At 40.9% G+C, this 72089-nt stretch overlaps 1 protein-coding gene across 1 annotated transcript; it reads left to right on the forward strand.

Moving 5' to 3' along the window:
* Positions 1–6837: 6837 nt before the first annotated feature.
* Positions 6838–30329, forward strand: LOC124593907 (the record flags this gene model as incomplete). The annotated part of the gene is made up of 2 exons (XM_047132258.1): positions 6838–7206; positions 27007–30329. Coding segments are annotated over 2 exons (582 nt in total), but the record flags the coding sequence as incomplete, so codon positions are not given.
* Positions 30330–72089: the final 41760 nt, after the last annotated feature.

A 72089-nucleotide genomic window follows, 5' to 3' on the forward strand; every position in this document is an offset into this window, starting at 1 on the left:
CCGAGTTCACACGGAGGCTTAGGAAAGGGATTGAAGTGAAGGTGGTACACAGAGTACCCTCCGCCATGCACTGTAAGATGGTGCGATCAATGGTCCACTGTGAGATCGCCGCCGATTTAAACATGGAACTTCAGGAACCGGGGGCCGGATTGAGACAAATCGACCGTTTAGGCTTGAGCAACCAATGACTAATATCATATTCAGTGCCCTCCCATTACTTTTTTCCACTGAGTGTATAATATATCAGACTGTGCGCCTGACCAGGAATCAAACTTAGCTTCAATGGGCAGATTGAATATGGTATTAGTTGATGATCAGTTTGGATTTAGGAAAGGTAAAGGCAGCAGAGAGGCAATTGTGACGTTGCGGTTGATAATGGAAGCAAGAGTAAAGAAAAATCAAGACACGTTCATAGGATTTGTCGACTCGGAAAAAGCGGTCGACTGTGTTAAATGGTGCAAGATGTTCGAAATTCTGAGAAAGTAGGGGCGAGCTGTAGGGACGTACGGGTAATACTTAATACGTACAAGAGCCAAGAGGGAATAATAAGAGTGGACGACCAAGAACGAAGTGCTTCGAATTAAAAAGGGTGTAAGACAGGGATGTAGTCTATCACCCCTACTGTTCGATCTGTGATGATGGGAATAAAAGAAAGGGTCAGGAGTAGAATTAAAATTAAAGGTGAAATGATATCAAAGAAACGATTCGCTGATGACATTGCTATTCTGACTGAAAGTGAAGAAGAATTGCGTGATTTGCTGAATGGAATGAACAGTCTAATGAATACAGAATATGGATTGAGAGTAAAACGAAGAAAGACGAAATTAATTAGAAGTAGCAGAAATGAGAACAGCGAGAAACTTAACATCAAGACTGATAGTCACCAAGTAGATGAAGTTAAGGAATTCTACTACCTGGGCAGCAAAATAACCAATGATTGACGGACCCATGAGGACATGAAAAGCAGACTAGCAATGGTAAAAAGGGCATTCCTGGCCAAGAGAAATCTACTAGTATCAAACAAAGGCCCTAATTTGGGGAAGAAACTTCTGAGAATGTACTTTTGGAGCATTGTATGGACGAGAAACATGGACTGCGGGAAAATCTGAAGAGAATTGAATTATTTGAGATGTCGTGCTATAGACGAATGTCCGAAATTTGGCGGACTGGTAAGGTAAGGAATGAGGAGGTTCTGTGCAGAACCGGAGAGGTAAGGACTATGTGGAAAACACCGAAAAGGAGAAGGGACAGGGTGATAGAACATCTGTTAAGACGTGAGAGAATGACTTCCATAGTACTAGAGGGAGCTGTAGAAGGCAAAACCTGCAGAGGAAGACAGAGATTGGAATACATCCAGCAAATCATAGAGGACGTAGGTTGCAAGTGCTACTCTGAGATGGAGCAGTTATCACAGGAGAGGAATTCGTGGCGGGCCGCACCAAACCAGACAGAAGACTGATGACTCAACAACAAAAAACAAAAAAAAGATGCTAGCTCTGTCCCCGTCAAAGTAACCCTCCTGCAGTCACCCCACTCGATTCAGGGAAGCCACAGAGAACCTAAATCTGGGTCGCCCGAATACGAGACTATAGTCGTCCAGGCGACACATCAATGGCTTGGAAAGTTTGAGCTCGTAGGGCAGATTTCGAAGAACATTTTTTGCAAGGCGTTATCTGGCTTCACAATCCCTGACTTGGCGCAAACCCATGGAGCGTACAGCTGGCGAAAAGAATTTCATCGCACTAATTATTAACTCGGTGCTCAATCAACTCAACTATTTAAATAGTTTAGCATTACATACTCCAAGTCCATCAACAATCTGTAAGTCTGTAATGTAGTTTCAATCATCCAGATCAGATAAGTCACTAGTCCACACCTGAGAAAGGTTTATAAGAGCAGCAGCACTGCACGGCGTTCCTCTATCTCTGAGCTCATCTGGTGCCTCAGCGGTCAGCCGGCGAGAGAGAGCGCTGGGATGAGTGTTTTTACGATCACCGCCGCTGACACGCGCGATGCTGGGAAGGTGTGGCCAGACCGCAGGCGACGTAAATTTCCTGTGGTGGAGCCGCGGAGGCGTTTACGATGGCAGTTCTCATTACCGAAGTCTCGCATCGCTGACCGCGCCGCCTCTGCCGCCGCCGACAGGTGCCGGTGCAGGTGGAGGCTAAGGTGAAGTTACAGCCAATCCGTGGCTATCAGGCTGCTTCGTATCGAAACAGTGGGCGCAGACCAAAACACCGAGATCCTTTCTGCAAGTTTCCGCAATCTCCTAACTGGCTGTTGTTCCAAAACAAAACTGTACCAACTGTTTCGAGATTTGTAATCCAGAAATAATGGTCCATAGTGCACTCAAACCCAGAAGTAGTGACGAATGGTGCACCAGCCATAAGCGATAAACATTCCAGAGAGGCTTCCACATTATGGCGACGCAGACAAAGTAATGTAACTTCGGGTATAAGGCCAGAGGATCAAGCGACGGTGACCGACTACCGTTTCATCCTCTGTCAAATTAAAGTCATTTGGAAGCAGTAAAGAGGGCCCCAAGTGCAGCACACCGCTCTCCCAACAGTTGTCAGTTTTCCAGACCTTGGAGCCGCTACTTCCCATTCACTTAACTTGTCAAACATCCCGTTCTAATCCTCTCACGAAGAAACAAAAAATTCCTGGAAGTGCCTGAAGTTGAAACTGGGTCCTTCACATGGTTTAACGCTCAGCTACGGAGGCCCACAAGTATCGCAGCACAAAATATTAAAACTGTAATCTTCACAAGAAGCGACATAGCATCCCTACTTACCAGGACCACGTTAAAGAAATGCCCTTCCCCATGCTATTACTACCTGTCAAATTTTACGATACCACTCTGTACGAAGACGTGGAAGGTCTCCAAAATACGCCCATTCCTTAAACACAGCAGATCTCCTTGTGAACCTCCATCAGCCTAGCTTTCGTACTGACCATGATTTTTGAATTAATCCCAGCCCAGCGCTTCCACAAAGATCTCGAACAGCACCAATTTTTCTTCCATCCCAAGCACTCTTTCGCGTTATCCACCCATGATCCTTATAACTGAACTGATTTTGACCTATTTTTGTCTCCCTCGATCTGTATGTCTACAGGTGATACGAAATGAAAGTATTAAAGAGTTTATAGTTCTTCTTGTTAATCCTGGAGTGTTTTGCCATAGCAAAATAAAATCCAAGTTCCATGACCCTAAGAGACCATTGTCAGATATAACATTCTTTGATGACCGTAGAATCCTTTACGTGGAACTGGTCCATCTGTGCAGGCATTAAACTTTTCTATCTTAAATAATTATCATTTAAGTAAACAATAGTAGTAAACGTTCGTCTGATTAAAAAGTTGGCGTGATTTTCTTTTTAGTTTGTAATGTACTTTAACAAGTGATGCTCTGTTGTTAAGTACACACGGAAGTCTGCCATGTGTTTATGATTCTCTGTTCATCTTTTGAAGCAGTTAATTTTATTTATTCTTGTGTCTGGGTAGGCTGTATAGCCGGGATTTTAACAAATCTTCAGAGGTTGTTACGTGAGACGAGATCCTATTAATGCTAGCTATATTTTATAATATGCCAACGGGAAAAATTCGCAACACGAGAAAATAATTAATGTAGAGTAATAAAATTTAGGGAATACATTTGTCTAGGTAACATACTTACGTGATTAATGTTGCAGGAGCACAGCCTAATCCAAGCGCGAGATAAGTCATTGCAAAAGTGAAATGCTGGTACGGTAATAACCAGTGTAACAGCCAGAATGTTAAATGCAAGCTAGCAAACGTACGCGCATGCATTGTGTTGTACAGGTGCCACATATCAGTTTCTGCGACAGAGATCCATGCTTGTTGCACTTGGTCGCTCAATACAGGGACGGTTATTGCTGTTTATGGATGACGTTGAAGTTGTCGTCCGACGAAATCACATATGTGCTCGATTGGAAACACACCTGGTGATCGGGCAGGCCAAAGCAACCTCTCGACAATCTGTAGAGCATGTTGGGTTACAACAGCGGTATGTGGGTGAGCGTTACCCTGTTGGAAAACACCCCCTGGAATGCTGTTCGTGAATGCCAGCACAACGGATCGAATCACCAGACTGACGTACCATTCTTCAGTCAAGGTGCACGTGATATCCACGAGAGTGCTCCTGTTGTACGAAGTCGCACTGCAGACCATAATTCCCAGCTGTAGGTCCAGTGTGTAGCACACAGACAGGTTAGTAGCAACCCGTCAACTCGCCTCCTTCTAACCACCACAGGGGCAACACTGGCACCGAAGCAGAACCAGAACTCCACCTTGACCTCCACCTTGCCCTCCTCCCCCCCCCCCCCCCCCCCCCCAGTGAGCTCACGCTTGACACCACTGAGATTGCAAATGGCGGTGGCTTGGGATCAGTGGAACGGACGCTGTTGGGCGTCTGGGTTGGAGCTGTCGTTGATCTAACTGATTAATAACAGTTCGTCGTATTACTGTGGTGCCAGCTGCTGCTCAAATTGCTGCTGCAGGCGCAGCACGATGCGCCAGAATCATACTCCAAACACGATGATCTTTCGGTAGTGGCACGTGGCCCTACGGAACCCAGTCTTCCAGTGACATTCCTGCAACCACCGCTGCCAGCACTCACGTATACAAGCTGCATTCCTGCCAAGTCTTTGTGCAGTATCGTAGAAGGAACCTCCAGTTCCTCGTAGCCCTATTGTAAGATCTCATTCAAACTAAGTTAGACGTTGATAATGGCATCTTTGTCGCCTATAAAGGCATTCTTAAGTACAATCAACTCACCATGCCCAAACTGAAAGGTAACTAACTCTGAAAACCGATACAGCCTGTATTTAAAACAATCCTGATTTGTATTCCCATAGTGGCGCTACTAGCGCCAGTCTTATGCGACTGGTTCGAAATTTGAATAGACATCATCTTTGAAATGAAGAAACACGCTTACCAACTTTCCTTTATGTCGCTCAACTTCTTCTTGATGTTGTGATTTCTTTTTCCGTTAGTGTATTTTACCCTGTCGCACACGAATAGATACTCTTTGGCGTTAATTTAATGGCTCGTTGCACATAGCGATGCGTAGGCTAACTGAAGAGAGAGCAGTCTTAAGATGGTTGCGTCCCGCTTCCGTAGCACAGTGATCAGCGTGTCTGGCTGCTGTATGGAGGAGGCAGGTTCGATTTCCTGTACTTCCAGAGATTTTTCCTAGGTGCGAGGACTGAAATGGGGTGTTCTCAGCCCCGTGTGCCCAACTGAGGAGCCACTTGACCAAGTAGTAACGTAGCCAAGGTCGAGATACTCGAGAACGATCGGCAGAGCGGTGTGCTAATGCCATGCCCTTCCGTACCGCATCCAAATCCCTCCACTGGCAGAGGATGACACGGCGGTCGGTCGGTCCCAATTGGCCCGTCTGGGCCAGAAGGTGGAGGTTTGCTTTGCTCCTATCAAAGAAAACTATCGAGAAAATTTGGAGAACTGGTTTTTGAAGCTGACTACACAAGAATTCTACTGCCGCCAACGTACCTTTCGTGTAAGGACCACAAAGATAAGAGATAGTAGAGATCGTATGGAGGCATATAGATACTCGTTTTTCCGCCGCTCTCTATGCGAGTGGAACAGGAGAGGAAATGAGTAGTAGTGGTACATGCAACTCTCCGCCACACACCATACGGTGGCTTAAGCTTGTACGTAAATATAGATATAAATCTCTTGGTTGTTAATAAATGAAAAGCACCAGTTTGTTTTTGTTCTACAATATTACTTTTACTGTTAACCGGTTTTCGGCTTACAAGGCCATCTTCAGACATTTAGTAAGTATTATCAGCAAAGAAGTTACAATCTTTGCAAACAACATTGGAGGAGAAGTAACACGTCTAGACTTAAGTACAAACATACAGTAACATCTTTGACAGTGTGGTGGCAATGCAATGAAAAAATAAAAATTGAACAGTACATAAATAACAATGGAGGAGACAGGAAAACCTTTAACACAAAATAGGAATAGCATGCCTACATAACAGTTTCTATTAATAAACAAAACTAATGAAATAAAATAAAATTAGTACTATACAAGGCTACTTCAGGAGGTATGAAACATGGAGAGTGATAACCAAACCAATTAAAAGAAGAGACTATTATCAATGTAACTACAGAATACTTAAGGAACTTGTGCAATATCAGTAAGATAAACAGAAATAAATAAATGCAGGAAAATGGAAGCGTTTGAAGGAACCGACAGTAAATGCGATCTTTGAAAGTGTGGTGGTACTGCATTTTGACATTAACAATATAATCAAAACAGTGGCTGTGTAACAGTTTGTATTAAATAAATGAACAAAGTAAAATATGAACAATATTTGATGCGACAAGTACAAGGGGTGTTAAACATGGACAGTAATACAAGTGCCAATTAAAAGAAATCCTATATGGACTACAATAATACTGTTGGTTGTTATTTTCTTGTTCACAGCGTAATACCTTGTCACTCTCATGTATGATGACCTCCTGACTAGTGGTATTTTGCAAAGTCGCGTTCCAGTTATTCAAGCTGAATTTTTAGTCGATATTATTTATCCGCTTGTTTTTCATCTGATGCTTGTACTTCTTTTTTCATCTTCCCACTAATCCATCGAGAACCTACACACTGATAATGACGAGACGTTCTCTAAGCACAGTGTCTGGTCTCTCGACAGGATGGTAGCGACGCCGCTGCTGCTTCTGTCGACGCTGGCGTGCCTGTCTGCGATGGCGGCGCCCGCGGGTAATGCGACCTCCTCGGCAGTCGCCGCCCCCGCCGCCGCCCCCAGCGCCCCGCTGAAGCTGCGCCGGCTGTCGGGCGGCAAGGTGGTGGAGGGCGGCGGCCGCTCGGACAACCACCTGCTGCTGCGCTCGCTGGGGCTGTCGCGCCGGCGCAGCGGCCACCACCGCAAGCGGCTGGCGGCCGAGTCGCGCCGCCTCGCCGCCCCCGGCGACTCGCACGTCTTCGTGGTGAAGCTGCCGCCCGACTCGCACTTCTACGGCCTGCAGCAGCCGCACCCCAACGACGTGACCAAGGTGCGGCCGCCCGTCAGCTTCGCCGCCAACGGCAAGCCGTCCGCCGTCTACCACTGGAACCTGCCCGCCAGGCACCTCATCGCCGCCAAGAAGTCGCGCGCGCGCACCGCCCCCTCCAGGCTGCAGGCGTCCGATGACAGCGAGGTCGGTAGCACTTTTTTATTTACTCTTTTTCTAACAGATGTGACGTGAAGTCACGTAAGAGGTACGCACCAATTTTTACGTCATTTGATGGTTGAAGCACTGCTATTATGAATGCTACAGAAATATACTACTGGCCATTAAAATTGCTACACCACGAAAATGACGTGCTACAGGCGCGAAATTTAACCGACCAGAAGAAGATGCTGTGATATGCAAATGATTAGCTTCTCAGAGCATTCACACAAGGTTGGCGTCGGTGGCGACACCTACAACGTGCTGACATCAGAAAAGTTTCCAACCGATTTCTCATACACAAACAGCAGTTGATCGGCGTTGCCTGGTGAAACGTTGTTGTGATGCCTCGTATAAGGAGGAGACATGCGTACCATCACGTTTCCGACTTTGACAAACGTCGGATTGTAGCCTATCGCGATTGCGGTTTATCGTATCGCGACATTGCTGCTCGCGTTGGTCGAGATCCAATGACTTGTTGCAGAATATGGAATCGGTGGGTTCAGGAGGGTACGCCGTGCTGGATCCCAACGGCCTCGTATCACTAGCAGTCGAGATGACAGGCATCTTATCCGCATGGCTGTAACGGATCGTGCAGCCGCGTCTCGATCCCTGAGTCAACAAACGGGGACGTTTGCAAGACAACAACCGTCTGCACGAACAGTTCGATGACGTTTGCAGCAGGATGGACTATCAGCTCGGAGCCCATGGCTGCGGTTACCCTTGACGCTGCATCACAGACAGGAGCGCCTGCGATGGTGTACTCAACGACGAACGTGGGTGCACGAATGGCAAAACGTCATTTTTTCGGATGAATCCAGGTTCTGTTTACAGCATCATGATGGTCGCATCCGTGTTTGCTGACATCGCGGTGAACGCACATTGGAAGCGTGTAGTCGTCATCACCATACTGGCGTATCACCCGGCGGGATGGTATGGGGTTACACGTCTCGGTCACCTCTTGTTCGGATTGATGGCACTTTGAACAGTGGACGTTACATTTCAGATGTATTACGACCCGTGGCTCCACCGTTCATTCGATCCCTGATAAACCCTACAGTAGGATAATGCACGACCTCATGTTGCAGGTCCTGTACAGGCCTTTCTGGATACAGAAAATGTTGGACTGCTGCCCTGGCCAGCACATTCTCCAGATCTCTCAACAAATGAAAACTTCTGGTCAGTGGTGTCCGAGCAACTGGCTCGTCACAATACGCCAGTCAGTACTCTTGATGAACTGTGGTATCGTGTTGAAGCTGCATGGGCGGCTGTACCTGTGCACGCCATCCAAGCTCTGTTTGACACAATGCCCGGCGTATCAAGGCCGTTATTACGGCCTGAGGTGGTTGTTCAGGGTACTGATTTCTCAGGATCTATGCACCCAAATTGCGTGAAAATGTAATCACATGTCAGGTCTAGTATAATATATTTGTCCAATGAATACTCGTTTATCATCTGCATTTCTTCTTGGTGTAGCAGTCGAACATTTTCTGTATCTAGAAAGGCCCGCGCAGGACCTAAAACATGCGGTCGTGCATTATCCTGCTGGAATGTAAGGTTTCGCAGGGATCGAATGAAGGGTAGGGCCACGGGTCGTAACACATCTGAAATACACTCCTGGAAATTGAAATAAGAACACCGTGAATTCATTGTCCCAGGAAGGGGAAACTTTATTGACACATTCCTGGGGTCAGATACATCACATGATCACACTGACAGAACCACAGGCACATAGACACAGGCAACAGAGCATGCACAATGTCGGCACTAGTACAGTGTATATCCACCTTTCGCGGCAATGCAGGCTGCTATTCTCCCATGGAGACGATCGTTGAGATGCTGGATGTAGTCCTGTGGAACGGCTTGCCATGCCATTTCCACCTGGCGCCTCAGTTGGACCAGCGTTCGTGCTGGACGTGCAGATCGCGTGAGACGACACTTCATCCAGTCCCAAACATGCTCAATGGGGGACAGATCCGGAGATCTTGCTGGCCAGGGTAGTTGACTTACACCTTCTAGAGCACGTTGGGTGGCACGGCATACATGCGGACGTGCATTGTCCTGTTGGAACAGCAAGTTCCCTTGCCGGTCTAGGAATGGTAGAACGATGGGTTCGATGACGGTTTGGATGTACCGTGCACTATTCAGTGTCCCCTCGACGATCACCAGTGGTGTACGGCCAGTGTAGGAGATCGCTCCCCACACCATGATGCCGGGTGTTGGCCCTGTGTGCCTCAGTCGTATGCAGTCCTGATTGTGGCGCTCACCTGCACAGCGCCAAACACGCATACGACCATCATTGGCACCAAGGCAGAAGCGACTCTCATCGCTGAAGACGACACGTCTCCATTCGTCCCTCCATTCACGCCTGTCGCGACACTACTGGAGGCGTAGCCCAGCTTCATGGAGACGGTTGCGAATGGTCCTCGCCGATACCCCAGGAGCAACAGTGTCCCTAATTTGCTGGGAAGTGGCGGTGCGGTCCCCTACGGCACTGCGTAGGATCCTACGGTCTTGGTGTGCATCCGTGCGTTGCTGCGGTCCGGTCCCAGGTCGACGGGCACGTGCACCTTCCGCCGACCACTGGCGACAACATCGATGTACTGTGGAGACCTCACACCCCACGTGTTGAGCAATTCGGCGGTACGTCCACCCGGCCTCCCGCATGCCCACTATACGCCCTCGCTCAAAGTCCGTCAACTGCACATACGGTTCACGTCCACGCTGTTGCGGCATGCTACCAGTGTTAAAGACTGCGATGGAGCTCCGTATGCCACGGCAAACTGGCTGACACTGACGGCGGCGGTGCACAAATGCTGCGCAGCTAGCGCCATTCGACGGCCAACACCGCGGTTCCTGGTGTGTCCGCTGTGCCGTGCGTGTGATCATTGCTTGTACAGCCCTCTCGCAGTGTCCGGAGCAAGTATGGTGGGTCTGACACACCGGTGTCAATGTGTTCTTTTTTCCATTTCCAGGAGTGTATAACGTCCACTGTTCAAAGTGCCGTCAATGCGAACAAGAGGTGACCGAGACGTGTAACCAATGGCACTCCATACCATCACGCCGGGTGATACGCCAGTATGGCGATGACGAATACACACTTCCATTGTGCACTAACCGCGATGTCGCCAAACACGGATGCGACCATCATGATGCTGTAAACAGAACCTGGATTCATCCGAAAAAATGACGTTTTGCACATTCGTGCGCCCAGGTTCGTCGTTGAGTACACCATCGCAGGCGCTCCTGTCTGTGATTCAGCGTCAATGGTAACCGCAGCCATGGTCTCCGAGCTGATACTCCATCCTGCTGCGAACGTCGTCGAACTGTTCGTGCAGATGGTTGTTGTCTTGCAAACGTCCCCATCTGTTGACTCAGGGATCGAGACGTGGCTGCACGATTCGTTACAGCCAAGCGGATAAGATGCCTGTCATGCTAGTGATACGATGCCGTTGGGATCCAGCACGGCGTTCCGTATTACCTTCCTGAACCCACCGATTCCCTATTCTGCTAACAGTCATTGGATCTCGACCAACGCGAGCAGCAATGTCGCGATACGATAAACCGCAATCACGGTAGGCTATAATCTGACCTTTATCAAAGTCGGAAACGTGATGGTAAGCATTTCTCCTCCTTACACGAGGCATTACAACAACGTTTCACCCCAGATCACGTAAGAAACAGACTGACCGTCGTTACGACAGAACAGGCAACCGAAAAAATAGTTTTCCCGTCGGTCAACAGATGTCGCAGGCGACGCTACAACGCTAACTGACCTGTCCACGTTGCGGAATTGGCAACGCTGTATCTTCGGTGACGTGAGTGACACTGATTTGCGTTCGGCTAGAGCGCTGCGCGCGAAATGCATTCGTCACACTGCTGACTGTAGCTAATCATCGGTTGTGGTTTTTCCCGAGTTTTCAATCTAAGAATGTAGATTAGCTCCTGTAATTCTACAAACCAAGTTTATTTCTCACAATCATATGCGAAATGAAATAAATGAAAAGTAACACACAAACATTTCTGGCGAGTTACTGTTTAAATGCAGACTGTATTGCAGTCACATAGGTTTTTCACTCGCCTTCCATGTCGTCTATTTCCTCTTTGCTATACAGCTCTTCTCATACGGATTATGGTGGTAAAAAAGATATCCACGTGCAGGTTAACACTAGAAAGTTTTCAAAATCCTCACTCCGTTATGATGCGAATTAATGCTGGACATATTTCAGTGACAGTCATTTCAAATTAAAATTCTTTTACGTTGCATGTAACTTATCGTAAATGATATAAGAGTGGCACAAAACGATGAATTTTGGATTGTTATAGAAAGGGGGCTGCAAACGCGGTAATATACAAGTGAAAGCGTGTTTTTGGAGCATATTTTGGAGGTGTCAACTTTGAAGAGCCACAGACGGCAAACCATAATTATGTTAAAAATTTACTTTGTACAGTTTAAAGATAACCCGCAAATATTCGCAACAGACACAGTTATTACTGGGGATATCCGCACTCGCGCAGACCTGTTACTATAAGTAGTGTTGTTTTCAAGTGAAAGCTCTGAGAGGATTATTAGCGCACAGATTAAAAAAAATTAAAATAGGCAGCGTCTATAGTTTGCATGTTATGCTCGTTCTCTTCTATTCTCCTCCCTTCATTCCAGTATAAACGCTTGTTCACAAGTATAAACGAATGGCAGTGAACATTGTTCACTTCGTTCGCTCTAGTATATACCAGGATTTAGAGGGACCGGTGACCTAGCAGTTAGATGACGGCTATTATTCATTTATTTCATTGTTGCGATTTCAGCTCTAGAGCCATTTTCAAGTACCAAGGGAAAGGTCTTGTAAGGTAGTGCTTCTTAAATTGTTTACCAAATGTTACCACACTATGCTTTGTTTGTTATCCATAACTTATATTGGTTTCAGTTTTCACATTGCACACAAAAATCCCACTACAGCCAAAATTACAATAGTGAAGTGTATAAACAGTTTAAAAAAGTCCAAATCGCAGCAAAGATTTCATTTAAAAATTGTATGATATGATTCTTGTACAGGAAGGGCTGCCACGTTATATCAGAATATAAGATCGACAAAATTTAGATAGGATCGAATGCTTAGGGCTCTTTATTAATTCTTACTCGTAACTATTGATTTACCTGAATTTAAAATCCACTCCCGTAACCTTTCTTTATCTTTGACGGGAAATCTGAACATTTTTAGATCAGGATTTGTCCGTCTACTCCTTCCACAGTTGATATACTCGCAGGCCCTCGGCACGACGACTCGATCCACCACTACCGGTATGTCAGAAACAGCTGTACTTCACAGACGCCAAATGGTGGAAAGCTGCATGCGTTCGGACGATGTTGCCACATATTTCACAGAACGGAGTGCCATCTAGTGGTTGCTGCCACAAGTAAGGGTGTGACGCTGTTGCCGCCTGGTGGCTTTCCCTGACAAGGGTTGCCTGCTAGACCAAGCGATTGGGCAATCTGTTTCTTACGTGATCTGGGGTTTCACCAGGCAACGCCGGTCAACTGCTGTTTGTGTATCAGAGATCGGTTGGAAACTTTCCTCATGTCAGCACGTTGTAGGTGTCGCCACCGGCGCCAACCTTGTGTGAATGCTCTGAAAAGCTATTCATTTGCATATCACAGCATCTTCTTCCTGTCGGTTAACTTTGGCGTCTGTAGCACGTCATCTTCGTGGTGTAGCAATTTTAATGGCCAGTAGTGTACATCATGTCATGGTTTTTGAAATGACGTATATTTCTTTTATAATTAAACATGACGTCCAGGTCGTATCTTCGTCATTTTCATGGCGTTATAATAACTGTACTTAAGTCTTAAGTATTAATGCTCACTAGTATCGCCACCTGGTGACGTGGTTGTCATCCTGAACAGCGCAACGGTTTTCCGTTGTCTTGTGGATAAGATATGTGACTCCATACTTACGTATAATGTGTTCATCCAAACCTTGGTATGTTTTCACACTGTGCTTTAATATATTTGTTTTTAGTGGGCAGTAACTACTATCATGCACTATGTCATTTAGTGGAGAGCCAAAGAAACTGGTAGACATGCCTAATATCGTGTAGGGCCCCAGCGAGCATGCAGAAGTGCCACAGCACGACGTGGCATGGACTCGACTAATGTCTGAAGTAGTGCTGGAGGGAACTGACACAGTGAATCCTGCAGGGGTGTCCATAAATCCGTAAGAGTACCAGGGGTGGAGATATCTTCTGAGTGGCACGCTACAAGGCATCCCAGATATGACCAATAATGTTCGTGTTTAAGGAGTTCGGTGGCCAGCGGAAGTGTTTAAACTCAGAAGAGTGTTCCTGAAGCCACTCTGAGGCAATTCTGGACATGTGGGGGTGTCGCATTGTCCTGCTAGAATTGTCCAAGTCAGTCGGAATGCATAATGGACATGAATGGATGCAGGTGATCAGACAGGATGCTTACGTACGTGTCCGCCATCAGAGTCGTATGTAGACGTATCAGGGGTCACGTGTCACCCCAACTGCACACACCCCACACCATTACAGATATTCCACCAGGTTGAACAGTAACCTGCTGACATTCAGCGTCCATGGATTCATGAGGTTGTCCCCATACCCTACACGTCCATGCGCTTGTTAGAATTTGAAACGAGACTCGTCCGACCAGGCGACATGTTTTCAGTTATCAACAATCCAATGTCGGTGTTGACGGGCCCAGGCGAGGCGTAAAGCTTTGTGTCGTGCAATCATCAAGGGTACAAAAGTTGGCCCCTGGCTCCGAAAGCCCATGTCGATGATGTTTCGTCGAATGGTTCGCACGCTGACATTTGTTGATGGTCCAGCATTGAAATCTGCAGCAATTTGCGGAAGGGTTGCAGTTCTGTCACATTGAACAATTGTCTTCAGTCGCCGTTGGTCTCGTTATTGCAGGGTCTTTTCCGGGACGCAGCGATGTCGAAGATTTGGTTTTTACCGGGTTCCTGGTATTCACGGTACTCTCGTGAAATGGTCGTGCAGAAAAATCCCCACTTCATCGCTAGCTCAGAGATGCTATGTCCCATCGCTCGTGCGCTGACTATAACATCACGTTCAAACTCACATAAGTCTTGATTACATATCTACGTATTTGAATATGCATGCCTATACCGGTTTCTTTGGCACTTCAGTGTGTTTCCGGTACTTCGCGGATTTTTTAAAGATTTATCTGATGATGATGATGATGATGATGATGATGATGTATAGACGGAAAATTGTAATTAAGGTACTCTCCACACAAACCGTGATTTCGATGTTTTTTTAAATTTTTTTTTAATAACGTCCATAATAGCCTCCATATTCTTTTTCTATTGCTTCTCAGGCCAACTAAAGAGGACCTCAACATAACTATTTCTCTTTTCCTTCATCCTTCTCTAAAATTCTTTCATTCTGAAAGAACGAGCTCTGCTCATCTCAGCTGGCCATTTCACTCCAGTTCTTTTACCGTTTATTTTTCTGGGGAATTTTGGATTTCTTGACTTCTAGGCTGAATGGTGTATGTCGTCTTAAGTCTCCTGTCCAACCTGCGTTTCGTCTAACAAGGAAACATCACCAGCTTGGTCTCACAATCTTAGGAGAAAATAGCACAATTGCGAGATATCAGCCAAAGAAATCTATCCTACTCCAAAATTTGAGCCTTAATTCAGATGCTGTTCTTTCAGAAGGTAATGACAGCATACCGTCACAATTATGGCCCAAATTTCCCCGTGGGATAGATTGCTGGGACTCATATCTTGCAAGTGTGCTACTTTCTCCTTAAAATATGATATCAACTTAAGGTTGTTTCCTTGAAAGTTCTTTTTTGTATTGTCTCCGCACACATCTGCCTTGTCCGTTTTCCTGTTTTGCAAGAATGTGTGGAATTACTTCGTTAATTTTTGTCATTCTTTCTAGACGTCCATAGAGTGTAACACTTCTTCTCCTGATCTCATCTGTTATTTTAGGGCACTATATGAATACGTTTTCTTCTTAGATCTCAAAACTCAGTTCCGTATACTATTACGATATCGTCTGCAAATGTCAAATAATTTATTTTTTCTTTCGAGCTACCCAGCTTTATGTAGTAATTAACTTTTTGCTGTTAGTATTTTCCACTCTCTTACAACTTTTGCCAGCTCACGACTGAATAACACTGGCGACAAACTGTCTTCTCGTGTGACTCCTGACAGAATTCGGTACTAGAAGTTGTTGCAAACAATTGAACTATAGATATTATGTTTGTGAGACTTTGTTTAGTTATTTCAAGAGCTTCCTGTCTATTGCAAATTCCTTCACGGTTTCGAGGCGGCAGTCTCTGTCTATCGGATCACAATACTTATTAAAACTAACAAACAGTAACACTATCTTCTTATTTGATATTTTTATTTACCAGTTTGATTAAGGTTTAGAATTTGCTTTGGACAAGACCTGCGACTCTTAAATCCAGCTTGATATTTTTCAACTTGTATATAAAACTGAAAATGTAATACATCCAGACAAGCCTTTGATAATATTTTCTGTTTTACGGGTAGTAATTAAATGCCTTTGTAATTATTGATTTCTGTTTTATCCCCATTTTTATGAAGAGGGTGAACTAGCGTATCGTTCCAATTTTCTGGAACGGTTTCAATGACCCAGACCTTCTATAGTTTTTCTTTTTTAATTGTGACACCTATATCTTCATTAGCTTCTAGTTTCTCTGATGCAATACTATCTTCACCTCTGGCTTTGTTTTGTTTTAATTGTTTGATGTAAGTTTTACTGAATCGATACTTCGTAGTTTTGATTTTCCATGTGGAACATTCCAATAGAATTTAGTTCTTTTGTCGGGTTATCACAGTTCAATACCTTTTCAAGTACGCTGCCATTAGGTTATTGCTTTCTTCTTTGTTACGTGCGAGTTTTCCATTTTCTACCCTGAAGCTTTGCGATACCTGAATCTACCCAGACATGTTGTTGTTGTTGTAGTCTTCAGTCCTGAGACTGGTTTGATGCAGCTCGCCATGCTACTCCATCCTGTGCAAGCTTCCTCATCCCCTAGTAACTACTGCAATCTGCTTGGTGTATTCATCTCTTGGTCTCCCACTACGATTTTTACTGTCCAAGCTGCCCTCTATTACTAAATTGGTGATCCCTTGATGCTTCAGAACATGTTCTGCCAACCGATCCCTTCCTCTAGTCAAGTTGTGCCACAAATTCCTCTTCCCCCCAGTTCGATTCAGTACCTCCTCATTAGTTACGTGAGCTACCCATTTGATCTTCAGCATTCTTCTGCAGCAGCACATTTCGAAGGCTTCTATTCTCTTCTTGTCTAAACTATTTATTGTCCATGTTTCACTTCCATACATGGCTACATTCCATACAAGTACTTTCAGAAAGGAGTTTTTGACATTTAAATCTATACTCAATGTCAACAAATTTCTCTTCTTCAGAAATATTTTATATCGTCTCTACTTCGATGATCATCATCAGTTAATTTGCTCTCCAAATAGCAAAACTGATTTACTACTTTAAGTACCTCATTTCCTAATCTAATTCCCTCAGCATCACCTGATTTAATTCTTCTACATTCCTTTATCCTCGTTTTGCTTTTGTTGATAATCATCTTATAGCCTCCTTTCAAGATACAGTCCATTCCGTTCAACTGCTCTTCCAGGTCCTTTACTGTATCTGACAGAATTACAATGTCATCGGCAAACCTTAAAGTTTTTATTTCTTCTCCGTGAATTTTAATTCCTACACCAAATTGTTCTTTTGTTTCCTTTACTGCTTGCTCAATATACAGTTTGAATAACATTGGCGATAGGCTACAACCCTGTCTCACTCTCTTCACAACCACTGCTTCCCTTTCATTCCCCTAGACTCTTATTACTGCCATCTGATTTCTGTACAGGTTGTAAATAGCCTTCCGCGCCCTGTATTTTACCCCTGCCACCTTCAGAATGTGAAAGAGAGTATTCCAGTCAAAATTATCAAAAGCTTTCTCTAAGTCTACAAATGCTAGGAACGTAGGTTTGCCTTTCCTTAACCTATTTTCTATGATAAGTCGTAGGGTTAGTATTGCTTCGCGTGTTCCAACATTTATACAGATTCCAAACTGACGTTCCCCGAGGTCGGCTTCTACCAATTTTTTTCCGTTCGTCTGTAAAGAATTCGGTTAGTATTTTGCAACCGTGACTTATTAAACTGATAGTTCGATAATTTCACACCTGTCAACACCTGCTTTCTTTGGGATTGGAGTTACTATATTCTTCTTGAATTCTAAAGGTATTTCCTCTGTCTCATACATCTTGCTCACCAGATGGTAGAGTTTTGTCAGGGATGGCTCTCCCGAGGCTATCTCTAGTTCTGATGAAATGTCGCCTGCTCCCGCGGCCTTGTTTCGACTTAGGTCTTTCAGTGCTCTGTCAAATTCTTCCTGCAGTATCATATCTCCCATTTCATCTTCATCTACTTCCTCTTCTGTTTCCATAATATTGCCCTCAAGTACATCGACCTTGTATAGACCCTCTATATACTCCTTCCACCTTTCTGCTTTCCCTTCTTTTCTTAGAACTGGTTTTCCATTTGAGCTCTTGATATTCATACAAGTGGTTCTCTGTTCTCCGAAGGTGTCTTTAATTTTCCTGTAAGCAGTATCTATCATACCCAGACATGCAGTTCTTGAATGTTTTTCTTTAGTCTCTTGGGTAATATTTTTAAATGTTCTTCTGTAGTTTGTTTTCTTCTTTCTAAAGCATCTCTTATGTGCCCTAATAATTTCATCTGCTTCCTTCTTTTCAAACTGACAGACTTTCCATTTACTGCTTGTTTCTCCGTTACACCAATAGTTCCTAACTTCTTTTTTTGTCTAAGTTCTGCTTAAGTCTTGTTACTCTACCATTTCTGTTTTTCTTCTCTCTCTCTCTCTCTCTCTCTCTCTCTCTCTCCCTCTCTCTCTACCGCTTTTTTTTTACAATTACATCAACAAATACATATATACTCCGGTAGCCACCTATGGTGCCTGGCAGAAGGTACGCTGTATCACTACTAGTCATTTCCTTTTCTGTGCCACTCGCAAACGTAGCGAGGGAAAAACAACTATCTACATGCCTCCGCAAAACTCCTAATTCTCTTATCTTCGTGGTCTTTACGCGAAATGTACGTTGGCGGCAGCAGAAGTATTCTGCTGTCATCTTCAAATGCCGGTTCTCCATTTTTTTCTCAAAACTGTTCCGCGAAAAGAATGTCGTCTTCCCTCCAGTGATTCACACCTGAGTTCTCGAAGCATCTTCGTAATTCTTTCGAGTTGTTCGAACCTACCGGTGACAAATCTAGCAGCCCACCTCTGGATTGCCTCGATGTCTTATTTCAATCCGACCTGGTGCTGATCCCAAACGCTCCAGCAGTTCTCAGGAACAGGTCGCACTAGTGTCCTGTATGCGGTCTCCTTTAGAGATAAACCACACTTTCCCAAAGTCTCCCAATAAACCGAAGTCGACCATTCGCCCTCCCCACTGAAGTTCTGACATGCTCGTTACATTTCGTATCGCTTTCCAATGATAACCCCTGATATTTAAATGAAATGACTCTGTCAAGCAGCATTTTATTAATGCTGTACTTGAACATTACTTTGTTTTTCTCACTCATCTGCTTTAACTCATATTTTTGTACAGTTAGGGCTAGTTGCCCTTCATCACACCAACTTGAAATTTTATCTAAGTCATCTTGTATCTTCATACAATCAGTCAATGACGACACCTTCCTATACACCGTAGCATCAGCAGCAAACAGCGCAGATTGCTGCCCACCCAGCCCGTCAGATCATTTATGTATACAAAAAATAACAGCGGTCCTGTCACACTTCCCTGGAGCACTCCTGATGTTACCGTTGTCTCTGATGGTCACTCGCCGTCGAGGAAACGAACTTGGTTCTATTACTTCGAGTCACTCACATATTTAGGACTTACCCCGTACGCTCGTACCTTCGTTAACAGTGTTTAGTGGGGTAACGTGTCAAACGCTTTCCGGAAATCTAGAAATATGGAATCTGCCTATTGCCCTCCATCCATAGTTCGCAATATGTCATGTTACAAAAGGGAAAGCTGAGTTTTGCACACTCGATGCTTTCTGAAACAGTGCTGATTCGTGGTCGATAGCTTTCCCGTTTCAAGGAAATTTATTGTATTCGAACTGAGACTTTGCTTGTTCTCTGGAACTATTTCAAATGCAAGCTGTTTAATCGTTCCTGTAAAGTTATTGGCGTCATTACGCACTTCCTACGCCATCTTTTGAATATCACATTCCTTTTGCTTCAAAGTTATGATATTAATTCTCTTATTCGTCCGTACTGGTTTGTGTCTTGATTTTATGTTTTGAGATACATCTGATATGGGCCTCAGTTGGCTAGTAATCTAGTAGTCGTTTTTTGAAGTTGCTGTCATTATTTTAACTTCGAATGAGCTGCATATGTCTACTAACCTTGAGCCATTTGTTCTAGTTTTCTTGTGAGGCAAATAATTTCCAGTAACCTTTCGAAATGATTTTCTTTCCAGTTGGACATTGACGTCGACAGTCATGACTATTATCATTCTGTTCTTCTGAACTTTCGACAACTTGTTTTTTATATCTTCCCAGAAGATTTTTACTTTTTCTTATTTCTTATTGTTATCTTCATTTCTTGCTGCAATGCAGCTGAATATTAAGTAACACCTATTCTTACATTTGATTGTGAGAACATTCTATCACTGAAGGACTCAAAATCAATAACATTGCGGATTATACTTTTGTGAATTCCAAAGCCTGTTCCTAAAATTCTGGGATTTAAGTTGGAAAGTATAACTGCCGATTTACCTTTAAGAATTCGATAGTTTTCACTATACATTGTGAGTTCATCAGCGTACCTTCTTCCTTGGATGGCTGCTATAGGGTGTTGTTGCTGTTCAAAAATTTTATCACTTGTTTATTACGAACTTTGCAGAGGCAGTGAGTATTTATGGTTGGAAATACTTCCTCTTAAATTCCCTCTTCAGAATACAAAGGTTTTCATGGGCTCCCAAACGTTCCTTGCGTAATGGTGCAGGCATTCCAGAATCAAACCATTGTCTGCACTCCTTTGATGAGTGTGGATTTGTCACCTGGAGTAATATTGGTTATTTCATCACACATCGTAGTTATCCTACCTTGTAATGTGGCTAGACATTTGTTTACCAGAGTTAAAACTACGATTATTTATCTTACAGTGTCCTTTTCCAACCGCTCAAAACGCTGGGTGTAGACGCGATCGAACACCGTCCGGTTCGGGAATTACTGAGAAACTTGGAAGAGCCAACCGTGACAAAACTTGCCCACATATTGTGCAGTATGCCTAAGGGAAAATACCCTCATACGTAAAGGAAGAACGTAATAATTCCAACTGCAAAGAAACCGTGAATATAGCCCAACCATCAGTTTAACAACTTGTGATTACAAAATACTGACAAGAGTTGTTTCCAGAAGAGTGGAAAATCTGCTAGGAACCGACCTTGAGGAAAGTCAGTTTGGATTCCGGAGAAGTGTGGTATCACGCGAGGCAGTGCTGGCTCTACATCTTAGAAGATAGCCGGAAGAAAGCTCAACCTGTGTTTATAGCCTTTGTAAATTTAGCGAAAGCTTCTGACTGTGTTGGCTGGGTCTGTTAATTTGAAGGCAGTAGGTTGAAATAAGCGTTATTTAAACGTGTGTAGAAACCAGACTGCAGTTATAAGACTCGAAGGGCATGAAAGGGGAAGCAGTGATTGAGAAGCGAGTGCGACAGGGCTGTAGCCTATCCTCGATGTTATTCAATCTATACATTAAGCGAGGAGGAGTTTCTAAAGGCAATTAAATTTCGGGAAGAAGAAAAACTTTGATTTGCAGATGACATTGTAATTCTCTCACAGACGGCAAAAGACTTGGAAGAGCAGTTGAACGGAATGGATCGTGTCTTGAAAAGAGATTATAAGGTGAACATTAGCAAAGAAGAGCAATGGAATGTAGTCGAATTAAATCAGGCGATGTTGACGGGATTAGGAAATAAGACACTGAAAGCAGCAGATGACTTCTGCTATCTGCATGGCAAAATAATTGGTGATGCTCGAATCAGATAGGGTATAAAATGCAGACCGGTAATGGCAATGGCTATAAAAGCGTTAGTTGACATCAAATACAAGTTTAAGTGTTACGACGTCCTTTCTGAATGAATCGAGCTGGGAGAAAATAAATTAATGGCACGACTTGACCAACAGAGATGTCGGTTGATAGGACACTTCCGACTAGAAGTTCGTGTGATACAATCATGCTATTTATCTAATAATTAAGTTGGGACACCTTCCCCAGTTCTCACATTTTCGTCCGAGAGGTGCACCAGTGGAGATACAGAGAATCACATCCACGATATTCAGAAGACATAGTGGTAGTACGGCGTCCTTATCTGCAAACTGTGTTTTGGATTGGTGGCTCGGCTGTGCTTTGCTAGTCTCAGAGTAAAGGGCGTTGTAAAGACAAAAGTCTAAAGAGGAAGAGAATCAATTGAATGGCTGTTGTGTAAATTATGAAAGAGTACTCGAATTAAAAACCCTCTGTGATGTAGAGCGGAGATCTGAGTATGTGAACGGTCTATCGATCCATTTATAGAATATCAACGAACTGATTTGCTTGTACAAGCGTTTTCTTAAATATAACAGTTATTATAGGAAACTTTAAGAGTTTCGTGGCAGCATTGGCAGACGACGTGAGTTCTCTTTCCAGCACTGCAATTACGCAAGAGGATACAAGGTCCTTCACATACTGCTGGACCACGGTTATCGGGTACCGATTAACGGGCATCGATCAGGAACAAAGTATGTTAGGTAACCAGAATGTTTTGTAAGATACGTGACAGAAAGTTCAACATATCGTAATACGCAACGTAGGGTTTGGTAAGGGAACGGACCCTACTCTTATGCAAGAAGAAACTCATCACACAAGGTATGACGACAATAAGTTTGTTCTATGTCTTATTCAGAGATGACGAGGCTTGCACACGATAGACTAGAGTGGAGAGCTGCGTCAAATAAGTCCTCCGACTGAAGACGACAACACAACGACAACAACAACAATCCCTAGCTATCCTAGCTATGTGCAGACGGAGTCAGTCTTCTTCGCCGTCTTACCAACGGGTACAGTCCGTCTGCTCTCTCCTCGACCTTAATATTCTTCTCAAAATAACATAGCAGAAACACTCGATCTTGTCAGAGTAATATCCTTCCATCGCACTCCAGCCACCGTCGAAGTATTTTTATGTAGCAGCAACCCGACTCGGAATGATCTCCCGCATTATGAGAAACAAATAACACCTCCAGCTTCAAAAGAAAACTTACGGCACAGTTATTTAAAAAAGAAAATAATACTGTCCTTCGTTCTGTACGCACCATTTACCTCATTGTAGCAAACTATTCAACTTTCACACCAACCTTCTACACTCTCAAGAGCCCTCAGCTGGAGCAGTCTGATTTTCTTTCTCTGAGAACTCACTATGCCGTAAAATCTCACTTTTGCACATACATAAACATATTTTGTAACTTCTACTTTTACTGTTGCTCTCGATACTATCAGCAGTAGTTATTGCAGTAGGTCGCTAGTATTATTAGTACTATTTGTTCTAAGTCTGTACTGTTATTGCAAATACCATTGAATTTATCCAAATCTTGTATCAATTCTTTTAGATTCTGTTAATATCGTTTTATTGCTATGCATCACGTCAAAATAATTACCATTCCTTAAGAAGCTGCGATGTGTTGTATGTGTAAAACCCTTGTCAGATTTATGAGAAATCAGCGAAAGATCCAAAATGCAGACTCTATAAGGAACTGGTGAAACAATTGATCGAGTCTTGTGCTGTTGCAAAAATATTGCTCAGACATGTTACAAGCAGAGGCACGGTGACATGGCACGAATTATCCACTGGAACTTGCGCCAAAATTAGCAACTGAACCAGCGAAGAACTGGTGCGACCCCAAGCCAGAAGAAGTTGTGGAAAACGAAAATACCAGATTACTTGGGACTTCTGACTTCAGACAGATCGAATGCTGATACACATTACACCAGATATCACAATTGTGGAGAAAAAATCCCAGGTAACAGCAGATTCGACGTGTCTTAGATATGTTTTAGAAAATTAATCCAATAATGACTAAAACTAAAGCTGAAGCTTAAAACTTAAATTTGGAAAAATTGATTTGGAATATACTGCCTGCCGGCCGCGGTGGTCTCGCGGTCCTAGGCGCGCAGTCCGGAACCGCGCGACTGCTACGGTCGCAGGTTCGAATCCTGCCTCGGGCATGGATGTGTGTGATGTCGTTAGGTTAGTTAGGTTTAATTAGTTCTAAGTTCTAGGGGACTGATGACCACAGCTGTTAAGTCCCATAGTGCTCAGAGCCATTTGAACCATTTGAATATACTGCCTGGCTTTTGGGAACGACCTGGCGCTTCTGTGTCAGGACACTCAAACAGCACAAACTCTTAAGGAAACAGCAGAAAGAATAGGACTCCAAATACCATTAGAGAAAAACGAGGTCATTAGAGACAGAGCACAAGCTCAAATTAGGGAAGGGTGAGGAAGGAAATAGGTCGTGCCATTTCAAAGGAACCATCCCAATGTTTTCCTGAAGCGATATAGGGAAATCACGGAAAACCTAAAGCAGGATGGCCGGACGCGGGTCTGAACCGTCGTCCTCCATAATGCGAGACCAGAGTGCTAACCCCACCTCGCTCGGAAACCACTCAGGAGACTGGCGTATATCATACAAATTATGAAATTCATTGCTACAAAATAAAAACAGCTTTCAAACTTACAAAGGATATTTATAACGAAAAACGCATCGCAAAATACACACAACTGTGACACAACAACACAGTAATCAAACTAGAGTATCTTTATGGGGCTGAAACAATCATTTCTAACGGAAAGAGATACGTTGAAGAAATCCGAAAGAGAGAACGAAGAGCTATTGGGAAAATTTTAGGTCCAAATTATACTAATGGAGGACTATACAGACTAAGTACACTAACACTTATTCGCATATGAGATAAACGAAAACTAAAATTCCTTGGGCCTATTAAAAAACTGGAATTAGACAGATTGTTAGACCTACGAAAGTCTCAGCAAACGTAAAACTGAAGCTATAAAATGAAAGTGTGCAATGAAATACGACATGGAGGAAGTAGGAATATCAGAACTTGATATATCAAACACAGAAAAAGTTAATGAGAACATTCATGATTCGACAGCTGGCCGAACAGAAAATACAAGAACACCTGAATAATTTCTTCTGACTAGCTTTTAAAGGGCCCATTCTGAGAGAATGAAAGTAATGTGGGTTCAAAGGATAGCTAAAGCAAAACTCTGAAGATGCCCTATGATACATCACGTGGTCAGGTAAGGTCCAAACGTGAATAATAATAATAAGAAGAAGAAGAACAATGCAAAAAAACTGGCAGTGGAAAAGTATACACTCCGAGCCACCTAGCTTAGAATGATATCAACTTGCATGCGGCAGAATATCAGTAGCTAGACAGTTTGTTAAACGTCGTTTAAATTTTTTCTGCAGGCATCAAGATGGAGTTGGGCCTCAAAATGTACAGGCTCAGTATTGCTGAAAGAGAGTTGCAGGTGTTTCTGTGCAAGCTCTAAAACGATAAATCCGTTATGACGATGCTGGCAGGTGACACTCAAGTATTTCGGAATTTACTAGGCTAGACAAACTCGGATGAAGGACTAATGACTGAGATGTTCAAACAGCGTTTTTGGAAGACCCAGATGACCAACCTGAAAACGAACAGTGTGGTCAGAGTCATTAATATGTACACTGTGCCAGTATTAGGTTATTCATATAGTATAGTCAACTTGTGTAATTACTTACACTTCGCAACTGCAATACAACTGCTTACCGGTTACGAAAAATCTCTTAAGAAATATCGAACTCTATCAATTGAAGGAGCATTGTGACTGGGGTTTATGAATGAAAGAGATCTTGTGGATCTCAACAATCAAAATCAAAGTTAAATAATCAGACTGAGAGTTTTTTTTTCCTTGAAATAAAATTCAACACAGTTACATCACTTAATAAAAAAGTTCAGCTTCACTGTATCTCAATCACAAACACGTTTTAGTGACAGACAGAGAATTAATCTAAAGATGGCCAAACCTATGCAATGGCCACATCCTGAGGAAGTCCACCAAGAAAAAGCAACACAGACTTCCGAGTAGTTATTGCAAAATACTGAGGTATTTGTACTGCTGATAATACAACAGCAAATGACTGCAACAAAAATTACCTGAAGTATGTCAAAAGAGACCAGGAGGTTTTCAGCAGTAACTGTCGGTATGTCTGCAATATTCTGCAGATGGTACAGGACACAACTGGCTGTAAAAGTCTGATACGAACAGAATTCAAGATCACGAGCGATCCGGTTTCAAAAACCAATGGATTAAGAACACTGCTGGATTTCGCTGAACAGCCAGCCATAAGAAAATTGTAAGCTTCAAAGTACGATGGAAAATGACCAACAGTAAATCGAGTGGCATCTAACAGTATTAATAGACAGCACATTTTCGAATCGTCTGACATGTGTTCCTCATAAATTTAAATACAATTCGTGAATTACTGATATCACAATTCAAAACAATAACATATACTAAGGTAGATGTTGAAATTAAATAAATATAGTGAACTGGCAGAACCATAACAGAGACAGTGGAATATCGCACGTTGTTGTATACCACCAGTCATTTCAAGCACAATAATTATACCTCCGAGGAAAAGTTGTGATATTTGTAATAACACAGACGATTTGAAAATTCATGGGAACATAAACTAAAAGGGATATATATATATATATATATATATATATATATATATATATATATATATATATGTATATAAAGATTAGTATTAAATTTAAGACAAAAATAGTTAAAATAGTTACTGGTACTGTAGAAAACAGTAATTTAACCTGACAAAGATACAAGGGAGAGAATATGATGGCACCAGTGAGTTCCAGGAAAGAAAAATACTGGTAGACTTTTTTAGGTGGGGGTATTTAATTAATGGAAAAGATGTGGTGGTAAAGGAGCGTAATCGTTTGTTACAGGATACTGGATGAGTTGCAAATCAAGGAGAAAAGTTGTTACTGTTTGCGAAGTACATTATTAGTTGTCTATAAATGTTAGCTTTAGTCTTCTGAGAATCGTTTCCGAGTCCCTTATATACTACAGAAAATTATTTACAAAGGATAAAGTAAGATGTAATGCACATTAAGCGTTTTGCGGTGATAGTAACGAGAATTTCTGTTGCAGTGATGTGATAAAGGAAGGACTGTATATGCTTATCAGACAACGAAAAAATAAAAGTCTATGACAGTTTCTGTATTGCCCTCTCACAGAGTCAGAATAATTGGGAACTAGATGGGAAATTCTCCTAGAAAAACTTAAATGTAGGGAATTAAGAGTTTTTTGAAGCAACTGATGTGAAATATATTTAAAACAAGCTAATGCTGAACATCGTGAACAATGCAGGAAACGCTGTATGTCTGGTGTCTTTTGGCCCTGTAACGTGTGTGCATGTGCATGCGTGTGCGCGCGTTTGTGTGTGTGTGTTTGTATGTGTGTGTGTGTGTGTGTGTGTGTGTGTGTGTGTGTGTGTGTGTGTGTGTTTACTAAAAACTATTAACTACTTTAGCAGTTTTGTAAATTATCATCCAAGTTCGAGGCTCATTTTTTAAATTGTTTGTCTGCAGGTTTTCTACGTATCGCCGCACAAGCACCCCAATGACCATCACGGCCATCACTACCACCATCACAAGAAGCCATCTTTCAGTTTCTATGCACCCAAAATGTCACGCAAGAAAGCAGTCTTCCACAAATACTTTCCAGGAAATGGAAAACCTCAATCATTGTATGTTATTGCCAAAGCCAAGAAATCTGCTTCGTATCACAAACTGATGCTTTGAAATTTGTAATGTCACAGTCACGTGTTCTAATGTGTTCCATGTATAATAGTTTCCACACTTATGATCGAGGTGTATTATACATCTATTATACAATCGTTTCCGAAATGAACGGAGCGACCAACTTGATTCACAGAATAGCATCTGTTTTGTTAAGTGTAATTTTTCGTAACACAGTAAGTTACTAACATACTAACTACCAGTGATTTTGTGGCAACATTGTGATGAAGTCTGGATGAACAGACGACCAGTGAAAGTTTGTAGGTTACCGTACCTACAAGCATGAAATGAACTTCATGTACTTCTGTGTTAAATTGTGAGGACAAGATATAATTTTATCATTCGAGTTATATTGTGTACATATATATTTAAATCTGTTAACATGTGAAGAAGTAACAGATAAATAATCTCTTCCAGATGATGATAGCTTGTCAGAATGGGCATTAGAAATTCTACATACATTTTTTGTAGTTCTTGTTTATGGTGAGCTGTTTTTCCACCTGTTTGGGATTTCAGTCTAAAAGACTATTTTAACAAGATGCTATTTCCTTGTGCTACAAGAGAATGGTGCAAAGCAATTTATTTTGTTGTAATTATGTTAAATGAAATAACAGTTACATAAGTGAAAAATATGTAAGTTTCAGTGATAAACGTATGTTTTGTGGTAACAATTTCATAAAAACCGAACATCTTCCAAGTTTTCTAGTTCCTATACATAGTCATCTCTGACTGACACTCCCTAAGTAAGAATGACCAATGGCTCATGGTCCAGAGCTTGTGGGATGTTACGTGGTGATGGATTTGGTGGAGGGGGATATTATTCATCTCTGGACTACTGGCTTTGATAAAACGCATTTTATAAGCTGAGCCACTGGTCTTACGTTTGCCTTGCTTCACATAATCAGCCTGCTTGTGGACTATGTATAGTCACATCTGCAAAGAATCATCGTTAGTTCTCTGAATTTTCAACAGCAAATGTATATGAACATTTCGAAGATACAGACAAATGCAAAATACTTATTACAACATCACAGGAAATTAATAATCTTTGTGCAGTGTTCACTAAAAAGTGCTTATAACGATTACTTTCATAAAATAATGTGTTGGAGCAACATGTATTTCATCTACTGATATACATTGTAGTAACAGGCCACTTTTAACACCGAGAAATCTCTTAACGGAAATATAAAATAGAAACAACAGAGGTCATTGTCACTTCAGAAAGAAATGATTTTTCAGAAAAATTACAGAGTTCTGCATAGATAATGAGCATTCTGGGACTTTAATGTTAGTTAAATAGAAAAGAGTTCATTTTACATACTTAACTGAAAGATGTACAACACAAATATTGAAATTTGCCTGAAATTATATAGGTTTTGAACTTTTAAATATTATGTCCAATTTTTGTGGCAAAAGACTGCATTGGAAGACTGACTGTGAAGCACAACACAGAATTTAAAAAATTAGGAAGTTCATTTTTTGCAATGACAGAAGTAAATTATGAAAAAACTATATTTTATGAAATTGTATGTGGTAGCACAGCTTTATTATAAAGTAAAACTGTGTATCATCATTTTTATAAAATTTTATTATCCATTATCAGATTTATGCAATATTACTTAAAGAAGTTGTGTGGTGTGTACAAAAAATCACACATGATTGATCACTCATTTAAGTCTTTAACCACTATGTGGCTGTCTCTGGCTAGATACAAGAGCTTTTATTTTCTAACATGCTTATGTATGGACATGTCAGTGACTAATAATAATTGGATCAAACCATTTTATCAATTCAGTGGGCCATTTCTTGGACTTGAATAGTACATCAAAAAGTGCTATTAAAATATATCAAACAGTTCTATGACGTGAGCTACATGAAGTAAAACAAAATGACATATGTCAATGATGGTATAGTTATAAGAGTAAATTGAATGTATTGTAAGTTTTCAAAAATTTTCGATGGACATTCTTGAGCTAAATATGTTTTAATGTGTATTTGAGGAATTTGTATGCAAGGAAGCAGTATGAGTATCGGGGCAAACATACAAGTTCTTTTTTAAACAATGTGTTTAGTAGTTAATGGTCTAACAGACTGTAGATGAAGTACTTATTAAAGTAATATATTTTAATATTATGATACAGTGCATTATTGAAAATTATATGCAAACAATTTAAATATGCTGTTTCAGTTAGATCATGACATTAATAACACTACTGGCTACATGAAACAGAAAGATTGTTTGTTCACTTTAAAGTTTCTTTCTCATGTCTACTCATTTCTCACTTTTCTGTGACAAGCACACTGCAACTACAAATCATTCCACTATATACATAGTACGTCAGTTATCATTTATAACATATCTGTAATTCCCCACAAATAGTTACAATGTAATATGTAACATTTCTTTCTAACAGCAAGCACTTTTTTTCTTCATTATGTAAGTGCAACACACACTGATTCTGTTTTTCGTAAATATTTGTGGACTTGTGGTTATTAGTTCACTATATTCCTCTTGGAAATACTGCACACGTGTTGTTTCTTTCATTCAGATTCCTTAGTGACAGTTCTACTAAATTGCAATAATGCCAAATTAATTCCTGACATGTAGTTCAATCGATGTCCTGAGCCTTGTATGTGTATGTACATTCTCTCTCTCTCTCTCTCTCTCTCTCTCTCTCTCTCTCTCTCTCTCTCCCTCTCCCTCTCCCTCCCTCTATCCCTCCATCCCTCCCTCTCTCCCCCTCCCACTCTCCCCCTCCCTCCTCACTCACTCATTCACTCCAAACACATCCACACACAATGTTTTTTTTCTGTTTCATGTAATTATTAACGTTATATCACTTAATTATTGAATATTGTGTTTGTTGTTGCATGATATTTTATTACTTAGCAGTGTAATGAATTAAACTATATAATTCTACATCTAACTGAAATGTATAAATGCAATTTAACTGAACTACTGTTGGAGATAATATGGCATGTTATATGTACAGTTATGTGAAGAAAAATTTTGAACTTATTAAAAGAATGAGTGACAAATAAATGTTTAAATTCTACATTTTGAACCAATTCAAATGACTTTAGTGTTAGTAGAGTAAGAGTATATTAATGCACCATAAAAAGACATAACTGAAAGAGGCAAATGCTAACAATACAAATTTTATCAGCACTGAAATGAGATTATGTAGTATGAATGAAGGTAGATTGGATTTACTGATAGATAAAAATAAATGAAAAAGTTAGTGACAATGACTAATGCAGTGAAAGTAATCACTTTGTACCTGTCATACAGTTGAGTAAACAAATTGCAGCATATGTATCTGTTGAAAAAATCATGAAAACCAGAAAATACGATCATCTGCACAACAATAGACATTCTATTGAAAATAGTGAGTATGTAAAATAATGTACAATTGGGAGGAATATTCTGAAACACTTAGAAGTTATGTATAAAAAATCAAATTAAAAGACTATTTGAGGTACACTCAAAACAGGAAATACTTTAAACTGAACTTACTTACAGCAAAAAAAAGGCAAACGGAATTTATGTAATGATAATACTTAAGGGATATAAAAGATGGACATTATTATCATTATTATTATTACCAACAAACTAAATATTGAAATAATATTTTGATATAAGATTGGCTCTTTGTGAATATTTCTGGGAATTATACTTGTAAGTGGATCTTGTTGATAGCAACAGTGGCATTGTAACAATACAACCAATGTCACTGAGAAGATGTTATGAGGGCACACCTGCTCATATTAGCAGTGGAAAAACAGTTTTGGCCAGATAGTTCAATCCACCAGAAACTGCACACATTGTAACTAACTTCTTCCAGCACGGCAGCTTTGGCCCATTCATTCATCACAGCACCTCCAAGCAGGACTGTAGAATGTGGCACACACATGCAGGATTTAACAAGGTCTCTATGAGTTGATAATACCCTGTGCTAAACCTCACAGAAAGGATACAACTTCACGTTTTCTCATAAAAGCAGAGCTTATTTCAATTTCAGCATGGCTACCATGTCAGTTTTAATGTACATAAAAGAGGAATTATTTATCATTTATTTAATGCAATGATTTATGCAGTAATAAGCAAGTTTCTTACTTAATAAATAGACGTCTTCACTACAATACATCAGCGGTACATGGCATTAAAAACCCGAATAAATTTCAGCAATTGTTCTCTACATCTACATCCATATATTCGACAAGCCACTTTACGGTGTGTGGCGGAGGTTGATTTGTGTACCTGTGTCACTTCCCCATTTTCATGTTTTAGTGGGCAATGGGTCACGATAAGAACGATTGCTGGTAAGCCTTCATGTGAGCTCGAACGTCTCTAGTTTTACCTTCGTGGTCTTGCCACAAGATATACGTAGGAGGAAGTAATATATTTGTTGGCTCTTATAGGGGCGTATGCTCTAGGAATTTTACCGTTAAACCACACCACACTAGTGTTATCTGATCAGTTCCATGAAGCTTTCGCGCTTACTACATGCACCTGTAGCGAAATGTGCTGGTGTTCTTTGGATGATCTCTCTTTCCTCTATCTGTTACGGATTCCCTATTGAAGAGCGACATTCAATTATTGGTCGAACGTATGTTTTGTAAACTACCTCGTTTCTGGGTAGACTATATTTCCTGGGGATTCTTCCAGCGAATCTGATTCTGTCATCTGCCTTACCTGCGATTAACTTTCCTTTGCACTCGCCCACTTTGAATCGTTACATACGCAAATTCCTAGACAATTTATATATGTGACTGACCCAGTGTTTGTCCTGTGATCCTTCAATAATGGATCTACGTTTCATTTGTTCATTTTGAGAGTCAACAGCGTATCAACGTCGATCGTCTGCAGGTCTGCGCAGCTCATTTATAGATACACTGTGCAAAAGAATTAAAGGATCACTTTTTCGAAACCCCATAACTGTCTCCCATTGCGACGCATAAGTTTGAAATTTGGCTGAAAGGTATAATGGTGCATAATCGACATGGAAAGGCTTTATGGAGTGGCATAAAGGCATCAATGAAACTACCCTTTCCTTTGGGGCAATGATACCCACACATTTCCCGCTCGAAAACGACAGTTCGCAGTGTGATGAGCAACACGATGACGTACTTGGCGAATTTGGCCACAGCTGCTGCCCCCCCCCCCCCCCCCCCGGGTGTTTTAAACATACTCCATGGATATTGCGGGGCAGCAGCCCCATTAAACGTGATCTCACCCCTTTGGAGTGTAGCGTGATAGCAATTTTTGCTGCCCCATGCAACATTGAACCACTACAGACCGAAATAGCTCGATGAAATTTCAACGTGACCCGAAGCAGTAAAGTGTTTTATGCTTTTTCATCCCTCCTTTTTCGCGTCCTCTTTTGGCGTAATGATGAGACGGTCCGACACTGAGTCACGCGTAAGTACAATGGCTAAGTGTTCCTCTAAGGTCATCCCGTTCGATAACTCCGTCGGAGCCTCCTTTCTTGAGCACGTTGAAAGTGTAACCTGTCAGCTTAGCGGCTGCCTTGCGCCTGAGAGTCGGGCAACCCCTTTGACACACTTAGGTGGAGTTTGTCTAGCTTCAGGCGCTAGAGCAGCCACGAAACCCAATTTGCGTCGAAATTACTGTCAGGTACATTTTCAACGAGCTCAAAAAAGATGCAAGGGTGGCACCGAAAGCGTTGCTGAACTGGTCTTAAAAGAGGACGCGAAGAAGGGATGAAAAAGCACGGAAAAACTTTAATGCATCGGATTGCATTCAAATTTCATCGAATGGTTTTTAACAGTCCATGTTGGTTCCTCTCTGTATGACACTGCTAAAGTTACCGACACGCTAATTACAAAGGGGGGTCACATTCAGTGAGGCTGCAGGTCCACAGTGTCCATGGAATAGGGTCGCAACTCCCAGGGGGTAGCAACAGGGGCCACATTTGTCAAGAATGAAACTTGTTACTCATCGTACTGCGATCGCGAAATTTGAGGGTATAAATACCCAGAGGGAAGAGGAGGTTCCATTGACGCTCTTTGTGTCATCCCCTGAGGCCTTTTCTTGTCGATTCTGAGCGGCGGTGTGTCTGAAATGTTTTCGTCGGCCGTCCATTAGAAAACCGCGTGATTTGTCTGGTATCGCAGAGTCATCAAAAGAAGAGGTGAAATGTGGGTAAGAGGGGATGTGACAATCTTCCCATTGGTGGCGGTGAGCAGAACTGTGCTGAAATTTGGTGCCAATGTGACATCATTAACGCACCTTACAGCTCACATGAACTTCTGAGGTGTGGCTTTCTTTTCGCATGTGTCGACAAGTTGTTGATTGAAGCGTCGCTGAGCCGAAGGTTGAAGTCGCAGAGCAATGCGCTTTTTCCCCATTGCAGAGGAAGGTTTTAAGCAACTTTGAGCTGAAATTCAAATTTATGCGTCGCAATGGGCGACAGTTACGAAGTTTCGGCAAAGTGGTTCTTTAATTTTGTTGGCACTGAATATTGTGAAATATATTTGTCCTGTAATTCTCTCTTGGTGTACGCCGTAAGTTACTTCTACATACGAAGTTTTCTCTCCGTTGGGAATGACAGTTTATGTTTTGTTTGCTAGAAACGCTTATCAAAATGGCTCTGAGCACTATGGGACTTAACATCTGAGGTCATCAGTCACCCATAACTTAGAACTACTTTAACCTAACTAACCTAAGGGCATCACACACATCCTTGCTCGAGGCAGGATTCGAACCTGCGACCGCAGCGGTCTCGCGGTTCCAGACTGAAGCGCCTAGAACCGCTCGGCCACACCGGCCGGCAAACGCTTATCCTGATCACCCAATTGGTTTGACACTCGTATTACGTACGCTCGTATTTTGTTCACTAGGCAGCAGTGTTGAACTGTATGGAACGCCTTCTGCAAGTTTAGGAATGCGGCATCAGCCTGGGTGCCTGTACCTACTTGCTTTCTGGGCCTTGTAGACTAAAAGAGCGAGCCGTGTTTCATACGATCGCTGTGTATGGAACCCATGTTGATTCCTACAGAGGATATTTTCGGTTTACTGAAACACCGTAATTCTCTGGGTTAAAACCTGTTCCAAAGTAGTGAAACACTCCTATCCATTAGGGAACGCTTCCATCCTCCAGCGACATACAGCACATTACTGTTAGAAGCGGGGCAAGTTCTTTCGCATACTCAGTGTAGAATCGTGTTGGCATCCCTTCTGGTTCAGTGGTCGTTCCTCTGCTGAGAGATTTCATTTTCTTTTCCGTCACGTGGTCACTTATTTCGATATCTGTCATTCTGACGTTCGTACAACCATTTACCTACGGAACTACAATGAAAAGGTTTTCTAAAAAGGCGTTTGGTATTTCGGTCTGCTCCGTGTCATCTTTCGTTTGGATTCCGCTTCTGATTTACAATAACACAAAAACTTCTTAGGATTTTCTCTCAAGACGGTAGACAGAATTTCACTTTCAAATTCGTTGAACCCTCCACGTATGGCCCTCCTTACGCTAAATTCTGTTTAGTTCAATTTTTATTTGCCTGTGAGGCTTCGGCTACGTTTAAATTTGCAGCGAAGCTCTCTCTACTTTCACAACAGCTTTCTAACACGGTTGTCGGACCACGTCAACTCTTCCCATCCCTCATGGCTGTGTTCGACACATAACTGTGTCAAGAATATTGTACAGGACTCTCTTTGTCCACTGATGCTCAATACTGTCGGTGCTGGAGAGGAAAGTTTCATGTTGAATGGCCAGGTAATCTGAAACCTGTTTCTTGTTGATCTTGCTAAGGAGAAATGTCTTCCTACCCCACTTTATATTCCTACTTACAGCCGTATACAGTGACGCTGTAACGGCCATACGATAACTGATTCCCTGTTCTAGGCTAAAAGTTCTGATCTGTTTGCCACCAAGAAGTTTAAGACGTCACCTCACGTGTCGGTTATCTGATTAACTGCTCAAGGTAATTTTCTAATAACGCATGTTAACTGTCCCAGTTAACCCCCTTAATCACTTGATTCATCAGTAAATAGCTGGTATCTCCAACTAATACTTCAAAAAGACAAGTAAATTCACGCGTAATATTCTGTAAGTTTCTCCTCAAACGTTCCGCCACTACTGCTTCTGAGACAGGTATCTGTAAAAGCGTCCTATGACCGTGTATGATCCAGCTTTAACACTTATCTTCACCCAAATTATTTCGCATTCGGAATCTCAACCATACTAGATACAATGTTTTTACTATTATTACACGCCTCCACCACCAGTGTTCAACTTATTTTTGCTATAAATATTTTAATCGGAATTTATGATTTAATTGCTATTAACATCATGTTTTAGCCAGGTTTCTTTCCTTAGTACCAAGTGGGCACTACTGATGTTTACATGCGAGACTAGGTCTGGTACCTCTCCATAGACGATGCTTCAGTTAACTAATGCTACAGTAACATTTTCTTTCTCCAATCTGCCACCAGGAATGTCATTTCTTTAATGGTATAGTATTCTTCCCAGTTAGAAAGCTGAATTTATCGTATCGGACCAGTTAAGACATTTTCTACCCCCCCCCCCCCCCCCCAAAAAAAAAAAACATCACCCCACGAATATTCTGCTACTTTAGTAGTGTAGTACTCACCGGACCAGTTAAGGGGCAGGGGGAGGTCCTACAGTTTTCTACCCCATAACTAAGGTTGAGAAATCTGATTCTTGATCGAATCGTCTGAACCTTTGTACAAGACTGCCAGTCACCTCCAAACAAGAGGACCAAGATCGTTTCTGGGAACGACGCTGCCAGATGCTGGCTCTCCTTCCACCTTGAAAGTGAGACCAGCTGTTATTACTAAAGCAGTCAGGCGGCTTTAGGAACCGAGGGTGACCTTTGAACCCAGGCATTGGGCGTCATTCGTGCCAGCATCAGCCACAATTTGCAGCTCAGTGCATCCTGTATACTCAGTAACTGCTGCAGAGCCTCCTTCAGATCTCGGACGTGATCCCTGGCAAGCAAACTTAGTTTACACTGGCCTTCTTTCCTGATCTACCTGCTACATATTGGAGCCTCCTGTGACAAACAGTCCCGCCCTCTGGATTTGTTCAGACCTTCAGGGAAGATCAGCCTCATCCCTACAGACGAGGCATCCCAGAATGGCTCAGATGTACTCTGAGCAGTGCGCAATACCACAAACCTGTTTTAAAGGCTACTTTGAACAGTGGGCAATATATCAAACCTGTTTTAAAAACACAAAGGGAGAGCTGTGTGACTACTACTGACTCTCGCATTCCACTGAGATATTCGCGACCCCACCACTGTACACCATTCACTGGCAGGTAAGTGTCGATCTGCGAGGACGTGCAGACTGTAGATGCTGCATTTGGAATCTGAGACGACGCTATAGGCTCAAGAGGGGCCAAAGCATTCGTCTGAGGTGCTCTAACGCAACCACAGCCCAGGCCATCGTTCTCAAGCCTCTCGACGGTGGCCCAAGACACCTTCCGGCTCCTTATGGACAGTGGCCACTCCCCCCCCCCCCCCCCCCCCCCCTCCGACATCCACACACAACAGGCACAGCCCCTATTCATCTTTGATCAATTTTTCATTTGTACCACAAGTAATAAAACAGAAACCGAAGAAGCCGCTGGGTGAAATCTAAGTCCTGCTGATACATTACTTCTGGTTTTTACCACACTCCAAAGTCGGCGCACACAATGCAGATGCACTAAAATTTATGCGTAAAACTAGAATAAGGTAGTATAAACTAGTCAACATAGTACGAAACACAGATGCAATTCGTCTCTTAAAAGAAACGTTTGAAAAAAAAACTAACTAAATCCTAAATATAAACAGAAACTGCTGACACTGCTGGCACGTCTGCTCGACTCTATGGCCGTGGCACTGGCTATATACTTCGTCTGAAATATCATAAGAAATAAGGTACACGTCGTATACTAAATTATGTGTCATAGTGAACTAATAGTTCAGTCAGGGCAGGTTACACTGTAACTGCAACATATCATCTGGAGACGAGCAACATGGCCTGAAACCAGTCATTTTGAAACAATCAGCGATCGACAGACAGAAAATAAGCCTTTCTTATATAAATAAGAATCGTGGATAACGCTTTTTTCCAGTATTGATTTACATTTCTGTAGCAGCTCTAACACAAAAAGTGAAGAAACTGTACATTAAAGACCCTCAGTGCACTGTCAAATAAATTTTATTATTCAAACTACATGTAAAACAGTCAACCAATTACAGATCTGCGATACACAGACTGGACTGTCTCTACCAGAATTCTTTAGAGGCAAGTAAAAAAATCAGAAAATTTAAAAATGTCATGGAAACATACACATGCAGTACCAGAAACCATTCTTACGGGGAGACGTGCCTGAAATCGGCTCAAAAAATCGAAAGTTCTTTTTTAACACACGCTGTAGTTATCTGATACGAAATTTGTTACATACAAATATGAAGATTATTTTATGAGCTGCTTACATATTTCCAACACACTGCACGTAACACTACCCCAAATTTAGTGTCACTATACGTTTTCGAGTACATTACTTGGTATTTGCTCTACGAGATGTAAGAATTCAGTGGTTTTCCAGAATGTTCCGTAGCTGATAACTCCACTGAGTTTCTCATTACGATCTGAAGGTATGTTTCGTTTGTTTCTTTGCACATGTGAACTACTGTGGGGTTCACATCATTTCTGTAAATAAGATGCAGAGATACGTTAGTTTGTGTGTCCATCTTCCACATTCCATTTACCACTACCATTTTCTCCCAGATCTATCCCATAATGACTGTCCAGGCAATCCCTGTCGTCGTTCTCCCCCCTCCCCTTCCCCCTGTCCCCTTGGGAAAAAAGCCACCCCTCTCACGTCTCCATCTACATACAACACAGTTTCACTAATTCTCTCTCTCTCTCTCTCTCTCTCTCTCTCTCTCTCTCACACACACACACACACACACACACACACAATCGTTTCATAGGTTAGCAACACTCACAACGTGATCGAAAACAAACGAATAGGCGTAAACACTATAGCAGTGATGAATGAAAAACAGTTAAGGCAGTCAATTATAAATAGTGCAACGCAAGAAATAACGCAAAATACCAAACACTACAGATGTGAAATGAAGCCTGTCGGCATCAACCACTGCTAGCAAGAGGGGAAGGTGCAGGCTATGTAAAGAAACACCGTAAGTAGCTTACAGACTAACTGCATAATGAAAACGCTGTTTTTAACCCAAAAGAATCAAAAAATAAATGTATAAACGTATGTATCCAATTTACAGAATTTCACAGAAGATGCTTTGTAAATAAAAGCGAAACGTGTCTGGTGTAATTCTTTTTAATTATCGTGCACTCAAGACAGACAATAACAGAAGGTGCAAAGAGTTGGGAAGTTTCCTCCTAAGGCAAGGATTCAGAGCAAAGACGAACAAATATTTTAACTACTGTAGAAGAAAAACAGTTGTATATGTGTCTAATAAAAAAGACAAGCTATAAATAACGCATCATTCACCCCAGTGGTCCTAAAATCAGGCTCAAACAAGGAAGAGCTTCAGGCAGAAATTTTGAGCATAAACACTCTTTACCAGTGGTAGTTTAAGGTACTGGCTAGTTATTAACTTATAAAGATGTGCTTACATTCGAAAGTCTAGAATCTCAGCGAAAGTTTGAACTGTGTAGTTTGGAACAGAATCTAAAAAATTGTGTTTGTGGACTATGAAACTTCAAAGATAGTATTTAAAGCTGTTTTATGTTTTAATGATAGTGTGTCAAGAAAAAGTGAAGTACTGACAAGCAGTGGTTCCAGGATACACATTGTATGCTACAAAATTTCGATTTTTCAGATTTTCGTAAGACGGACATAAGTACAATTAACAGCAAACACAAAATCAAAATGTGAACTACAGCAAGGGAAAAAGGACTGAAGATGTTTGTGATTCATATGATGCTGAATGTGAGGCAGAAAAATAATAATTGTAGATGTTGTGATTAAAATTTGTGGATTAGAGGCAAATAAAACCATTTTCTCGTAATGCGACTGTATCTCCTATAAATAACATTTTTTCTAACACAGTATATCAGAAGAACTTCCAATTTTCTGTCAATTTCCCTAGACAACTTTGCAATTATAACGCTGATATTTAAGCAAACGTCAGTTGCTATCTGTGTCTGACAAGGAGACCTTATTGGCTCCTCTGTCCTCTTCATCTTCCTACACATCTATACAACTTGAAGGTCGGTGCCCAGTCATCAATTCACAAAAAAACTCGAAAAAAATCACCGTTGAAGACTAAGAGTAAAAACTAAGCCCTGTTAAATACAAAATATTTCAAAATGTTTAATATTGTGGCCAGTAGTTGAGCATGTAGCTTAAAAGCCTTGTAATCATGTTTAAATGATACTGTTACTAAATTCTTCTTATTTTATTTCAATTCGATATTTGTTATCAAATATAAATATTAAGGAATTTTGAATGATACTTTTATTAAAAATGACATCTTTCTGTTTTTAATTACTAACTGCATGAAAATGCATCCTTTACACTATATTAAAATTAGATACGAAAACCAAACATAAAATACTCTTTTTTAATCTGGAGACTGAACAATATTGCTGATGTACATAACTTTTTTATTTAAATAAAATGTTTAAAATATCTATATCCAATTTTAAATTAGCTTAATAAAACAAGAAAATAAAAATATAAGGATGTTATTTTTATTAAAAACTTATGTTTCAGCACTTGTTAACTAACATTTGAATTAGCTTATACTTACTTACTTATCGCGAATGGACCCAGAAGGATCACGCAAAGCTTTCTGACGTCGTTTCTTCCATACTACTTTCATTCGTTCTCCATGTTTTCTTTTTCTTTCTTCTGTCCATTTTGTTCCTGGTCTCTTTAGTGCTTCCTTCTCCGACAATACAATCCACTTTTCCACCTTATTTCTAAAAGTTTTTCCATCTTTGACATCTTTAAGTTCAATATTTGCTTTTTGTAAATCTAATTTTACTTGGCTAATCCATGGTGTTGTTGATTTGACTTTTTCTATGTAAGTGAGAATTCTGTTGGTGAGTCGTGTGGGGGGAAGTCTAGTGACATGTCCATAAAATTTTAATCTTCGCCTTCTTATGTCTGCTGCCAGGTTTGATATAGTTTCTGTGGTTCTTCTTGATTGTATCCGGTATCCTTCTTCTGTTAATTTTGGACCTAAAATCTTTCTCATAATTTTGCGTTCTTCTTTTAGTATTTTTTCTAAATCACATTTTGTATGGAGTGTGAGCGTTTCACTAGCATATAGTGCTGCTGGCTTAATTACTGCGCAGTAGTGTCTGATTTTTGTGTTCGAGGAGATGCATTTTTTATTGTATATTTCATGTGTCATACCATATGCTCTCTTCATTTTCTGTTGTCTGATCTTCTGTGCAACTTTCTCTCCTCCGGTTGGCTCCAAAATTTCACCTAGGTATTTAAAATGTTTTACTCTATTTATTTTTCCATATTTTGTGTTCAAACTGTGTATATGGAATTTCGTACAGAAAAATTCTGTCTTTTGAAACGAAATTTGTAAACCTACTTTATCCGCGCATTCCTTAAGGATCTCTATTTGTTTGGTGGCGATTTCTTCATCATCTGCAAGTATGGCCAAGTCGTCCGCGAATGCTAAACAAGATATCTCCACGTTGTCTTTGGTTCTACCAAGATGGATTGGTTTCCAGTAGGATTGATTTTTTAATTCTTTTTCCCATTCCTTAATGACTTTATCCAGGACTATATTAAACAGAAGTGGAGATAGCCCGTCACCTTGACGTACTCCAGTTTTTATGAGAAAAGGTTCAGAGATTTCTCCCCTGAATTTAACTTTAGATACAGTGTCTGTCAGTGATTCTTTGATAAGCCTTAGTGTTTTGGAGTCAAGTCCAAGTTCCTCTAAAATGTTAAACAAAGATTGCCGGTCAATTGAGTCATAGGCTTTCTTAAAATCTACAAATGTACAAATTATGGGGGCATTTCTAATTGCTTTGTGTTTTAATATTGTCTTTAAATTAAATATTTGTTCTATGCATGAGCGACCGGGGCGGAAGCCTGCTTGATAATCACCAATTTGGCGTTCCAGCTGCTCTTGTGTTCTTTTCAGCAGGCATGTTGAGAGAATTTTGTAGGTGACTTGTAAAAGTGAGATTCCCCTGTAGTTATTGACATTTGTTCTGTCTCCTTTTTTATGTAACGGGTGAATAAGGGCACATTTCCAATCCTCTGGTAATTTTTCTGTTTCCCATATTTTTGTTATTATTTTTGTGAGCTCTTGCAACGTCTTTGGTCCTAGGTTTTTTAATAGCTCTGCAACAATGCCATCTTCGCCAGATGTTCTATTATTTTTTAAGTTTTTAATGTGACATTTGATTTCTTCCTGTGTTGGTGGTAATGAATCCGGTTGAGCGTTGGCACAGATTTCTTTGGGAAACCTTAAACTAGGTTCTCGGCAATTTAGTAGGTTAGAAAAATATTGAGCCAATACTTGACAGTTTTCCTGGTTTTTTAGGGCTAATTTACCATCTGGTTTTCTGAAACATAAATTTTGAGGGATATATCCTCGTATTTTATCTGCGAAAGTTCTGTAGAAGTCTCTTGTATTATAGTTTTGGAAATTTTCTTCTATGGCATCCAGTTGTGCCTTTGTGTACTTCCTTTTTGCTTGCCTAATAGATTTTGAAACCTGTTTTCTAACCTCGTTAAATAAATGTAGACTTTCTTGTGATTTTTTACTGTTATATTCTTGAAATGCCTTTTTTCTCCTTTCCAATGCATTTTCACAGTCTGAATCCCACCAAGGGTGTTTGAATATCTTTTTCAAGGGAATAGTTTCCTTAGCTATTCGCGTGATTTTAGAATGAAATTCTTCCCATGTGTTTGACTTTTCCTTCTCCCATTCTTCTTTTACTTTAGATTCTTTAATCTTCTTGGTGTCATATTTCTGTATTTCTGTTTTCTTCTGATGACTTCTTCGTGCTGTAAACTTGATTTTAATTCTAGTTAGGTAATGGTCTGAATCAATGTTTGCTCCTCTGCGTACTTGGACGTCGTAAATTTCTTTTTGTACTGGGTATGAAATCGCCAAATGATCTATTTGAAACTCGCCAATTTGTTGTATAGGAGATCTCCATGTCTTTTGTTTTCTTGGACATTTTCTTAGAGATGTTGACATTATCTTCAGGTTATTCTGCTTACATAGTTCGACGAGCCTTGTACCATTTTTATTGGTAAATTTATGTGCAGGATATTTGCCTACGGTTTTTTGGTGGATTTTCTCTCTACCAATTTGGGCATTAAAATCGCCGAGTAGAACTTTTGTATCATCTTTTGGAATCTTGGCCATTATATTCTCCAAATTTTCCCAGAACTTTTCTGTTTCTATGGGGTTTTTCTTGTTGTCTCCGTTTGTGGGAGCATGAACATTAACCATTGTGTATGTTTTGTTGGTACATTGTAAGCGCATCGTCATTATCCTATTATTTACGGGAGTAACTTCCTTGATGGAGCTGAGCACGCTCTTGTGTATGATAAACGCCATCCCGAGATGGGGGGCTCCTCTTCCGATTCGTTTATCCGTCTTGCTCTTAAAGATGCGATAGTTGCCATAATCTGATGTTTCTTCATCTGTAAAACGTGTCTCCTGTAAAGCTAGTATTACTATCTTTTGCTTTTCAAGTTCTTTTGTAAGGTTTAGAAGTTTTCCTGGTTGGATTAATGTATTTATGTTAAAGGTTCCAATGTATGTAGGTGTTTTAAGTGGAAGTTTGCCAGAGAACTCCGACTTTCTCTGATGTAATCGTGTAAGTCCAGGTTCCCCAGAATCCGAATTCCTGGTTGCCATCTGTTGATGGGTGGATTGGTTACCACCTGGGATAATGTTGTTATTACTTGCACGAGTGATACTTGCTTGTAATCAAGTTGGTCCAGTGTTTCCACTGGGTGTTTAGAACCAGGGATTGTTAGTTCCTGGCGCATTATGACCAGCCGCACATTGTGTGAACAGACGCTGACCAGGATGCCGATGGTTCCCACTTCAGACGCGTCCTGGATTTGGGTGTTGACAGTGCTTATTGTAATGGCGGCACTTACTCGCCATGACACAGCAACGTCTTCGGGTTCTGTGGGTTTTGAATGAGTGTGACCCTTGCCAAAAGTCACCCTCCCACACCCTCGTGATGCTGCCGCCTCGGTCCGGGACTGCTTATTTGGGTTTCCCCTTATTCGCAGCTGTCCACCATATCTGATGAATCGTTCGCTATCCGCCACCTGCGACCCGCCCTGTACCTGAGGCTCGGCTAGGGTGAATTAGCTTATAAATATAGAATTTAAATAAAAGCAAAAAAATTTCACCACTAACGAAATTTGAACAAGAGACTTTACAATTGCAAGACTTTCACACAATCCACTTTTTTCTAGGTAGTGGCTACAATGTTAATAAGCTGCACTTAATAACATTTGGAACTCTTTTAATCTTCAAAGGCGATTTTTAAAAATCTTTTTTTACAACTGCTTTGGAAAAATGATGTCCAGCCATCAGGTTGAAGAAATGTATGCAGACAATGTCCTTTTCAAGTTTCTCCTTTTAATAGATCTTTGAGAATGGTATCTACACATCTCGAAAATTAACAGTGTTAACAAGGGAATCGACTCGTTTACGACTCACCTAACGAATGCACATTAAAATGCAAGAGTTTTAGTTGTCATTCAATAATAAAATAAATATCAACTTCTTTTGCGTAAGTGAAAAAAATCATGTCACTGACCGTGTTTGCCTGAGCGTACAAGAAGCTGATCTACCAGTGCAGAGATGACTGTAACATTGCGCAATCATTCCAGGCAAATGTAGCCCTGACATCATGACTCTAACAAGTGCAAAATTTGTACACGTTAATGGAAGAAAGTAAAATACCAGCAGTGATACAGAAGCTATCAGACTGCATTATTAAGCAATATTTTCCACAAGTGTATCCTAAAATAACAAGGAAAACATATAAAAGAAGTAATGAAAATGTTACGTAGCCTCAAATGCAGGCAGACGTATTTAGAGCAAACCTGTAAAATTTGTTTTGAGAGTAAAGAAGCTAGGACGTGAATGCATTGATTTTTATTGGACATGTCGAACAACAACAAAAAAATTACAACTGCAGATTATAATATGAAAACTGATAGAAAAGGAAAAGAATATCGTTAGTACAAAGAAAGTTGTTACGCATCTGTGGTATCAACGTTCGATATGAAACTTGTTAGGGGCTGCAGTTATCGACCGCAGTGCGTATTGGTACGCAGGACCCGAGAGACGCGATCAGCGCCGCTCCGCGGCTTGTATCAAGTTTCTAGCGAGCTCTCGTCCACTCTTGCTCGGGACGCCAAGTAGTAAAGTAGCACAGCCTTCAGCTGATAGGAAGCAACCTCTAACGAGGCGCTTAGTAACGTATGGACTAAGTGAGGCCTCAATAGTTGTCTGTTTATAATTATATGTATGCAGCCAAGAAGAACCCTGTACAGCCAGTTAAGTACAATATATATTATTTTTTATCAACGACTTCTAATTATTTTAGTCGTTGCAGATCCAGACCACGCAGCCAGCGCCTTATCGATGTTACTGACAAACCTGCTGTGATTTATGTGTTTCTATTTAGCATTGGCCACCAGTCAACATTGGCGACGACTCGTTCGTCGACATCATAACAGCCTCAATATTCATCTCCATACGGATTATTTATTCTTTATTTAAACTGATGATATTGAGGCTCTCAGACCCTCTCTTACATCTAACCAGGTATTGTACATATTTTACATGATTAATTATGACATTGGGAAATTACAATTATAAATAGCGCAAAAAAACAGAATTTATTTTCGTTCATGATAAGTACAACAAGAGAGACAAATTACAGACAGGTAGGTTAAAAACTACAAGCCTTAGTAGAAGTGGACATGAGAAGATGGACTCAGCCTGTGACTGGTTTCAGTCCAGCACGTGGAAGAAATTTGATAGTTAAATAAAAGTAAACATCAGAAAATTGGGTGAAAATAAATTAAATGCACACTCAAATATGCATGTTTCAAGGCATAATTTGCTGCTGTGGTGCATCAAGAAAGGGGAACCATTCATATCGATCCATTACCTCATAACCATTAACGTGAACGACGCTATAGTACTGGCTTTGTGTGCTACGAGCATTGCTGTTGCATCACGTGACAAGGCAGTGCGTGAGCTTAAGAAAGTATATAAAACAGGTCTGAGCGTCACCAAAGATTGCCAATGCCTGATTTACAGGAAAAGATATCATCATTTTCCTGTTTTTAAATTCCGTTATTTTAATATTTTCAAATTTATTTTTAAATTTTGACCACGAAACAGCTTGTACCTACAAACAATTACTCGGTTTCTACTTATTGTTTCCAATATCACCCTTACAGTTTTATTTTCATTTTTTTATCTTTTAGTTTTAAAACTTTCCTCTACGCCCCTTAATGCATATCCAAAAAGTATGTAAAACCGCACATCTCATGTATAACAACCAAAATATCTAATATACTGGCTTGAAATTGTACTATATGATTACTTACACTTGTTTACAAGAACATTTAATAACATGTTGTAAAATATATAGTTGTTGAATACTATGGTTGAATAGGATAGTTAGCATTTCCTCAAACAGCCCGCTGTTCCAGCTCAGGGAATAGAATGAAAAGTGCAAAAAAATAAATAAATAAATAAATAAATAAATGTCCCCAGGAGGCCAGTCACTAGCGCATCTGACGATAGCGACACGTCTGACTCCCAAAATATTGTGCCTGCTGGACACTATGAACCGGCAGTACACCCAAGGACTGCCTGAGCAACTAATATGCCAGAAGAAACTGAAAAATCACACAAGATACAATTGTTTCACTACTCGTGGTTCTGAAATAAAGTCTATTTCATAATTTCCTTTATTCAACGGTAATTACCAAATGGGCCATCCACAGATGTAAAATGAAATTGAAGGTTTTCTACTACCATTGCTACCAGCTAACGTCACTGCTAGCAACCGTCCTCCTATTGTATGGATTTGGACATGGCCAAATTCCATCGAAACCGCTTATTACAGTTCAATAAAAACGTGATCTCGAGTGTTTCGTTCACAAAACTATTAAATAAGATCACTGTATGCCCTGTTTGATTCCTGTTGAGAAGAAATTGTTGAGAACTTTGTGGCCCCACAAATAGAAAGCCAAAAAACGCTAACAGGTACATGTTTTATCCTGTAACGTATTATTTAAAGGATCAGAAACTGGTTGAAGTAAATAAATAATGCCGCGTGGGATTAGCCGAGCGGTCTAAGGCGCTGCAGTCATAGACTGTGCGGCTGGTCCCGGCGGAGGTTCGAGTCCTCCCTCGGGCATGGGTGTGTGTGTCCTTAGGATAATTTCGGTTAAGTAGTGCGTAAGCTTAGGGACTGATGACCTTAGCAGCACACACATTTGAAGATTTTTAAATAAATAATCAGCATTACAGTTACGAGACTACTCTGAAATTGTTGTATGAAATTTGAAACCCTTCCAAACATTCCCATAATAGAATTGACATGTAAAAAATAAGCATAAGCACGTTAGATGAAGGAAAATAAAAGTGTACCAAATCATTACTTCACACTGAAATCTTCAAACAAAATTAAATCATTATGATGGTAAAAATAGGAACTGCAATAAAGTACATGAAGGTCAGAAAGTATAATTCTTCACTAATGACAACAGTAAAAGTAATTTTTGAATAATAATAAGAAAATTAGTTTAATACTTAATAAATTCAGCAAGAAGTCTAATAACACAAATATTTTTTTCTTAAAAATAGTTGACAATGAGAAAGACTTGGTAAAGGTAAGTGCATATGCCTATTCAGTAAACGGAATCAAAGAAGAAATCTTTTTGTTGTGAGTGGGGTCCCTCATGCACACCGGTTTTCATAACTTTATCAGTTCTGAAATAGTTGTTTCCCTTTCCTTTGAGCCATCCAAATATATGAGAGTCACTTATAATGAGGTCTGGTGAGTAAGGCAGGTGTCAAAATTTCATATCCTGTGTTGTTGTTGCTCCTGATCGCACAATATGGGGACGAGCGCTGTCATATGACAGTGTGTTAGCGGAAAACTTTCTTTCACCGACCACACAAAACTCACGACTGACAAAGCGACAACGAAACTGATGCATAAACTAACCAGTCTCAGCACTGCACAGTTTAGACTACCACTACAGATGAAACGAACCTACCATATCGCCTTCTTTGAGTCCATTCTGAGCTTTGCAGCCAGCACATGCGCCCATCGCCTCTGCCTCACATTACACAAAATCACTGAACGACGCAGACAGAGAAGCATCCTTTTAAGAATGTCAGGAGCGTTTGGAACATCATCTATAGAGGCATTATGTGTCTTCGGGGTGTGTGCCCAATAGACATTACACTACGTTCCAGAACTGCAGCATACTGGATGAAAAAGGAATGACAGGACTAACTGACGAGAAGCAACGTAATGAATGGTGATATGATACTTGACATACTGAATGGGACGCAACAGAAAAAGGACGCATAGTACACACATTCTTTATGAACATCGGAGAACGAATGAGCATGAAATATATAGATCCACTTTATTACAGGTCATGGACTGTACCCACTTGGACGTGTTGGACTAGGTGATACAGACATATGCACATGTGGAGAAATTGGCACAGCAGAACACATCACATTATATTGTGACATGTCTAGACACATACGACCGCAACAGCACGACAATAACATACTGAAATGTCCCCTTAGAAAAATTAATGAATTACTGTGCTGATAAACCTCTTACATTATTTGATTTTCAAACAGCTGAGCAGAACTGAACGTACTCAGACATTTCACTCTTTACCTATTCTGATCAACACTAAACTGACACACAATGTTTTTAGTGCAACACAATCTGACTTTTAATAATCCCTACAAAAGAATGACCCTGACTAACAATAACCTATACCTTTCATGAATCACTTACCTCAGAAAAATCGTTACTCGAACTACTGCAATACAGCGAGCGCCAATACTGCCAGCTGAATAAAAGATTCTAGCTACTGAAGGGACTAACTACTGATAGGCATAGTTAGCAAATGAAAGATTTTGATAGAGAACAAACAATGTATTTACCTTAATAGTGTTCAAAAGTCATAATCTATATAGCAGTTCATGACATCCAGTCTTACAAATTTACTGTCTCTGATGGACACACGTCCAGATCATCCGCTCTCAAAACTCCGCCATTTCTCTCCCCACATCCACCACTGCTGGCGGCTCACCTCCAACTGCGCAACGCTATGCGCTGTTCACACCCAACAGCGCAAAACTACAATATTCCAACAATGCAAACCAGCCACAGACTGCACACAGCACAGTCAGTGATTTTCATGCAGAGCGCTACGTGGCGTTACCAACATAAAAACCTAAACAGTCTACTTACAATATGACAAGGACAAGACAGCCAAATGACTGGTTAGAACTAAACACCATCACCAACAAAATTAAGCACCCCACATGACAACACAACACATGGAACAATTCTGACAACAACACATCCACCGACTTAGATGCCTCAACAAACTCAGAACAAGACAATATGGATTCATAGAATAATATTAGAAAATGAGAAGAACAATAAAAAAGTATATACTGAATATTATCCAACGATAGAAAATGTATAAAAATGTATAAAGCGTATAAGGTTTGTAATTATAGATAAGTAACACGTAAATAATTGCCAAGTTTAACTTAGTAACGGCATACACTACAGAAATACACTGAGATGAAACTTCCTGGGGGCGGCGAGGCTCGACAAACTTCTGAGGATCCCCTCCCACAGAAAAAGCCATGACATTGCCAGTAATCAACAGTAAAATTAACATGAGAAATGTATACTAATTTATTATATGAGAGTCGTCCAAAAATTTAGTTCCGTTTCTATTTCTGTCCACGGCAGCTTTACGATAGCAGGTTCCGAGCATGCGCGGCAGTTACTCTGACTCAAGGAGAAGACATATACGCCATTTTCAGATCGCTGCTGCCAACGTGTACTTTCTAGTACTTCTTTATAATGTTATAATGTCAGTCGTAATTGAAAATGCCGCCGCATGTGAAATTAGATCTGTGATTCGTTTTCTAAGTGCAAAGAAAGTTAAACCAAAGGAAATTCATCGGCAAATCTGTGAGGTTTACCAACAAAATGTAATGAGTGGCTCAATGGTTAAGAGATGGCTCAGACTGCTCAATGAAGGACGTGATCAACTGCTCGATAAAGAACGAAGTGGACGCCGGTCTGTGGTTACTGATGAACTGGTTTACACAGTTGAAGATTAAGCACGACTGTAAGTTTACACTTAGTGCTCTTGCTACGGAAGTTCCGCAAACCTCACGATCACTAATTCATGAAATTGTTACTGAAAAACTGAAATTTCGAAAACTTTGCCCCCGATAGGTACCAAAAATTCTTACTGAACAACATAAAAACAACGGATCGGCAGTGCACTTCAGTTTTTGACACGCTACAATGAAAAAGGCGATGGTTTTCTTTCTCGGATAGTCGCAGGGGATGAAACCTGGGTATCGTACGACACCCCTGAAACAAAACGGCATTCAATGGAATGGAGGCACACTTCGTCCCCAACGAAGATTAACCTAAGCAAGTTTTGACACCTCGAAAAGTCATGTGCAACGGTTTTTCTTTGGGACAGAAAAGGCATTTTGCTGATGATTTCTTACCATGAGGCCAAACAATCAAAGCACGTGGTTACTGCGAGATCATTAAGAAATTGCGCCGCGCAATACAGAACAAGCGCCGAGCATTACTGTCAAAAGATGGTGTTCTTTTTTCTTTTTTTTTTCACGGTAATGCCTCAACTCACGCGGCAAATATGTCCAAACAACTCTTATGTGAATTTCACTGGGACGCGTTTGTTCATCCTCTGTACAGCCCAGATCTCGCTCCTAGCGACATTCTTCTCTTCTTAACCCTAAAATCTATCATTGGTGGTCAACACTTCAACGATAATGACGGGCTGAAAGAACATGTTACCACATGGTTGAATACACATGCGGCTACCTTCTATGACAAAGGCATACAAAAACTAGTGTCACGCTATGACAAGTGCCTACAAAATTTCGGAAGCTATGTAGAAAAGTGGTTTAACAGTTGTAGATTTATGTGCAATATATATTTTTTCTGTGTCTGTACACGTCTGTTTTACATAACCAAACGGAAATTACCTTATGGACATACCTCGTATTTAATGAAAAATTATAAACAACATATTAATATCATTTATACTTAGGTAAAAGCAAATGGCTGCGCCATCTGGGATTGGCTCAAAGTTGATCCGATGCCCTCCCACCCGGAACACCTAGGAGTCGGACACTTTCGTCCATTAAAAACCCCTCCTGTCATCTATTAGCTTCTTCTTAAAATTTTAAATTGTCTCTGTTTACTTTTCCTCAATTTATGTTCATTTTATTCCAGTACCAAATCATTATTGTTACTCTTGTTTCACTGCTCAAGAAAAAAAATGTTATAAGTACGGAACAATGTCTTGTAAAATGCAAATTTGTTAAAAGTATGACCTGCTTTTTTTAAAAAAAGCAGCACATCTTTCAACAAGCAATAGATGAAATGAAATTAAATAAATGTCGTCTTGCAGCAAAACAACTGCAGTCAAAAGCCGTCACCATTTATTCCTGACTGCAGGGTGAAAGTGATTTGTGGAACATCTGAGTTTTAATTACTGGTCATTGTTAATCCCCTTTCCATGTAACGTTCCAAAATTACCTGTTCTGAAGGGTGAAGGAAGATTTTTATGGTTTTGGCGCCATTCCTTACTCGATAGTTTCGTTTCAGGTTGGTGCTGATGTACACAGGTTTCGTCTCCTGTTACAATTCTGTTCAGAAATGCATTGCCTTCCACCTGGAAACGACCCGCTGATCTCTCATTTCAGCAGACGACTGACGTGGTAACCATCTTGCGGAGACTCTACTGAATCGCAGCACATCATTGACATTACTGTGTGTTGGTCTAACGCTAATGTCTGAAATGGTGACTGTCTTGTTTACAGTAATACGCCATTTTCTTTCGCAAGCTTTTTCACCGCGACAATTTTTTCGTGCCTGGCCCGGGCGCGTATTATCTTCCACAGAAGTTGCGACTTTTTTTTATACTTACTGAACCACTCGCACACCTGCTGCAGGGACACTGCGAATCATCATACTGTGCTTTCATCACCGGTTTAACAGCTTCACTACTCCAAGAACGTAGCACAGTAGCAGCTCAAATGCGGAACGAGTCGACAATGGGCCTGTCATCTTTACACTGACACAACAACAAGCTGCCATCTGGTGGTCATTTCTCAAAGCACAAGGATAACTCCTGCCAACTCCCAAATCAATAGTTCAACTTCTGGTAATCTGATTGCACTTTTAAGGTTATCTGAATCATCCTCACACATGTAGGAATATATCTTGGCATGACAACAATAGAAAAACACTTGATGCCTTGCAGAAGACGGTGTTACTGAAACCATATTCATTTTACCGAGAATTATGAAAACGATATGTTGGTTGATTCAGGGGAGGTCATCGGTCCCATCAGATTAGCGAAGGATGGGGAAGGAAGTCGGCCATGCCCTTTCAAAGGAACCATCCTGGCATTAGAATAGATTAAAAAAGATGCTATTTAGGGAAAGAATGGGAAACATTAATCTGGTTGACTGGACTGTTGTTAACACCCAATTCTTTCAACTGTTGTGAGTAGAAACATGAGAGAACAGAAGTCAAGAAGATTTCAGCATTGTGCGATATACCAGAGGCTGGCTTTCAGTACAGAGAATTGCCAAAAGTTCGTCTTCCTAAATGTAAAAATGCAGTGTTCTGCAACTGCAAAATTTGTCATTACAGATTGAGTCATACACGCCAACCAAGTGTTGAATTTGTTTGGAAAAGTAGATAATATTTTCACATACATCCTCTCTCCGATCAGGAGTGGCCAGCCGGATGCACTTTGTGCTGCGCATCTGCGCATATTCACATGCCTGGTCTAACAGGTTGTGACGACTGAATGCAACAGCTGCAAGGACCGTCGAGAGTGAGCAGTAAGTGTATGAAGGCGGAAAATTCTAGACCCTGTGACATTAGAGGAGGCGATGACTGACTTATTATAATGTTTTATTTTTGACACATTCGCCTTTTTTATGAGAGAGTCATAACCGGTTCCGGCCTACAATGGCCATTTTCAGATGCTGAGAGCGGTATTTGGTGAACTAGTGCTCATGCGTCGACAACATGTGAACTGTTGTTCACCAAATGCCGCCCACAGCATCTGAAAATGACAACTGCAGGCCGAAACTGGTTCTGACTGTGTCATAAAAAAGCGATTGTGTCAAAGATAAAAAATGAAATCCTGTGGAATTCGTCGTAGACAGAGGGCAGCCTCACGTTAACGTGATATGAATTAGATGAGCGCCTAGCAGTTGCGCTTAGTGTAAAAAATGGACGAACAGGTACCGTGATATTGAGAAATAGACGTGATAGTCCATTATCACATGTGAGTTGAAAGACCCTGAAGCACTGGAATGTCACCTAGGACTGGAACTGAAGAGATATCTTCCTGAGAATCACTGTTTAGAGGATTCGGATGTCTAGGGTGCAGACAGTGGGAGGTGCCTGCAAGGCAAATACAAGAATTGTTTTCCAAAATGGTTTTAATCATAACCCACACACTTCTAAACATTTGCTATTTGATGCTACTGCGTCAAAAACTAATGCTTTGACGCAGAACTAGGGACCCACTCCGTGAGAATTTACTACACAGCCGCAGCCTGATCTTTTGCATTCGCGGATGGTAATATAGGCAATCCAAGAAGTCTCTTAGTACCACTAAGCAAACGAACTTTCTGTTGTATTGTTACATGTTAATCTTGGCCATAATTTACCATTCCAATCGACGATAGCAGCCCAAAGTTTCTTTTTCTTAAATCGCTTCCCGGTCTCAATAGTCTTTTTGTTCAGCGAGTTTCTCTCTGAACTTGTGAGTGGAACTATCCTTGACTTCAAAATATCTTGACCGACTGCTGCTGTAGCAGCTGTCAGGATGTAGCTTTCCTACCATTGATCCTACATTTCTCAAAGGCAGCAGCAAGCTTGAAAATCACTACTGTTTGACTCCTACTTTTTACTTGTGGTAATGGAATTTTTGGAACAGTGTCAGTCAATATTCCTGGAGCTTCCCTCGAAATAAAGTAACTCTAATTCAACACTACTTAAACTTGATGTTATCAGTTCAGTAAATTGGTCTAAAAATGGAGATGACAGGTCTGCCAGTAAAACAAGCAAAATAAGAAGAAAAAATATCAGCACTAAACGAGTGATGGATTTATATATATATATATATATATATATATAATGAATCTATATATACAATATGTGTTATAAACTCATAAGCAAATGACTTATGGCATTGTTGAACCTCACATTCATATTGCTCTCACCTCTTCTCATCTGCCTCTGGTATCTCAGATTGTCCCCCCAGTTTATCAATCCCATGCATGAACCCTGGACCCCCTCTCAACTATTTCAACTGCTATTCAAATAATTGGCATGGGCAATGTCAAAAATATCGTCACATTTTGGAACAAAATATATTTTTTTTAACCTATAAATGAAGGGCTTATTCCAATAGTGGCACAAGTCCACTACCTCCATTTTTCAGCCTGTAATGCTTCTGAAATTAAAGATCCAAACAAACAGAAAGAAAGGTTCATCTTTAGCAAGAAGCCATATGCTTGAATATTTCTGGTATCTCAACTGCAGATTTTTCAGTGCTCATTTAACTTTAGGCCTCTCTATGTCAAAATGATCAAAAATGGACTTGTACCACTATTGAAATAGGCTCTTCAAATGTTTGATGATCTCCATGCATATTATTGCAGGTGCCTCCATTGCTGATTAAAGGCTTCTAACTTTGGTATCTTGTTTCCTGCTCTTTTGTTGGAATTTATGATTTTTTTTTAAAATGAAGCATTGTTTCCTGCACAGCTATTATAGCATGTCACACATTTACTTTACATCCCTGCAAAAAGTAAAAGAAAAACTTGTTAGCTTGTCACTACCTCAGTACCCAGATGGCAGCCACAGCACATACTTTGACAATTCACGAGATGCTCATAGCTTATGTCATCAGCTGCTATGTTGGTGGCAAATTACAAATGAGCATATTGGCTTTTGTCACTACAGGGCCTAGTGCTTTCCTGAGCAACATCTATGAGGGGCATTTTCTTGCTTGATTTATGTCGACAAGAGCATATTTTAGTCAGAATGTTTACAGTTTGGGACTTAACACAGATTAGACTTTTGTAATTGAAACTGATCTTTTTATCATCTGACAATGGTTGTTTATCAATTGAGAAATGCTGAAATATTTACCTAGCCAGGTAAATTGCTACACTGTGGCATTCACTAACCTATGACATAGGACTTATTTTTATGCCAGAAGATGCAACTCAAAAGTTGTGAAACCAGTTGTGTGGGTTTATAAGTGACCTGAACTGATACAAATTCTGTGAACCTTTGGACATTTCATTCAGTTTCATTTTAATAGTTTTAACAACTGTTTTTAAAAACTGTTCACTGTATGAAGTATCACGCAATCATGTACATCGTTGACAGATCCAATTGTGGTCCCTTGGTACACAAGTAAGTGGAGGATCTGAATCAGAGGCTCAGACGTTTCTGCAACTGTTTAGATTGCAGATACCTTGACTTGTAAGTTAGAGAGGTGGGTTCCAGGTTCGATAAATAGGTCAGGGGTCCACTATATATGGGAAGTGGCAACATGGGCAGTTTCTTAGGTTAGAGGGTCTCAAGAAAGTGCAGAAAAGCCTTCAGTTTTAAAGAGCTCCAAGTGCTGATAGAAAGCAGTGAATCTCAAATCATTATATGTATGGAAAGCTGGCTAAATCCAAACACAAGTACATCTGAAATTTTTACATAGGACTTAACCAACTTCAGAAAGTGTAGGTTGATTGCAGTTGGTGGTGGAGTGTTTATTGCTGTCAAAAGTAGTTTACATTGTAGTGAAATTGAAGTACATGGTTCCAATGTGTTAGCATTGGTAGAGGTTATACTTGACAGATGGAAAAAAATTAATAGTTAGTTTCTTTTACCAACCCCCACCCTCAACCACCTATCCCAACTCAGATGATACAGTTCAAACAAACTTGGTTGTCATTTCAAATTGGTACCTCACTCATACAATTATAGTTGGCAGTCACTTCAATCTACCCTCGATATGTTGGTGAAAATTCATGTTTAAAGTAAGTGGTAGGCATCAGTGTCATCTGAAGTCTACTTCAGGAGCCCACTTGAAGTGTAAATGGTTGTGAAAACATACGTGACCTCTTAGCAAAGAATAATGCTGACCAATCATGAAGCATCATGACAGATACAGGGATTAATGACAACAAGGTTGCTGTTGCTACAATGAATACTACAACAGCCAAACCCACCATAAATAAATGCAAAACACATCTATTCAAAGAAGCAGACAGTGTGGGTTTATAAGTGACCTGAACTGATACAAATTCTGTGAACCTTTGGACATTTCATTCAGTTTCATTTTAATAGTTTTAACAACTGTTTTTAAAAACTGTTCACTGTATGAAGTATCACGCAATCATGTACATCGTTGACAGATCCAATTGTGGTCCCTTGGTACACAAGTAAGTGGAGGGTCTGAATCAGAGGCTCAGACGTTTCTGCAACTGTTTAGATTGCAGATACCTTGACTTGTAAGTTAGAGAGGTGGGTTCCAGGTTCGATAAATAGGTCAGGGGTCCACTATATATGGGAAGTGGCAACATGGGCAGTTTCTTAGGTTAGAGGGTCTCAAGAAAGTGCAGAAAAGCCTTCAGTTTTAAAGAGCTCCAAGTGCTGATAGAAAGCAGTGAATCTCAAATCATTATATGTATGGAAAGCTGGCTAAATCCAAACACAAGTACATCTGAAATTTTTACATAGGACTTAACCAACTTCAGAAAGTGTAGGTTGATTGCAGTTGGTGGTGGAGTGTTTATTGCTGTCAAAAGTAGTTTACATTGTAGTGAAATTGAAGTACATGGTTCCAATGTGTTAGCATTGGTAGAGGTTATACTTGACAGATGGAAAAAAATTAATAGTTAGTTTCTTTTACCAACCCCCACCCTCAACCACCTATCCCAACTCAGATGATACAGTTCAAACAAACTTGGTTGTCATTTCAAATTGGTACCTCACTCATACAATTATAGTTGGCAGTCACTTCAATCTACCCTCGATATGTTGGTGAAAATTCATGTTTAAAGTAAGTGGTAGGCATCAGTGTCATCTGAAGTCTACTTCAGGAGCCCACTTGAGGTGTAAATCGTTGTGAAAACATACGTGACCTCTTAGCAAAGAATAATGCTGACCAATCATGAAGCATCATGACAGGTACAGGGATTAATGACAACAAGGTTGCTGTTGCTACAATGAATACTACAACAGCCAAACCCACCATAAATAAATGCAAAACACATATATTCAAAGAAGCAGACAGTATTAGATATCCTCAGTAAAGTGAAGAGGCTTAAAGCACTTGAGAAAGGCAAGGCCTCCAAGCCAGATTGTACATCAGTCAGGTATCTTTCAGAGTATGCCGATACAATTGCTCCATACTTGGCAATCATATACAACCACTCGCTCCTAGAAACATCCATACCCAAAGACTGGAAAGTTGCAAAGTCACACCAATACCCAAGAAAGGAAACAGTAGTAATACACTGAATTACAGACCCAAATCACCAATGTCAATTTGCAACAGGATTTTGGAGCTTACACAATGCTCAAACATTATGAATCACCTCAAAGAAAATGATTTATTGACAAATACCTAGACAACGTGGATCTAGAAAATATCTTTCTTACAAAATGCAACCAGCTCTTTATTTTCATGAAGTAATGAGTGCTATGGATAGGGGACATCAAATTGATTCCACATTTTTGTATATCCAGCAGGCTTTTGACACCATTCCTCACAAATGCTCTCTAATTAAATTGTGTGCCTACAAAGTATCATCTCAGTTGTGTGACTGAATTCGTGATTTTCTCTAAGAAAAGTCACAGTTCATAATAACTAACGGAAATTCATTGAGTAAAACAGAAGTAATACTTATCTATGTTCCTGTTCTACATTCTGTTGTTCTTGCTCCACATAAACAATATAGGAGACAATACGAGCAGCTCTCTTAGATTTTTTGCAGATGATGTTGTCATTTACCAGCTTGTAAAAACTTCAGATGATGAAAATAAATTGCAAAATGATTTAGACAAAATATCTTTGTGGTGAAAAAGTAGCAATTGACTTTAAATAATGGAAAATTTGAAGTCATCTACATGAGTACTAAAAGAAATCCGCTAAATTTCAGTTTCACAATAAATAACAAAAATCCAAATGCTGTTAACACAAGTAAATACTTACAGATTACAATTACAATTATCTTAAATTAGAATGATCTCATAGATAATGGCATGGGGAAAGCAAATCAAAGACTGTGATTTATTGGCAGAACACTCAGGAAATGTAATAGGTGTACGGTACTAAAGAGATTGCTTACACTACACTTGTCCACCACATTCTAAAGTATTGCTACATCACATAGAGCTAATGGAGGATATCAAAAAAGTCCAAAGAAGGGTATTTCATTTTGTTTTATTGTGAAATAATGGAGGAGTGCAATGGAAATGATACACAAATTGGGGCAGCATTCATTAAAACAAAGATGTTTTTAGCTGCATCAGAACCTTCTCATGAAATTTTAGTCACCAACTTTCTTTTCAAATGTGAAAATGTTTTGTTGGTATTCACCTACATAAGGAGAAATGATCAGCATAATAAAGTAAGAGAAATCAGAGCATAGAAAGATTTAAGTGTTTGTTTTTCCCATGTGCTCTTTGGGAGTGGAATGGTAGAGAATTAGCTTAAAGGTGTTTTGATGAACCATCCACCAGCTACATAACTGCTAATTGCAGAGTAATCATGTAGATCTAGATACAGGGATGAATCGACATAATCCTAAAAGCAGGAAGAACAATAGCTAGAACTCATACAAATAAAAAAAATCATAAAGAAAGACAATGGAGGATAGTACTGAATTAAGAGTTGTACCGGGAGCTGGTGTCTATTATATCCTATTCATAAGAAGAAGATTTCTATCTTTCGCCACATCATGACCACACCAGAAACAAGATTAACAAGAATTATAGAGAAACCCTGGAATCTGGAACAACAAGTAGGATGGATAAAGGAAGTTAGAGAGGATATGTAAGAACTACAAATAACCCTGGATAATCTGCAAAACAAAGTAGAAAATCTCAAGAAACTGAAAAACAAGAAAATAAAATTTAAAACAAAAATAAACAAATGACAACAGAGAGAAGTCTTCTACAGAAAGGAAACACTCACACACACACACACACACACACACACACACACACACACACACACACACACAGAAGCAAGTACACCTCATTCACCCATGACCACTATCATGCCGGAGCACTTGAGATTGTGGTTGCTTCTGTGAATGTGTCTGTGTTTCCATTCTGAAGAAGGCTTTTCCCAAAAGCTCAATGTGTAACAGTCTTTTCATTATGCCTGTCTGCAGCTCAACATGTCATTTTCATTGAGTAGTTTCAGGTTTTTTGGACTGGATTGTTCAGCAGTACACAGATATAAAAACCACACATTTTATTTCACTTACTAGAAGCTTCCATGCACCACAAAAACTATGACACAGGAGATAGTATCATAGCAAAGAACATAGGAAGGCAACTTAAGATTAAATCTCTCTGGTTGTTAAATAATCCAGGAGGTAAGGCACAACACTGGAATGTCCTGGACTTCTTGCTGAGCCACTGGTGTCACAGAAAGTTCATTATTCTGCGTGGCTGTAGGTGCCTACAACAGAAGTTCACTCTCAGGAATATAGGTTTCAGAATCAGAACAGAAGTCAGCTACATTGTCATAAGTTACTGGCATTGCATTAGTTTCAGAAATAGCACTCTTAACACTCGAAATGGATAGCAAGAGTTAGGTCACATGTTTCCTATGAATATTACCGCTAAGATCTTTTATAGTTTATGTAACATTTCCTTTCTTTTCAAAATTACACCCTTTTCTCATGCATCAGAATGACTACCATTTCTCATGCACACAAAATCTCCAACACTGAATGTACAACTTTTCTCAAGTATTAACTTGGGTCCGATCTTTGGTGGCTTAAATGAGTCCTTAGATACTTCCCAAACATAAGCATGTGTGGGCTTTGGCCTGTAAATGCATGTTCTGCATTCTGATATGCAAGTAACCATGTATACAGTGTATTAAGGTTTCAAATTTCATCAAACATACTGGTTTTCAGCGCAAGCTTAAGACTGTGGGCATATCACTCAGCTTGGCTAATTTAGTTGGGTTGGTAAGATGCAATGGTTAAATGCCTAATTCTGTTTTTTTACACAAAATGATACAAAGTCTTTGGGGCCCACCACTTTAGGCAGGTCAAACTAAGTAAACAAAAAGTGTAATGCATCCACTAGAGCAGAAGTGTTGGTAGAGGACATCTCGACTGCTTTTAGCCATTTGCTATGCGCACCCATTATGATTAGATAGGTGGTCCGACAAAACTCTGCAAAATCAATATGAAGCCTTTTCCATCACTCTCTAGGCCATTCCCAAGGGTGGTAAGGGGCCTTGGTTGGAGCTCTACTTACTCTCAAACATCCACAGCAAATGGCTGCTATTTGTTCTATTTCTTTATTCGATTCAGGCCACCATATGAAGCTTTGAGCTACAGACTTCATTTTTGTCATTCCCAAATAGCCTGTGTGTATTTCTTTTAACACCCAAGGTCTTAGACTACTTGGGATTACAACTCTCCCCCCTCTAACAAGACAGTTCTGACCAATGTAATACTCACTGCAATGCTTTGAATACTCTTTAGGAATGTCTGGCACATTATTTGGCCAATAGCTATTTTTGACACAGTTCAACTGAACAGATCATTGACTGTCTCTGAAAATTTCCTTAGCTCTAGCAGGGGCACTACCAAGCATGTGGAAATTTACATATACAGCACAATCATGAGGTTCAATCTGCCCAAGTAATGGCAATCTTGATAAACAGTCAGCATAAGACTTTCATCGGATTTGCAGTATTTAATGTCATAAACGTACTGTGATAAAAACTCAGCCCATATTTGCCATCTGCTATCACAAATCACAGTGAAGCTTTGGGACTGAAATTACAGATGAGTAGTTTATGATCTGTTATCACAGTAAAGTGACACCCTCTTAGGTAACTCTGTTCTGCTTTGCTTCAGATGGAACTAGCAACTTGGAGGTCTTTCAGTTCCATCAGGAAATACATGAGGGAGACATCCTCCCATTCCTGATTCAGCAGCATCACAAGCTAAGACTAGTGGAAATCATGGGTCACAATGACAACAAACTTTGTGTGATAGTAACATACCTTTAGTTGCATTTCATTCAAACTTTGCTTCATTGGCACATGAATACGGAGGACTTACAACAAACTCCTTGAGTCTGAAGTCACAAAAGCGTGATGATGTTAATGGCATTTAGTGGCCCAAATATTGTTTACCATGCAAACACAATATTGGCTACTAATGGCAACAGGTATTAGGACTGGAGTTATGCAATAGTGAGTACAGTATGAGGCTATGGAGCATAGTTGATGTGCTTAGCATCAAGTAACTCACAACAGTGCCACAATATTAGTGATGTTGACACAAAGCAGAGAAACAGTAGCAATACACAAAGCAAACATGGCATTATATCTACAACAACAATTGCCGATGTTGACATTTGATAAGAAAGGAACTCAACGAATTTCACAGAGTGACAAAGAAGTAGCAGATTAAATATTAGCGTTTTTGCCAGATGAGACAGTGGAATATGTAGTGTCACATATGTTTGGCTGTGCGTACAATGTACATGAGGAGCACAATGACGGCAATACATGCTTAACAAGTGAAAGTAATATCGTAAAAAGTGTTAAGCTTTGTAGCTCACCATCCTTGTCAGACAGGGAGCATCAAATCCTGTTTCCAGTGAAATGTAGAAAAGGACGATCATTGTGCAAGGAGCACATACTAAACATATTTATGTACATGAAAGATCATCTGCAGCACAGTAAAAAAACAATTATGAAGCAATTTTGGATAAGTCTGCAACAATATAACCATGTAGTGCTTAAGAAAAACTGTGGATATTCAAGGGAGGACAAGGCACACTTATTTCAAAAACCGTTGTTTGCGCGTTTCGAGGATGCTTGATACAATTTACAGGATTTGCATGATAGTGATCTACTATGAAATGTATATCAGGTTGCACATGACATAGATTAGAGTGATTTCAAGGAAGGAGTGGGTGGTAGCATAGCTTCAAACAGTGCTACATTACTGGGAGACATAAGATAACGAAATTTCAAACAAAGCATCAGATGCACAGCAAACTGCAGAATGAGCTCAAAATTTTGTAGACAAGATAACAAAACTTATCCCGTCATTCAGCAAGGAAGTTGTTTTGAGCACTGATGACTCAGCATTAGAAGAAGAAATGCCAATGAAAGGAATCCTGGAAATTAGAGGCACCAACAGAGTTGTATCAACATCAACTAACATCAATGCCTTAACATATTCATATAGAATTATGCTGACTCTTTATTTGGATGATAGACTGGCTGGAAAATTATTTATCATGGTACCAGAAGTTGGAGCAACTCTGCCCCCTGTAATTCTTTCTCACATCTCACATGCGTGATCTTGCAAAGGCGTTGGCGAATATTCTCATTACAGAAAATAAAAGTGGGAAAATGTACATAATATGGCATGGGCACTCTGTTTTGCTAGTAGCTGTTCAAAATAGCTAGGTTTTGCTTGATTCCTGGTATGTGTATAACAATCATACTCCTTCAGAGCAAACTATCTGTCCTGAAAAGTGTGTCGCATCACAGTTCGTATCTCCTGAAACCATTGCACAAATTCAGTCTTTGGATCTTTGTTTTTTCCATGCCTATAAAACATATTACCACACTGTCTCCAGCTACCCCTTAAAGGATAGCCAGTTTCATGATAAGCTCCATGACAGGCTGTTTCACATTCGGCTGCATCCTATCACACTTCATCAGTTCTCATCACCCCATTACACCAATATGACTCTATATGCATTCTTCAAAGATGGATACCCATCTGAACATCCTGTACAGTTTGTAATTCCCAAGGAGTTCACCTTTGATCTTGATGGTACAAACCCATTTGATCACTGTAGCATGCCAATTTTCATTCTGTGTTCATGGTGCAAGTTATTGGTTTTTGTTTTGAGCATCTCTTGAATTTTGCTGATGTCCATTTTGTGAAGTGTAATACATACATCCCACAGGAGGTTGACCTCTGCACTTACCAGACATTCATTTTCTGTCACTCTCCTGATGCACATGGTGAGCTAATATATTTCCTGTCATAACTGTTAACACAGTACTCACAAATGACTCTTACTAAAGATTAAACTTGCAACCTTGCACTCAAGGGGTTCTTTGTTTGAATTCTAGATAAGTTTGATGTAAATTTTCGATAATAGTTCACCATATCACAAAGTTACAATATCTGGGGTTGGTTTGTTGGCTTGCGGTCTTTCCGTGCAGCTTCTACTTTTCCATCATTAGTGTTCAATCAATTTTTTTTATCAATATTGTGATCACAATACTCCACTGTATTTTGAAAAAAATACTTTTCTCAATATTCACAGTTAGTCTTGTATTCTTATACCTTTCCATTTGCACAACTAAATCGAGCAAATGCTCTGGCAGGAAGAAGACTGTGATGATAGTATCATCAAGATAGCAATATGTTTTCTTAAGGCCAACATCAATATGTTATCCATTTTTGTTTACCATATAGCCGGGACAGAAGCAATTCCAAAATAAGTTTAGTGAACTTATACAATCTCTGGCAAGTAACAATGGTTTGCAGATCTTGAGAAGGCTCATCTATTTCTGACTGTAAACAGGCACTATTTAAGTTCAGGGAAATTCTAAACTTCTTCTATCTTTGCACAAATCTCATCTGCATTTGATTGGGGATACTGAGGAAAGACAAGTTAAGTTTGGGGAATTTCTCACCTCCTCCTAGCTCACCAAAAATCTCATCTACATCTGGTAAGGGATATTGAGGTATGACAAGGTTTGGGTTCACAGTTACCTTAAAATCCCAACACATTCTTACTTTGGGTGTTTGGCATTTGATCTGTTGAATGATAGGTACACCAACTGGCTTTGGCCAACTTCTTATCTGACAATTTAACAAGGATTTTTTCCACAGCCATATTCTGCATTTTATTTTCTACAAGAAGCACAAATGGCAATGGGTTGAGCCCACTCTTTTGGCACTAGGGTATCTTTGGCACATTTTAAGGTCCCTGACTTCTCTGTGGAAAACTCAGATATGCCTTCACAAGTTTTTCTATAGAATCTATTTCTGGAGGAAAACTTCTAATTGTTTCACTTGTATTTTGACAATATTGTCCCAGTTAAGTGGAATGGATCATAGTCAGTTTCTCCCCAGTACAGTGGAGCTGGCTGATAACTTAACAACATGTAGAGACAATTAATAGCTTCCCCTGTCAACTTCAACAACAACATTAATGAGATATACAGAGCCCTTCATATGTGTGTTATCATACTGAATAATTTTTCTATTGATTTTGCACAACTTATCTCTTGGAGAATATTTGCACTGTTCTGGGATATGTCATCCAAGTGGCTTGTGCACCTGTAGTCAACTAAAATTGTTTCACTTCTTAAACCACACACTAATCTGTCTCTTAGCAGTTCTTGCAGTTATCTTTAAACTCACAGTGTTGTGTCAAAGATTTCAACTGAGATGTGCACTGTGGAAAAGATTCTTCTGGAGGTTGGTTTCTTGTGTGGAAATTGTAGTAGTCCTGAATTACTGAAGGTGGAAGCTCTATATGTCCTTCAGTAGTATCATTATTTCACTGAAAGTCTTGTCCTCTGACTTCTGAGGATATGCTAGGTCTGTGATGAGAGCTGGATACTCAAATCCAATGAGGCTCAATACATAGTTCATTTGCAGGCTGTCTGGAATCTTGTGCACAATGAACTTATTTTTCATAATAGATATAGACACATCCCACTGTACTTGTTTCATGAACTCAGGCATTGTGATGGCACTGGAATTATCCACAGAAACTTGAATCTTCTTTGCTGCTTCCTTGTCCTCATGTTCACTGTCAGTGTCTGACATGTTGCAGCTGACAATTAATTTGGATAACTTTCCCTACATACAGCATTTCAGTGAAAATTTATACACAAAAAGATCAAGTTCTTCTTTAATTTCTTGTTGCAAATTGTTAGGTAATGAACTGGATTATTCAGTAATACATGTATATAAAAACCGCACACTTTACTTCACTTGGTACATGCTTGTGCACAGAAAAAAGTCCCTGACACAGAAGATATCATAGCAAAGAACATAGGAAGGTGACTTAAAGTAAGATACCATTGTCAACTCCACTAGCAAATATAACAAGTGCAATCTATCCTTTTCACAATATTGTTGATATTCCAACATGGATTTACAGATGAGGAAAGATGGAAAACACCAGAATGAATGAAAATATACTGGGCAATATGGAAGGAATGAAACAGGCACCTATGAAAGAAGACAACCAGCAAATGAACGAGTAAAGTGGAAAATACTTAAAATCACTAATATGATTTTTTTTATTATTGAGTGTTAACTGTAACTGATGGTGGGTGATACAGCATTTTTATTATCATGATAGCATTCACCATTCTAAAAACAAAGAGTAAGACACTTTTATGAAATCATGATTACATTAAGATTAGTCATAAAACAACAGTTATTGATGGTTATGTGAACAGGAGAATGTTTACAATGATGTTCAACTTGTTTTGTACCTAAAATTAATCTTTAATCCTTGCATCAAGGTAATGTAATGATCTGCAGAAAGACTGGCTAATTTTGCTGTGAATTTATAAATTCTTAATTTATCATTTGTTACCTTATGAGAGGTGTTGAGGATCTATACACCACAATATACAGCTCCACACTGAACCCTAGAGAACCAGTCAAATTCTGCATGAGATTATTTCCAATTGTACTGCATAATGTACCTTACAGTCTCTTTGTTGTTCTTATCTGCGATTCAGCAGCTCTGCTATATGGTGAGTAGCAACTGTCCTTTTCATAATATTGTTATATTCCATCCTGGATTTTCCATTGTTTGATTTTATTTAACTTTCTGAAGATAAGGGACTACAAAGGAAATTTATTTATTTATCACCAAGAAAGAAACTAGTCACCATTTAATTTCCTTGCTTTACTATTATTAACAGTTTCTCTACCTCATAAAAAGTATTCATTTTAGCATATCAATAATAGTCTGATCCCTGTGTCTATCTGTTTGTGCATTCATTCATCATGTGCAGAAGAACTTTCAGGGATGTGGGACAATAAAAATACAAAGAAATGAAGCAACTTTTATAAAATTATTCTGTAGCATAACTATCACAGTACTAATAAATATTTGGTCTTATGCTGGCTAAATCTAATAAAACCTTCAAAGCAAGATCCATGTGTTGGATTAAAATTCAAGGTGAAAAGCTATGAATTGTGGCATCGCCAAGTATGAATGACATATCTCCGCCATCGCAAGTTCTATGACTCTGTAACCAAATGGCCCACGCCATCTTGCCTGTTCAGTTGCCTGTATGATTTGTTGTGATGTGGACATCTGAATGAAATATATCAATTCTTACAGAAATGAGTGTGTTTCTTTCAGCTACACCCCAATAGAAATCCCATAGTGGTGACCCCGAGTAAGAATTTGTGCACCATTTCCTTGTAGTGCAAGTGTTTTCATGTCTATGCACCGGCTTTGTTTATGCCTTCATTCGTTCCACTTGGCCATGTATCCTACCATGCAGCATGTGGATATCGAAGCTCCTGCACCTACAACGGGACATTTCATCACTTCACCACCAACTGGATTCTACAACATATTTCCTGCAGTTTCATTGCCTCAACACTTTAGCCATGCTACAGTGCAACATGTGACTGCAGACCCAGGTTTTGCCACTCCAGTAAGTGTGTATCGACATGTGCATTTGGAAAATGATAATGAGGAGAGCAAATTTCCTGCATTTCATCATGCTGACGTGGCTTCCACATTTTGTGCAGAAACTACGTATCAGACGCTGGCTGCCTGGGTGACCATTACAAAAGTGCTGTGTGTAACCTTGCCTTTGTTAGGGCAGACCACATGTACCAATCGTGCTCCCTTCTGTGACACCCGAGTGCTTTACCGCTTCATCAGTTTACAAAGTGGTCAACATCCAGTGTACATCATGAACATTTCCAGGCCAGTTTCCGCCCCCAGTGTCCGTTTAGCCCATCAGTGCACTTTACGGGCCCCCGCCTGATGTGAACAATGTGCCACATAATGATACTAACAGTGGTTTCTGCCCCTTCGAACATGCCACAGCTTGCCATATCGATAGTCCGATCGAAACATTTTACTGTGCTGCTTCATGCATGTCCACTCTTCCACTGTCCCCTACCACTGCAAGCAAACTTGCAGGGAATTTCGGCTGCAGCTGTTTAGCTATTCAGTTTTCAAATGGCACCCATCATGCCTTCCGTGTTGGACTTCCGCACCACAAACATTGCATTGGACAGTTCTACAGCATCATTTCCTAGTGCTTCAGTGCTGTTCTCATCCACTCCAACAGATTTTTCACTCACACCCCACACAGTGCCATCTACGTTGACCACACCGGTCCAGCATCCATGTCATACAAGTGATACGAAGGACCCAGACACAGAACTAGTTGCACCTTCATCACCACCACCAGGTTGCTTACTGACCTTGCCCCCGCTATCTGAGGACAACCCAGCAATGCAATTTGCACTGGTAGAGAACTTGTTCAAACTGTATAGTGTCTCTGATGACAGTTCAAAATTCCTGTGCCTCAAGACTCGACTGCACGGTCAGACGGACCTCCTCTGTGACCTACTTCTGATGCCACAGCTAATTTCAAAGTACAATTTCGCAAAACATATTATCATCAAGCGCCTCTCACGTTCCCCATAGGAGGTTATTCTGCATGTACTGTATGAGGAATATCTCGACGACTGCACCTCATCCCAGCTTTGGTACCAACTATGCCTCCTGCTCAGTGAGCAGATGATGCCAGATGAAACCCTGTGGTCATTGTGGCTATCAAAACTACTTACAGATCTCCAGGTTAATCTCCTCCCCCACACCCTGGAACCTACTACTTAGCATCTAAGGATGGCTTACCAGGTCTATTTGCTCACACACCAGTGCCACCAGCAGGAGCTCACACAGCATGTTGCTACTCCTGCACCGGTAGCTCACCCAGCCACAGGCAGGGGCAGGCTGTGCTCCGCCCCCCAGACTGCTGCACCACCTGGTACCCAGCATGCAGATTCTCTGCTCACCGAGTCACTGTATGTCATGCCTGCGCTGATCACCCTGGTGTACCAACCTGAACACAGAGGACAATAAGCCACCTTCTCTCCCAACATAGTCTCACTGTTGATACCACACCGTATTCAGTGATGACGCAAAAAAGTGCTGCTCCATGTAAGCATCCAAAAAGCCAATCATTCATTCAATGCCAACCCATGCTACATTCCATCCATGCCTCCATCCAGTTGAATGGCCACCTTTACATCAAAGACTATTCTTTAAGGTGCTGACATTTCAATCATACCTAAATTGATGGTCACATGCTCCCTCACACACACACACACTTTCCTGCGAGCCATGCCTACAGACCTACAGCTCTGTCGAGCTTCAACTCCACCTCTCTAATGGCCTCTCCCTTCCCTGGGTCTTCCACATGGCGGACATCGCAGAACCGAACCTAGGAATCGGCTTCTTATCACACAACCACCTGTCTCCAAACGTTGTTCGAGTTCTCTCTTTCACCACACCTCTAATTCTAACATCCTGTGTGACCATGCTCCGCCACCTACTCTGAATGTAAACGCTGTTAACTCTTTAGTGCACCAGTGCATGCCTCTTGTGAGCAGGACTTGTGCAACCATGAATCATGTCCTGCCGGAAAATCAAAGACATGCACCCTCCACTGAGAGAACGCCGTTTTGAAATATCACATTGCATGTGCAGAGGATGACCTTGCCGTGATTACTGCCTGCATCAATTCACACCACTCAGCAGTGCCGACACCCAAGCCTTCATCCACCACACCTGACAGCTCCGCCGACAACAACACACAGGTTAGCAACACCACACCCATCTCGTATGACTCCAGTCTCAACCACACAGTGTTACTCCCGCCTCCCCTGCTCCCATCAAGTGTGTTCTGCTTAATGTCTCTCTCACCTGTTTCACAAACTGACTCTCGTGCGCCTCATGACAAACTGGGCTTTTTCGCTGCCATTCACCTCTCGAGCAGACAACTACTCTGCTTTCAAACCACGCGCCCCTAATAAATCAACCGACACCACACCCCACCCATGCGCAGTCATCGAACATTCAGTTTCCACTGTCTGAGGGCATACCTATTTGCTACAAGGCTCACTGCCTTAACCCACTCAAGTTACACTCGGCTCGCCAGCAAATATAGGAACTTCTTGAGGCGGGAATTTTACAGCCCACCTATAATAACTAGTCGTCACCCTTACACCTCACCCCTACACAGGATGGCTCCTTTCGTATGTGTGGCGATTACAGACGCTTGAACGCTAGAACTGTGATGGACACTTATCCTATACTGAACATTTCCGACATCACTCACCTTTTTGTGGGTGCTACAATTTTCAGCGTATTCGATTGCAAACGCGCTTATCACCAAATCCCAGTCGCACCTGAAGACATTCCGAAAATGGTGGTTATCACCCCCACAGGGTTGTACGAGTACCATTTCATACCATTCAAGTTAAAAAACACGCCCTGACGTGGCTACACTTTATTGACGCTCTCTTGCTCCAGTTCAGCTTCTGTTTCGTATATCTCGACGATATCCTGATCTTCAGCAAATCCTCACAAGATCACGAACGTCACATTACGGTAGTAAAGGACACTCTCTCACCAAACAGAATTGAGATCAACACTGACAAACTGCAACTGCCCAACAATCTGTCCAATTCTTGGGGTACACAGTCTTGGCCGCCAGTATACAACCCTCTGAATCGAAGGTGCAATCAATCTTATCCATGCCTCTCCCTACCACATACTAAGATCTCTGTTGGTTCCTGGGAAAGATGAACTACTATCGTCATCATTTCCGTGCAGCAGCTGACACTTAGGTCACTCTAAGTAACGACCTTGCTGGAAAGCAAACTTCAGGGATGTGAGCCATTCCGCGGACAGAACCAATGCGCACAGCCTTCCAAGACTGGAAAGATTCTCTCACATGAGCCATCACCCTCACTCACCCAATCTTGGGTGCTGAACTCTTCGTCACCACAGATGCCAGCGACTCTGTGGCAGGGACGGTCCTACAACAACGCCGTAATGACGTCGTCACGCCACATCACTTCTTTTTGACAAAACTTTCACGTGCCCAACAAAAATACTCAGCCTTCAACGATGAACTTTTAGAAGTTTATGAGGCAGTGAAACACTTCTGCCCTGACGTTGAGGGTTGACCTTTTCATATCCTGACCAACCATAAACCAGTAGCAGATGCCATACGCAACCCCCCTCTCCACCCTCCTCCCCATTGCTTTTGGCATTTCGATTTCATCTCTCAGTTCTGTAGTGATGTCCGCCATATCAAAGGCGCCGACAACATTGTTGCAGAACTTCTTTCCCGTATTAACACTATCTCAATGGTCGTCGACCTTTCTGACTTTGTGTCCTTACAGCACCAGGATGAGGATTCAGAATAACTTCTTAACAGCACCTCCACTTTGCTGTCTTTCACCAAAGCAAAATTCACCAGCATCCGAGAGGAAGTCTGGTGCAACTCCTCCACCAGCACCCTCCAACCCCTCATCCACACCCCTCTCCCCATCCACCTTCCGTGTTTGACGCACTACATTCTCTAGCATAACCCAGAATTAAGTCATCAACATGCCCCATGTCCAAATAATTCATGTGGTGAGACATGAAGCACGATTGTCAGACCTGGGCCCAGAACTGCATCACTTGCCTGTGCAACAAAGTCACCAGGCACACTGTTCCACATCTCCAAAAATTCGACATTCCATCTGGCCGCTTTCGCCACATACACCTGGACCTCACTGGCTCCCTTCCTCCCTCTGGGGGCTTCCGTTATGTTCTTTCTTGCATTGGTTGTTTATCTTGTTGGGTGGAGGCCATAGCTCTCACCAACATAACCTCTAAAACTGTGGCTAAGGCTTTTGTTTCTTCCTGGATTTCCCACTTCAGCCGCCCTGCTATTGTCATCACCAACCAGAGCTGACAGTTTGAATCAGTACTCATCGCCCAACTCTGCCAGCTGTGTGGTATCAACAAATGACACATGACTGTCTACAAACACCAAGGAAACAGACTGGTAGAATGGTGCCATCGCACTTTCAAGACAGCAAACATTTCCCTGACCCCCCTCCACCCCCCCCCCCCCCCCAATCTAGCCACAGTCCTCCCCATTCCTACGTGCCCTCCAATCTCCTTTCATGCAAGTTCATTTTTCTCCGCAACGACACTGTCCGGGCCCCTCTTGCTCCACCATATTCAGGCCTGTACGAGGTCATAAACTGCACCACTAAGATGATGGGCATCCAGGTTAAGTGTTTGCCACTCACTCTTTCTCTCCACTGTGTGAAACCTGCACACCTCAACCCAGTCTCTTTCACGCCCGATGATGTTATGTAGCCTCTGAGCACTGAGGACTCGCGTTCAAGCTATGACCCCACAAAGCTGCCACCACAGCCCTCATCCAAACATGCATCTGCATCACCACCAACATCATGCCTCAGGTTCTTGCCCTCTCTCTCTACCTCCTCCCGCCACCCCCCTCAAGGTATTGGAAACTGACGTCCCACCCTAACATGTGTGAGATGTCACCATCCTCATCAACAACAACCACATCTTCATCCTGCTGCAAGACAACTCACCCCACCCGACCGGTGACCTGGTTCATCAGTCCATCACTGGCTCCTGCCCACTCCCGCACAGGGTTGACCACATGCTCCTCCGAGCTACAGTAACCTCCCTAGGGAGGGTTGCAGTTTGAATGCTGCCGGCCAATCCCACAAGGGACACAGTCCTTCCCCACACCGCTCCATCCTCATGAGTGGGCCGACACCTCATCTGCCCACAGCACCTACAGGAGTTCAAAGTCAACCTCCCAGCATGGTCCCTGCGGCAACAACATCTGGAGAAGGACATCCCCATCACATTACTGCCATTTCCCTCACCACTGCCTTCACCTTTGGACACGCCCCCTTTCCACTGCACTCAAACTGTGCTCCATAATTGGGGGGGTGGGGGGGGAGGCTGTGTAGCATCGACAAGTACGAACAACATATCTCTGCCATTGCAAATTCTTTGACTCTGTAACCGAATGTCCCACACCATCTTGCTTGTTCATTTGGCTCTATAATTTGTTGTAATGTAGAGATCTGTATGAAATATGCCAATTCTTACAGAAGTGAGTGTGTTTCTTTGGACTACAACCCAACAGAAATCC

The sequence above is a fragment of the Schistocerca americana genome, chromosome 2 (assembly GCF_021461395.2).
Source record: "Schistocerca americana isolate TAMUIC-IGC-003095 chromosome 2, iqSchAmer2.1, whole genome shotgun sequence".
Lineage (NCBI taxonomy): Eukaryota > Metazoa > Arthropoda > Insecta > Orthoptera > Acrididae > Schistocerca > Schistocerca americana.